The sequence below is a fragment of the Pleurodeles waltl genome, chromosome 4_1 (assembly GCF_031143425.1).
Source record: "Pleurodeles waltl isolate 20211129_DDA chromosome 4_1, aPleWal1.hap1.20221129, whole genome shotgun sequence".
Classification (NCBI taxonomy): Eukaryota; Metazoa; Chordata; class Amphibia; order Caudata; family Salamandridae; genus Pleurodeles; species Pleurodeles waltl.
In genome coordinates this window covers 699,698,761-699,770,849 of record NC_090442.1, presented here as the reverse complement: position 1 = coordinate 699,770,849, position 72,089 = coordinate 699,698,761, and the positions used below count along the sequence as shown (strand labels likewise).

Sequence of the window (72,089 nt, the reverse complement as noted above, 5' to 3'; positions counted from 1 at the left end):
AATAAGAAGAGGTGCTAGAACAGCAAGGCAGCCTCTCTACCTTCATGCCCCAATCTTCTTCTTTGAACAAGGACTGCTCTGATTAAAGCTTATTTTTTGCCACTATGGGATCTGTCCATACACACAACATTGCAATTGACACATTCGTTGGTTAGTGCTGGTGAATAACATGTGTTTAGAAAATACTTTTTCATTCAGTATTTCAGTACAGTACAGCTGCAGATTTCTCTTAGTCTCTTAGGGCCAGATGTAGCAAAGGTTTTTACCCATTCTGTGTCTATAGGAAAAAGTGTTCATACATATGGCCCTTAGTTCTCTTAGTTAGTTCAGAAGCGGAAAAAAAGGCAAGCATGTTTGCAAGTATGCCATATTGTTATTTTCGTTATAGAATAAAGCTATTGTGCACACGTGATGTCAATCATAGGTTGTGGAGTAGAAGAGTGCCCTTTACAACTTTCACAAAACTTTACAGCTGCCTCAAAAGGCAGCAAATTACGTCTTTGAACAATAAATGTAAGAAAATGGAGAAAATGAAAAAAAAAAACTGGCAAAAGGTAGCAAAATGTAAAAATTCAAGACAGAATTAAAGAGCCTACCACCCAACATTCAAATGTATTGCTTCAGGGAGTGGATTATTTTACACAAGCCTCTCCATCTCCGGCTTTGTAGTTCTGGCATATCATTGAGTAGCACAGATATAAAGGATTTAGCATAGAAGGCTCTTGCAGCTGTCTCTGTTTAAACTTCACATGTTGTTGGAGTGTACTTGGATTCACTCTAACAGTAATCTCTTACTTGGCGGAGGCAGTCTGGAGGAGCTTGGCGGCACATTGATAGTCCTCTTTTTCAACATGAAGTTGAGTTTCAAAGTGGCAAGTGGGGAATGGCTGCAGATATGCCACGTTTCCAAGGTTCATGCATGATGAACTGCTCGTTTTTTTTTTCTTTGCATTCTGGGAATTGCAGTCTTGGTTTATAATGGAACAAAGAAGACCACAAGTCCCAGATTTAAAAATGTCCTGGGCTGGAACGGCTTACAACGCATTGACTTGAGAAGCTTGGCTGGACTGTTGCTGAGGAGGCTCAGGGCCACTAGACGACCCAGAGCCTTGGCCTGTCAGCTAGTGAGCGGCATGGTTCTTGTCCGAGGCAAACTGCAGGAGGTAAACAGCCTCCTTCTCCTCTTCTTTTGCCCTCCTCGGCACAAGACACCTTTTAACTATTGGCTAGTAGGTGATTGAACACTTGAAGAATGGGCAAAGCCCTGGAGTCTAAATAAAAGGGCAGTGGGCTTAGGGTAGGGGTGACCATCGTGATGATTGTCTTACTTTGCGACCCACAGATTGGTCTCATGTACAAGGGGCAGGTCAGAAGGTCAAAAGCACGGTCATCATAAATTAGGGTAACCACATTTTGAAACTCAACAAGGATTGGCAAAGCCAATAGGTCTCACCTATGTGAGAGCTATTAGCTTTGTCAATGTCATTTAGCCGTGTTGTACAGTAGTACAGTTGCTCTGCAGCATGGCTTAAAGTAAGAAAAAAACGTATTTATATGAAGCTAGCACTGACCTCATCATAGCGCTTCTTTCTTTGGTGGGGGGAGCAAGCAACACAATGCTACCCATAAGAATACCCAAAAAAGGTCATAGCATTACACAAAGAAACACAATAACAATTATAGTAATTTGCAAAAATGCAGTTTAGAAGTTTTGGATTGCTACTTATTGTCCAATAAATGAATAACCACGCTTGTCAAAATTACAATATATTGTGTACATAGGTTTGTCAAAGACAGCCATAATTGGCAGTGGGATTTTGTACCACACAACTATAGTCAATGATTTGTTTTGTCAAAATGTAAAATAAAAGTTTTTGGGGATTTAATTAAAAAAGTCAAAAAAGGTTAGTGGTTTTAAGAAAAAAACACAATTAATGTTAAAAATCAAACTCCAGAGCCTATTGAAATAAGCCATCAAGGGAGCAGAAAAATGCTAAAAAACCTGACCTGGAGGTACTGGAGCACTTTACATGAGCACGAGTTATGTCTCACAAAGTCACATTCATTTTTAGGCACATGGAGATTATGGGCCCATACGCCGTATTGGGTATTATGGGATCATAATACGGAGGACGGGATATCCGTCACATTTCTGAGGCAGTAACCCCATCCGCCAAACTCTAAATCAGGCCCTAAGTGACTTGCTCAGAATCACAGGATATTGAGCCGTGGTTCCCCAGTTCCAAAGTTGGTACCTCTGGCCGTAATGCCACTCTAGCGCTGCAATGGCAGACTAATGCAGAATGTGTACTACATAGATAAGTATGACCTAAAATCAGGTATTAACCTTACATGCGACACCCCATTGATATCAGTAAGCACCTCCACAGAGGACAGTGTGGGGCATGAGACTACATTCTAGTGTTGTTAAAAAATTATGGGTTTTCTGAGAAGCATAGAATTTGCTTTAAGGATAACAGTGAAAGATTTTCATCACCCTGATGTCTTCTACAAATGTTGTGAATGAATTTTAAACAGAGGTAATGAGTTCTGAACCATGGCTACAATTCTTTTATGCCGACCTTTCTCAGGACTTTACCCTCTAAAGCACATGGTACAAGTCACTGCGCAGGAAATGACCCTGGCATGACACTGGCCATGGCAAAGAGCTCTCTTTTGTCTGTCTTTTCTTCTATGCAAGTGGCACAGTTTGTCAGTTGGCACCTGTCACCAGTCTTCTTTTTCGCCCCATTAATGTGTCCAACATTATGTGCTTTGCGATTGCAGGCATTCTCGTGAAGAAACAGGAGACCAAACATTTGTGCTGATGAGATTATGAGGCAGTAAGCAACAAAGACGGGAGGGTGGAGGGCAAGTAACAACCAGGGGAGGTAGAGCAAATAATTATGGGAGGCGAACAGGTGCAAATAACAACGGTCAAGGAACAACGACAAAGAAGTTACAATGAGAAGGGAAGGAAGAAGAACGTTAAATAGTACCTGGATTCAAGCACGAGCAGTGGAAGAACATGAATAAAGCAATTAATCAGTATTTGGTCCATGCATCATCAAAGGGACAAACACACGAAGAGAAAGTGAAATCTGCAAGCCCTGAGAATAAAAAGCAAGGAAATGAGAGTGACGGGTAAAGCTAATCAATAGGAAATAAGGTGTGGGCTTCAAGCCCCCTTTATGTTTAAGCTAACAAAAGATCTCGCTAGTGACGGTACATGTGCTGTCTCAGGCGACACCTAAAACTGGGACATCAGACATAGAAGTGGGACTAATCTTTTTCATCGAGTAAGGGGCCCAATCAACAAAAAGGAGATTCGGTGGACTAAAGTATTTGCTTAGGATAACTCAACTTAGTCAACTTGGCAAGCTGGGTTTGAGCCCATATTTTCCAGTTTCACACTCTTCAATTCAGTCACTAGACAGGTATCGCTTTCTGACAACAAAGATTAATGTGTTGTCCGTAATTCTTAGAGGATGAGATTGGAGCACAGGTGACAGGCCGAATCCACATTTTATTTTGGGTAGTTTTATGTAGCACAAATCTTGCCCAAGGACATAAAAGCTCTTCACAAGAGAGACTGTGAAACACCTTTCTTATTTGGCACGGTGAGATTTGCAGTGGTTTACAGACTACAGAGCCAAGGTCAGAATTGAAACCCTGTATTCTATGTTACCTGTTTGGCAGCTGTACCCATGAGGTCATCTCCTGTGAAAGTGTGGCTTTATTGTGGGTTGAAAGTTCCAACAAGTATTGGCAAAGCCAACAAGTCCTGCCTTTGGTTTTTCTTTTGCATTCTATCTCACTAACTGGATTATAAATATTAGAAAAATGTTACTGCACCTGCTGCACCATTAAAACCATGGCCCTAATGCCTGCAAGATAACTGTATTTGGTGCTTGGAGGAGTTATGACAACTTTTGCCTCTGGTGTCACCTGTTGCACCATTCAAATCATGACCCTACTGCTTGCAAGGTAACTGCACTAGTGACTGCCTGTTTAGTTGTGAAATATAGCAGTATGTGGTGTTTAGAGGAGTTATGACAACTTTTAGGCCCAGTGCCACGGCACCAGCTGCAACATTCAAATCATGACCTTAGAGCCTGGAAGATAACTACACTTGTGACTACCTGTTTAGTAGTAAAACATTGCAATATTTGGTGCTTAGAGGATTTATGACAACTTTTGGCTCTGGTGCCACTCCACCTGTTGCACAATTCAAATCATGACCCTACTGCCTGCAAGATAACTGCACTTGAGACTGCCTTTTTAGTAGTAAAATAAAGCAATAATTGGTGTTCAGAGGAGTTCTGACAACTTTTGGGCCTGGTGCCATAGCACCTGCTGCACCATTCAAATCATGACCCCAGTGCCTGCAGGATAACTGCACTTATGACCTGTTTAGTAGTAAAATATGGTAACATTTGGTGTTTAGAGGAGTTCTGACAACTTTTGGCCCCCAGTGCCACTGCACCTGCTGCACCATTCAAAATATGACCCTAGTGCCTGCAAGATAACTGCACTTGTGTCTGCCTGTTTAGTTGTAAAATATAGCAATAATAAGTATTTAGTGGGGTGCCTAGAGTTTTTGTTCCCAGTGCCACTGCACCTGCTGCACTATTCAAATCATGACCCTAATGCCTGCAAGATAACTGCACTTGTGACTACCTGTTTAGTAGTAAAATATAGCAATATGTGCTGTTTAGAGGAGTTCTGACAACTTTTGGCCCTGATGCCACTGCACCTGCTAACCATTCAAATCATGTCCCTAGTGCCTGCAAGATAACTGAACATGTGACTGACTGCCTGTTAATAAGTCTCTGAGAAAATAACAATTTGAAATAAAACATTGCCTAATTATGCAAATGACTTTTCTATTAAAATGACTGAGTGGTAATTTAAGAAACAAACACACAGACAATTTTAATATTTACAACTGTTATTCCTCAGAACTTTAATTATTAAGTAATGAAAAACACAACATAATGAGCTCACTCGCTGCTTGCTTTACATCTGCACTCAATACTCCACTGCAAAATGGCCGACATGTTAAAAAACACATTTCAACGCGAATTGACTTACGCTGAATTTATCTTTTTTCTCGCATGGACACTAATAAGTAACCAATCACCAAAAAACGGAAGGTGTACTTCGGCCACACTCCACGCAATGACAAAAGCAGAACAGAAGAGCAAAAGAGCAGGAAGGGACCTGCCAGCCAATAAAAAGCATGTACATTTGAGCGGGTTGAAGCAACGTTTGAATGTGCAAACGGAAGTTCAAGTAACTAAGGGGCAAAGTAGGGGCGGAACCTTAGTCCCTTTAAAGAATTGTTTTTGGTAACATAAGACTTTGCAAGCACAGCACAAGCGCTGTACAGGCTAAACCTAAGAACACCTTGAGCTGAGCCACAGCCAGGCATCGAAGTTGAGCCTAACTTGAGCTTTCAGAGACTCATTGGCCTTTACAGTTTGATTGCATTCTAGGGCTTGTAGTTTTGCATTTATAACAATAAACACAGAACTGAAAGTTCCTAAAAAGCAAATTATAAAAACCAGGACTTAATACGTGTAAATATGTGCCTACAGGACAGAAGGGAAGGTGGTGGAGGGAGGTACAAGAATCCATAAAAAATTGCCTTTTCTACAATATGAAACAAAAAAAAAAATACAAGCCTTTTTCTAAGCTTGATGGAGCATCAAAGATTAGCCAAATTCTGTTAAAATGTAAATGAAAATAGTGCAAATGTTTGTTTACATTAAATAGTCTTACTCCTCCTTTTCGAAGGTTGTTTTGAAGCTAACAGGAAATTTCATGGACTTGGAGGTCAGCAGCATGTCTTTTGAGATGCTGACTTGCCTTTCTTTACATCTTGATGTGCAGCATCACTGAGACACCGCAGCAGAGCAGGAGAGTATACTGCAGGAAAGTCTATAAAACAATTACCTTCAGACCCCTTGGTGATATTAGAAGAGAAGAGCAGAGGAAATGGCCCTGCAACACTGGAAGTGCAAGGGACATTTTTGTATCCCTCTTGTACCCCGTGTCCCTACCACTCCAAAATCTGGGTGGGAGAAGGGGCAATATATCCCTGCAGCCCCCCCACACTTCCTTCGCCTTGGAGTGTCCCTCTCTAAAAGCAGTGGAGTGAAAGACTCTGCCCACCTGTGTCCACCCATACTCCGGCTCTGCTTTCTTCCCAGTGGCCTACAAATTTTCAGAGGATCAAGCTCACCATAAGGGCTGGAAAATGATGTTCATGTTCACTGACTCATAGGCACTCCTTGCCCTCAGGCCTTGAGGCTCTTGGTTACTATCAAATGATCTCCAGCAAGAACGGGATGGCAGTGCTGTGCATCAGGTGTTTTCCCGGAAGGCTGAAATGCTGGGGACCAGTTTTATTCCTGGGGGCAGGTTTTGTCACTGCGGACCGGTTTATTGCTGAAAGTTATGTTTTTATCCAGGCTTTCTGTTATGTTTTCTTTTTACTTATTGCATGCTCTAGGCAATGTTACACTTGTTATGTTTTAAGTTATGGAATCTTTATAGTGTATGTTCTGGAATGCAATGTAGAGGATTGAAGGGAGATAGCCAGGATGGCCAGTACTGAGACGAGCTGAGAAGAGGAGTACTGTGCTGCATGAAATAAAGGTAGCTTCTAATACCTTTCATCACGTTTGGAACTGATTTCAACACTTGCATTATCCTAACGTTGCTAAAAAGGGTTTGTTTAGGTATAAACTAATTATTAGTAATTACAGCCCATGCTAATCACTGTGTTAAGTTTTGAATATTGAGTTTGTGCTTTTCCAGACCAAGCACTCTCAAAAAATGTCTACCATTATGGATCACCTTTTAATCTTTTACCTTGTAGTCAACTTTGTGTTATGTAACATGTGCTACACACTGATTTGCACATGTGTGATTCATTGTCTCTGTGTGTGTGTGATGTAAAGTGCTCCGAACCCCTACACTTGTATGAGAGGTACTATTAAACAAATGAAATACATCTGAGAGAGAGGCTATGGGGAGATAGGGAGCACAAAATGGAGAATGATATTGAGAGAATATGTGGCGGAGGGGACATGGGGGATCTGCCCAAATATACTGTTGCACCAGGCGCCACCAGCACTAAAGCCAGCACTGCCTTGCCACTCACTGGGGTGGGGGATGCTAACACCCCTCAAAATGGTTCTCAGTAAGAATGAGTGGGGGTTTTACTAGGTACCCTGGTGCACTGTAAGGTCATTAACTATGCTTTAAAAGCTAACACAATTTATTTTATGATTAAAAGTGTGTTGTAGAATGCACCATTTGTGCAATTTTATCCCAATTTTTCTTCTGAGAAAGACCCTGCAGACCGTTCCTTCTAGTGGTCAGGTTCACTCGCTCTGCTTGCTCGCAAGCCACTGCATGTGGGCTAGTCTAATAAAGTTTGCCAGGAGCTGCTTTGGGTCCCTAGTCCGGCCTTGATGTCCAAACTAACTACTCACTCCTAAGACCACGTACTCTTCAGGTCAGACTCAGCCAGTGCTTAATTTGTAAATAAAAACGTGCAGGTGCTCAAAGCCCTCTTCAAACACGCTGCTGCTGCAATTAAATGTGTAAACACAGAATACTCACGAAGCGTAATCCTGAAGCCATATCGGGCCTCTTCAATCCATTTAAAGCCATTCCCTGCCCCTTCAGCTCACACCTGCAGCTTTCTGCTTTCTCTCATTGTGGCGCTTTTTAGTTTTTCCCTTCATCCTTCATTCCCTTATGTGTATTTTACTCGCAGCAAATGCTTGAGGCAGAAGAATAAGCTCCGGCCCTCAAAAATAAGTGGCGGTCCTCAGCACCGGAAACAACATGCACAAATTAAGCACTGGACTCAGCCCTTTGTGCGCAAACACACCACTGAAACCTTCAAGCACATTCAAAACTGATACAGCACAGGGCAGACAGGACTGCAAGGTTCCCTCACATAAAAGTGGTTCAAGGGCAGTAGTAAAGTATCCTTGATACAAGAGGCACAAAGCACATGTAGTGTGCACAACATTTTTCAACACAAAACAGGTATACAGTCGGGTTGCAGCAGCGCATTTTTCACACACATGGCGAAGCAACTTCAAAAACCAACTTCAAGAAAATGGATAGATGACAGTGAGTAGTGTGAAAGCTGAATTAATTACTAATAAAGTTGTATTGAATAATGGTTAAGAATTACCATGAATTAGGCTAACATAGAAAATATTGTGCGTCTTGGAAAATGTGCCCACTTCAGTGGCCACAATAATGAGTATGGAAAATATTAAAGAATTCACTTTTATAGTTAAGCAATTTGCATAACTAGAATAAAATGTATTAATGGGTTATACTGATATATTAATGTTATGTATTTACTTAAATAAATGTTGAGTTTTTATTAAGGTTTATGAGGTTTGAGCCTAGTCTACAAAGCCTCATGTCAAGTTCCATGGCCTAATAAATGTTCGTAAATGTCTTGTGAAAGCAGATAATTAATATTGTTTATTGTTCACACTGCCCTGACCAAGCAATTTGTAAATGTCTTAAACTTTTTCATGAGAACTGCTTGTGGAGATGTTCCACACTAGAAGTTGTTACTTCGTAGATTTGATGTGTGAGAAATTGTTCCCAGGAGTTAACAGTGGACGCACTGACTGCAGCTAGGATTGCAACTAGAAAGTTACCTGACGAAGCTGACGATGGGAACGGGAGAAGAGGAGCCAATCATTGACATTTGAAAGACTGTCTAGTTAGCTTGAGAATTCAGAGACTATTGGTCCTACTGTAAACATACAATTTTCTGACCAATGACGGCGTGTGAAAATGCTTTATGAATTTTGATATATCCCGACCACACTTTGCGGAACAGTTCAGAGTTATCCCAGTCCTTTAGTGTAGCTGATGCAGATGTTTTTCCATTCCAGTCCTGTTAGAACCTATTCCGTGTCCTTTGTCTAATAGTTTGTATAACCGTATGGGTGAGGATGAATTACTCTGGACCGCGTTATAGTCTGGAGAAAAAAAAAAATATTTGTAGTATTTGGTGTGGTATTGTTCAGGTATGTATACGTCAGTCTTCGGATGCTGGGGATAGGGTGGTGGGATGTTCTTGAGGTTTGTTCTTCACTCTTCTCTTTTTGTCTCCCTGTTTCACAGGTTTTCCCCGGGAAGCGCATGTGGAGAGAAGAGAATAAGAGCGGTAAGTGGACAGGGTAATTGTATCTATTTTGTTTCCTTAAGGTTTTCTTATTTTCTTTTCCTGTCTCTCTGTTCTTTTCAGGGTTACATTTCTCAGACTGGTTCTCGTTGTACTATACGCTTCCCTCTGTCTGTTTACTCTTGGTCTAACTCTTGTGCTTTCTGCCTCGTTATTCCTCTTCAGTGCTCATACGTTCCTGTGCGCGGTGCCTTAGGTGGACTACTCTGGATACTGTGCTCTATGGTGGCCGGTGGTAAGTATTTATTTCTCTCCCGTTTCCCCCCCCCTCTCAGTGCCCGTGCCCTTTTGTCTTCCCTTTTACCCCCCCCCCCCCTCTTTCTCTCTCTCTTTCACTCTCGTTCAGGGACGTGGTCCCACGCACCTGAACTGTAACGCTTCTCCAGAAGCGTGACGGGATGCAGCGTTCCGTCCTCCCAGTCGCCTGGTACAGGGGCTTCCGTCACACGTCTCCAGCCTTCTCCTCGAGTGAAATAATGGTTCCGCCATCTCCAGGTCCTGTTCGGGCTCCACTCTTCGTCTTCCTCGTCCACCTCTCTCTCTCCGGTTTCCTCCTCCGATGAGTTGTTCACGGCTTCTTTCTCGCCTCCAGCTTCTTCCTCACAACCTCCAAACTCTGTATGTTCTGACAGTGGCGCTTTTGACCTCCCGGCGTCCCGCCACTGCCGATCTTCCCACCAATCACGGGATGGGAGGCCAGGAAGCCTGGGATTACAAGTGGCAGCGTCAGCACAAGTGAGGGCCATGTGCGGGCGAACTGGTTCCAGCCCGTCACAGTTTGGTAGTTCTATCCCATTCTCTACCCCTTAGTAATCCTGTTTGTAGAGCACCGCCATCTAGATGTTTCCCTTATAGTTTTATCCCCATAGAGTAATTGCGGCGATGCTGATTCCTTAGCTTGATGTTTTTTACGTGGTTTAGATAACATAGAGCCCAACCGTGGCTGAGCCAGTCTTTTCACTGTCCCGTTGACGATGCTGACCAGATGGATGTCCAACTGATGAAGAGAAATCGCAGCTTGCTGATCCATTACAGAGAGGTATAACGAAATGCTATTATATCTTTTGTAGGTTTTTGTTTTATCTTTTAGGTACCAACTGCTATTTTGATAGAGCCCTAGTTAGATGTTTTCCAAATTAACTTTTGACTGAATTGTTTTGCATGAAGCCCAAACATGCTATTCTAATTTTAGGGTTAGTTAGTTTGCCCAAATGTGTTGTCAAATGTTATAGACAAAGAGTTGATCTTGTTCACCTGTTGAATCTAGATGGATGCTATCTCTGTTGTTCGGTTATTGATTTTGCTCATTTGTACTGTAACTCTTGAATGTTTAAATATAAATGCTTTAGTTAAATTGAGATTCTTTTGACGCTTTGGACATCCAGTGTTGTTTGTATATGCATATCATTTGGTATTGACACCAATTTACGTGATATTAGCATTGTTAAAATAGAGAACTAAACTTTCTAAATTTTACTAAAAGGCGTGGTCATTCATGACCACCTGGGTCATGTTGCGTAAAGATTAATGACTCAACTTTTTGATACTTGATTTGATTATCATGCTATGTTTTTGTTGGTTAGATTATGAGTAAAGACTGTGTACATGGTGCAATGACTCTAAGCGTAGTCAAAAGGTCCATCGAACCTCTAACGCGTCCCCTCTATAAAAATTATAAAAGGCCAAATAAGGCCAGACACGCTCACAGTAGCAGTGCAAGCTGCTCACAAAACAGGTAGAGCTTGGAAAACAACTGTGCAGGCCTCTCTCACCCAGTATCGCTGGTGTTTAAATAAGCTGATAGGCCGGAACTGGCAGCATGCAATGTGCTGCTTTTTAAATAGACAGGGTTGGTTGAAAGGATAAGATTATAGGTGAACAATAAGTTTCCAAAGTTCCTATTTCCGTTTGTGAGTCGCTCATCCCGTTCAGGTTTTTACATTGCATTCTGGTACTTAGAACCTGAATTTATAAAGGAATAGCATACTTGCGAACACTTGTATACTTTTAAGAGGATGATTTGGAAAAAAAATGGATTTTTATCTCGATGCAATTGCTTAAATAGATTAAAAATGGACTAAGTATGCATGCTAACATCTGTAAACAATCAGGAGGGCAGTTCTCCTAAAACAGGAGTGTTTAATGTACATGTATATGGTAGCACATACATGCCAGCACGTGATCCAGGCCGATAAATGCCACTATTTTAGCTTTCACATGCTTACAAATTGCTTAGCTTCATTGCAATTTCTAAATCGCCTTTTAACAGGTCCCTAATGTTGGCACGTATGCTTGATAGTTGATATTTTGTAACTCTTGGCATGTGACGCATGAACACTGATGCCAAGTGGCCTAGAGCTCTCGAGATTCCAGATTGCACCATGAGTGATTACCCAGTCCAGACTGCTACCTTTTATTTTAGTACTTGGAGTCCTGGTGAGGAGTAACCTCCTAGTCCATGTTTTTTTTTCTTTGCGTCTGGTGTTTCCATTCTATTCCATATGATGCGGGCTGTGTATATGTTAATTTTGGCATTTAGTATTCATTAGGATTAAGTGTATATTCTTTACTCCAATACACCCTTCTAGACAGCTGTGTTGTTAGGACAGCACTTTAAGCACTTAGGCCCTCAATACAACCCTGGCGGTCAGCGGAGAAACGGCGGTCTTACCGCCAACAGGCTGGCGGTAAAATTTTTGGAATTATGACCATGGCGGTTACCGACATGGTCATCCGCCACTTTTCCGATCCGACCGCCAGTATGGCTTATGGCGGCTCTCCGTCTGGAAAAGGACGGAGGGCTGCCAGCAGTCATAATACGCAGAGCAGAAAACCGCCACCACTGGCGGTCTTCAGCACGGGGGTCCCTCGTCGGTCTTATGAAAAGACCGCCAAGGTCGAAATTACCCCATTAGTGTATGGCAGTTGTAAAGGCTACAGCATTGAAAGTTGATCGAAGTCCTGAGTTCTATGTTCTTGATGTAACTTATATCTTAGCCTTGCCGCTGCCTGGCAGTGCATGTTTGAGCTAGGGTAACTTTTCATTATCACTTTACAGGACACTGCACGTAGACATGCACTACATGTGTGGGGCCATCACAATACCTTTATTTGGGATGGGTGGACAAGATTTGCGGAGTACATTTTTGCTGTTTCATTCCTTCGCATCCTTCTCTAAATCAAGGTGGACAATGGGTGCGACAGACAGCCCCATCTCACCATTAGATGTGGTCTAGAGTGTAGATTGTACTCATAGAATTATGCTATTCATCCTGGATATACTACTTTTCTAAAATATGTTGTTGATAAACACTGCATTCGATATCTGGGCAGTACTCCCAGGGCAATGGCATTTGGGAGGACATTCCCTGGGTGTGGCCATCTGAAGCGCCACTTCCGCAACTGTAGTGTAGTGGGTAAATTGGACCATTTGGTAGCAGGAGACAGGGTATTAAATCCTAGCATCCTAGTGTGACTAAACAGTGTGCTCCGCAACACTTAGCTCTTGTTTAATTTACAGTGTCATGGCTGGGAACTCCTGATTGGGCCCTTCAGGCGCTGAGACAGCCTCTTTAGCTTTACTTCTTCCTTACTAGTGAGCTCTCTGAGCAAATTAACCTGCTCTATCACCGGGCACAGCAACAAAATTAGCCTGCATAATCCCCAAGACAAATAAGAAAACAACAAAGCAGAAAATGTGGCGTTCTGCACCACACCCGCTCAGTGACAGCGATTGTAGAGCACCCGTTAATGTATATACTCTTGCAAAAAAAGCCACCCTAGTGTGCACTCTGTTGAAACAAATACTCATTTCATATTTCAATGCTGTAGACTTTACAATTGCCTCACACTCAGTGCTTAAAGTGCTGTCTAAACAACACAGCTGTCTACAGGCCTTGCTGTTAGAAATTCTTCAATATATACATAGCTTGAGCTTTGGCTCCACCCAGAGGAGTTTATTGCTCAAGCCGGGCTATTGACTGGCTTATCGTTCGGCCTCCCAGGAACTGCCTCCATTAGAGCACAGGAGGGACTATTTTATATCTGAAAAATCATCACACTGTTTGTCACGTTCCATTTTTATCTCTTTTCTATCTCTGACATACATTCAGTACAAAAAGTAGTCCGTGTGTTGCTGTTTTTCTAGCCTATGCAAAGGTAATATGGCATTAATAATACAGCTGTTTGCTGCAAAGTAATGCTTTGCACTAATGAAAACTTGTACACTAGCTAACTTTAGGCAAACTAAGCCTCAGATTCCATCTTTACTGTGACACTTCATTATACCACGTGGGTAGATTTTTATTTTCATGTCTCACTAGAATGAAAACTAAACATGTTCGATAAATAAGGACGAAGAATTTCAAAGAGTGTTGTGAATAAACTAAACACATTCAAGGTTAAACTTAACTGTCCTAGAGGGAATAGCATATCATGAACTTTTCTGTTCCATGTGCAGATGTTGCTCATGATAAGCTCTATGTAGTAGAATTATGAGAGTCTTGTCAAACGTATTAAGTTGTAAAGATTTCTCTTTTGCTTTAATATGATTGGCTAAGAGCCTGTCAACCATGTACTGCTGTAATGAATATGAAATCCTTTGTTTAGAACGATTGTAAAACAGAGCCTTTACCCTTAATTTAGAAAGTAAACCTCTGCCAGAATTCTTGCCCATTGTATACACTGTTTTGCTGATCTGAACTTTACTGAGTTCTTGATTGATCCTGTACTCTAACAGGACTTTTCACTCTGATTTATTAATTAATTGATTATTGACTACCTTAAATTTATTTCTGTGTGACTAAAATTCCTAAATGGAACCTTTAAGTTTGAGATTTTCTTGTCTGCCTGTAGGGTAGGACAAAATGTGCTCTTCATTTCTGTCATGAGAAATCGCCATCCTTAACTTCTTAAATTGAGGCACGTCCAGCAGGGAGCATCAAAGCCCACCTAGGGGCTATACAAGGTTGAATGGGATTTGTGCGCCTTCAGATCTGGTAGCAGAGTTGATGGGTCTGACTTGACCTGTCTGGTACCGACTGTACAGGTAAATTGGCTTTCTGAAACCAAGAATTACACTTTCATGGTTCAGATGGTTTTTGCCCCGAGATTCAAACTGACTGTGATCCAATCTGCATCCCCATTCCTGACGTCCATGGAGAGATGTTGCAGCTGCCCTGAGAGTCCTGAAGTGGCGTTGTGAGTGTCAATGGGGAAAAGCATTGTGCATGCCTAAAGGTGTGAGTGAGTGCGAACCAGAGCGGTGCGCGTTGGGATTTTTGATTATTATGTAGCTTTGATTGGTAGACTTACAGGGACTGTAATTATTGTTTTGATGAGGTTTTTCTTTGAGTTTTGAGGGTTTACACTGTGTGATTTTACGTATGCTCGATGCGCTTAATCTAGCGTTATAAAGCTGTGGTTCAAGTTGGTAGGATTCGTCAAACTCTGTGATCTCAAGACCTAGTTATTTTGTTGAATTGTCTGCTAGGATTGAGGTGTGTACTGTGAAGCTATAACAGCCACATCAAACTAGGGACATAGTATCACTGTGTGTGAATGTATTAATTTGAACCAGCATTTGTTTATTTTTTGGTGCATATTGGTTAAACCAGGCCGAGAGTTTACTGTTGTCTGATTGTGAGTGCTGTGAAAAGCACTATCTGTATCTTCCAACTGTAATTTTCTTTTCCTTTTAGCAGACCTTATTGAGTTTTACTCATTGATGTTTTTGCTGTGAGCTGTGCCGATTGCGTCATTAGTGCCATGCAGGGATAGGTCAGTTGGAGTAGAGAGCTGCGCTGTGATTGGTTGACTTTTCCCTGCTCACATTGGGGTTTACACGGGGTAGTAGAGGCCATGCTGTTATTGGTTTCATTGTGAGAGAGGCTTGTGCAAGGGTTTGAGTGACTTGAGTGTTTATTGATGATTGACAAAACATGAGGAATCTTTCTTTGAAAGTCACAAAATCTTTGTCCACGGAAGAGATATTAATGCCGAAGGGAACAACTTCTAGGGTAGGGGTTTCCAAACTGGGGGCAGGGGTGGGGGGTGGGGGGGAACCAGGCTTTGGCCAAAAGAAGCATTATGCTGATAACAGGGCTTTGTTTTCAGCTGAAAAAATAAGCAGCCGTAACCAGCTTTGTAGTGGGCCATCACTAACATGCTTGTCATTTATGTCCAAGCTGGGAGTATGTTTTAAACAAGAAGAGACTCCAAATAGTCCTCAAACCCACACCCTCACTTCTAATAATCACGCTGTTGATACTTTTACACATTAGTAAGGCCTGCTTGATCAGAATAGTATGACTGGCATCATGTATTTGAATGCAGTAACAGAACGTAACTGCAATGTTTAAATAAGTCTAGACATACTTAAATATTGCTGCTTTTATAGAATAATTGTGAAAATTCGGAGGGGGGGCTTGATGATTTATTTTTTTCACTGGGGGGGCGCAGCATTAAATTGTTTGAAAACCACTGTCCTAGGCATATGGTAGGGTATACATATGTACGGTCTAAGCAATGGTACCTGTATAAAGAGAAAGATGTGTAGTTACAGTTTTCTCTATGCTGTACTTTCTACATAGCGAAACCTGATGAACAAAATGTATGAAATGAGGCCACAACCCAAACACACACAGTTTGAGGCACTAAACACCTGGGAAGAACCATGAAAAATATATGATTCAGACCCAAAATAAGATATGTGCATATTTAGATGTTCAGGATGATGAGAGACAAAATATCTGGCATGAAAATATAATCGCTACAGTCCGCACTTATGCTGCAACAGCCGGGGAGGCACTAGAAAAGGAGAAATAACCCACCAAAAAGAAACATGAGAATAACACAGGAGATGAGATGATGATGACTATTGAAACTGGCCCTCTATGCGGGGTCACCCACAAACATTTTGCCTTTTTCCCTCCCGTTTTTGCTTAATTTGTTTTTGTTGGTGTTAGGACTCTATGCCCTTTACCACTGCTACCCAGTGCTTAATTGCTTGTGCTTGCTACCCTAAAACATGGTTAAATTGGCTTATACCCAATTGGGATAATAATTTACTTATAAGTTCTTTGTAGAGAGGTACACCATATAGCCCCCCCCCTGACTGTAAATTAAATGCTACCACTGGGCATGCAGCACTTGTCCTACCCACTTAAGTAGCACCTTAAGCATGTCCTAAGCCTGGCACTGCAGCTTGAATACCGTTTTAATCTGCCATGTCGACTTGGCAATAAAAAAACCTTTCCAAGCCCTAAACTCCCATTTTTTAACATATATGTCATCCTTAAGGTAGGCCATAGGGCAGGATGCATCATAATGGGACATATACTTTTAAGTTTTAAATGTTCTGCTAGTAAATAACTCATAAATTCATTTTTCACTAATGTGCTGCCCACTCCTCCTATAGGATAACATTGGAGAATCCTTATTACAATTAATAAGCTGTAATTTCCAACTGGGAGTAGGTAGCTGAATCATGGTTGGTGTCTTTGGGTTTGTTTCAATGTTAAAGTTGGGTTGTTGATTACGATTTAGAAAATGTCAGTTTTAGAAAGTTAGATTTTTCTGCCCTTGGCCCTTTTGTGCCTGTAGCCTATCTTGGGTCACATGACTGGGTGTGAATTCCTGCCAGACAGTCACACAAAAGAGGGGTTACTTGTGTCTGGGTGGACTATCTGCTGGCCGGATAAGGGAAGGACCTGAGCACAACCCCCACTTGCAGCTGAATAGGGAGTATCTGTAGGAGGCTGGCCTGGTTTGTAGTGGGTACCAATGGTACTTACACCTTATACCAGGTCCAGTTATCCATTATTAGTACAGTGTAGTAGTGTTCTAGCAGCTTAGGCTGATAGAGGTAGCTATAACAGAGTAACCAAGGCTGAACTAGGAGACATGCAAAGCTCATGCAATACCACTTATATCATATAGGTACTATAGCATAAGGAAGACAATACTCATGGTTACTAAAAATAAAGGTACTTTATTTTAGTGACAATGTGCCCAAAATATCTTAGAGGATATACTCCCTTAGGAGGTAAGTAACATACACAAAATATAATCAGGTAAGTAAAACAGTCAGAAAATAGTGTAAACACTGTAAAGCACAATAGGATGCAATAGGCTTAGGGGCAACACAAACCATATACTAAGTAAGTGGAATGCAAACCATGAATGCACCCCTAGGCAAGTGTAGTGTGTAGAGGGTCACTGGGAGTGTGAGAAAACACCAAGGATGTAAAGGAGACCCCACCCCAGGACCCTGGAAAGCAGAAGTAAAGTACTACTATTTCCCCCAAAACACACAAAAGTCGTGAGAAAGGATTTTGCAAGGACCACAACAGACTGCAAAGCACTGAAGACAGATTCCTGGACCTGAAGACCTGAAGGAAGGGGACCAAGTCCAAGAGTCACTAAAGAGTCCAGGGGGGGCAGAAGCGCACAAACCTGGGATGGAGGTGCAAAATGGCTGCCTCTGGTTGGAAGAAGATGCTGGTTTTGCACCAACGAAAGGAGGTAGGAGGTTCTGCTTTGTGCAGAAGATGTCCCATGGTGTGCTGGAGGATGCAGAGTTGTTTCCTTGGAAAAATACCACAAACAAGCCTTGCTACCTGCAAGAGACACAGTTGAAGAAAAAGGGTGCTGCCCGGGCCCAAGAGGACCAGGATGTCGCCACTCAGGAGAGGAGACAGAGGGGGCCCTCAGCAACATAGAGAGCCAACTGAAAGGAGGAAGCACCCGCAGCAGTCCTTGAACACGGGTTCAAGAAGATTGAACACAGCGGTCGTTTCAACACTGCAAAGAGAGGTCCCACGACACCGGAGTTCAACTCAGGGAGCTGAGCATCGCAGGACGGAGTGCTGGGGACCTAGGCTCAGCTGTGCATGCAGGATTTCTTGGAAATGTGCACAGAAGCCCTTGTAGCTGCAGATCACACAGTGCACAGGATTACTGTTGGGGAGGGGAGACAAGGACTTACCTCTTCCAAATTCAAACAGTTGGACCTCTGGACAGCCTGGGTCACGTGGGTCCACCACCTGTGTTCCAGGGGCCATGCTCGTCAGGATGAGAGGGGACCCAGAGTACCTGTGAAGCTGATATTTGGTGCCTGCAGGAGCAGGGGGAAGATTCAGTTGACCCACTGGAGATTTCTTCGTGGATTCCAGTGCAGAATGAAGGCAGGCAGCCCCCAGAGCATGCACCACCATGAAACAGTCGAGAAAGCCAGCAGGATTAGGTGCTACAATGTCACTGGTAGTCTTCTGGCTACTTTGTTGCAGTTTTGCAGGCGTCCTGGAGCAGTCAGCAGTCGATCCTTGGCGGAAGTCGAAGAGAGAAGTGCAGAGGAGTCTTGGTGGATTCGTCGTAATCTGAAGAGAAGCCCACAGGAGAGACCCTAAATAGCCCTCAGAGGAGGATTGGCTACCTACCCAGGTAAGCACCTATCAGGAGGTGTCTCTGACGTCACCTGTTCGCACTGGCCGCTCACAGGTCTCCAGAGTGTCCTCACACTGGAGGAGCTCTGGGCACCACCCCTGGGGTGGTGATTGACAGGGGAGTGGTTACTCCCCTTTCCTTTGTCCAGTTTCGCACCAGAGCAGGGACTGGGCCTCCCTAAACCGGTGTAGGCTAGCTTATGCAAGGAGGGCACCATCTGTGCCCTTCAAAGCATTTCCAGAGGCTGGGGGAGGCTACCCCTCCCCAGCCTGTAACACCTATTTCCAAAGGGAGAGGGTGTAACACCCTGCTCTCAGAGGAAATACTTTGTTCTGTCTTCCTGGAACTGGGCTGCCCAGACCGCAGGAGAGCAGAACCCTGTCTGTGAGGTGGCAGCAGCTGTAGCTGCAGTGCAAGCCTCAGAGAGCTGGTTTGGCAGTACTGGGGGTCTATAGTGGGGCCCCCCAGCATGCATGGAATTGGCTCCCCAATACCAGATTTGGAATGGGGGGACAATTCCATGATCTTAGACATGTTACATGGCCATATTCGGAGTTACCATTGTGAAGCTACATATAGGTATTGACCCATATGTAGTGCACACGTGTAATGGTGTCCCCGCACTCACAAAGTCTGGGGAAATGGCCCTGAACTATGTGGGGGCACCTTTGCTAGTGCAAGGGTGCCCTCACACTTAGTAACTTTGCTCCTAACCTTCAGCAAGTGAAGGTTAGACATATAGGTGACTTATGAGTTACTTAAGTGCAGTGAAACTGGCTGTGAAATAACATGTGCATTATTTCACGCAGGCTGCAATGGCAGTCCTGTGTAAGGGTTTGTCTGAGCTCCTTATGGGTGGTAAAAGAAATGCTGCAGCCCATATGTCTCTCCTGGAACCCCAATGCCCTGGGTACCTTGGTACCATATACTAGGGACTTATAAGGGGGGTCCAGTATGCAATTGAAATTGGTAAATGTAGTCACTAGCCTATAGTGACAAATGTAAAGGTAGAGAGAGCATGAGCACTCAGGTTCTGATTAGCAGAGCCTCAGTGACACAGTTAGGCACTACACAGGCATACACATTTAGGCCACAAACTATGAGCACTGGGGTCCTGGCTAGCGGGATCCCAGTGAGACAGGCAAAAACATACTGACATACAGGTAAAATTGGGGGTAACATGGCAAGAAAGATGGTACTTCCCTACAGTATCCTTCCCTCACACAAAATACCTCTCACCTCCACATTGTCACTGCAGACAGCTTGCAGCCAGGATAGATTCTATGCACTTCAAAGTCACTGTCTAGAAGCTTCTCCCACCTTCCAGAAAGAGGGCAACAGGGTTTAAAACAGGGGGCTCAGACACCAACTCTTCAGTACATTTCTGGCCCTATGTATACCCTGCCAGGAAGGACTGCTGTGCTACTGAAAAGACTGCCACTCTGCTGGACTGCTGACCTGCTGCTGTCTTGCTGAATTGCTGTTTATCTGCCCAGCTTCCCTCTTGCCTGGGTAAGAGGGACTGGACTTGCCACTTGAACCCAGGACCACCAAAGTGACTCCAAAGGCTTAGTTTGCTAGCCTCCTGATCTCAGCCGCAGTACACAAAAGGTTCCCTTCATCTTGAACCAACACAATCACAAAAGATAGCTGTACGTCGTAGATGGAAACGCCAACGTCAACAGAAACATATCCCTAAAATCGGAGCCATTCCAGACCTGGAACAAATAATACTAGAATGACTGCATGCCTTACAGATGGCTGCTGACATTCAGATGAGCCCTCACAATTCTGACCTAGACAACGACTCCACCAAATCTTTCAGCGATGAAAGATCTAAAGCTATGTGGCCCCTCGTGATTGACACAATCACCTCTCCTGATATCACTCCTCAAACGGCAGACAACATTATATGAAATGTGGCCTGCGGCTGTCTCATTATCGCCTCTTTACTATTCTCACATTGTATGTTGTTTAGTACTGTCACAACACAACAGGCACCATGTTTGTTTGTCAATGCTTTGCCTCAATGCAACGTACTTTGATATTTATGATCTACAACCTGTTTTCTAAGCACCTTACTTGATTTGCACTCCAGTGTAAACCTCTTTTCACTAACACTTTGGTGGTCCAAAGCAAAGCACTTTGGTAGCCAGCGCACACACGTTTACACAGCATGGGGTGGACCACGGCCAAAATACCACACCTCCTTCACCCCCTCAATCGGCTTATATTGCCACTATTGATTTGCAGGGGTTAGTTATATTGGTGGACCCATGTTGGCCATATGCTCTTTTTGTATTCTTGTTCTTACTTGTTCTCAACTTTTGTTTTATTCTCTACACTAATATGACACACACTAATATCATCCCTTAGAGTATTTGAGGAATGCACACTCCCTCTCAGTGCTATGCTGTTTATGCTTACCTTAAGCGATGTTCAGCAGCCCACATCACATTGTTGCATGTTTGTAAACTGACAACTACACTGTACCTTCGTTTGGTATGCTCCAATACACTAGACAACAGCTGTCTACATGCTGAGTTCTGTGCATCAACATATGTACCAAAACCTTGTCCAAATGCGATGTGCTAACTGATGTTGTTCCATTTAATTCATATCTGTTACTTTAGTACTATTGACATTGAAAAAATAATAATAAACAGATTTACACGCAGGAGAGGGCATTGTAAAGGGCCTCCTGTTCATTGGAAGGGTCAAAATGAGCAAAATTAAAGAGGATTAGAGAATCTTTATAGATGAACGACTTGAGAGGATAAGAAAGGAAAAGGAGGCCGCAGTACAGGGAGTCAAGGAAGAATCAAAGGAAAGAACAGAGAAATATGGAAAGAAAGGGAAACTATGCACAGTTAAAGAACAAGAATTACATGAGACAACAGAAATTGTGAGCTGTAGTGAATGTGACCAGAAATATTTAGTGAAGGACAATGTATTGGCAGAACATGAAGTAAGTAAAAAGGAGATATATTATGTGTGTGGAAAATCTACATATTTCCAGTTGTTGCATTATTGGGTGGGAAGACGTTATGCAGCCTTGGTCTTTTCAAGAATATACCATACTTACAATCTAGAAGTGAGGAATGACAGATACCTGAAAAGAAGGCTACTTAGTTTTACACAATTTTTTATGATATATTTGGCACATTAATGCCTTAAAAAATGTATAAATTAGAAAGCTGTCAATCTTGGTAGATATAGTATCCACTAATATGGCTGCCTCACTAAATGTGATTAACAAGGAGCTTCATGCAATGAGGCCATGATCATCCAGAACAGACTTACTTTAGATATGTGCTTTGAAAAGTAAGGCATAGTTTGCAAGGTGATAGAGGCAGGAGAATGAAGTGCTTACATCCCTAGAATAGATAGTCAGATTAATAATTTTGTCATGAACATTTCTAATGTCATGCATGAACTAAAAAAGTTTGAAAAAACATGCTTAGGCGTTAGTAGCTTCTTTAGGTAGTTCCACGGGGAGAGGATTTCCAAAGATAGGTGAGTGGCTTGAAGGCATAGATGCAGGAATCCTTAAATTGCTTTTTGGATCCCTAACCTGCTCCTACTAATTGGCGCTGCTTGTCTTTTTCTTTTTAGAGGCTGTTGAATAATTTTGTTAAAAGATGGGATAAAATTTGGGGAAAAGAAGCTGTCAGCAACAAGCGAAAGAAAATGAAAAAGGATTGATGTGAAATTAGAGGAGTTACAAAGTGGCATGTACACTGAAATGAAAAAGCTGAAGGAAACCAGACTTAAGAACTGAAAGCTTATGACAGAGGGCATGTTTGTGATTATTTTAGGTAATAATCGGGGGGGTGATATAGCTATTTTGCTGAAATGTACTGCTTTGAAGTAATGAAACCTCATACTATTGCTAACTTAAGGCAAAGGAGGCCTCAGATTTCATCTTTTGTACCACATGAATAGATTTGTATTTTCATTTGTCACTAGAATAAAAACTTAACGTGTAGCACAAAGAAGGACAAAGGCCTTACTTTAGAAAGGAAATCTCTGCAGGATTACTTCCTCATTTTATACTCTGTGTTTTGATTAGCTGAACTTTGTTGAGTTCTTGACTGATCCTGCACTCTAACTGACCTATGCACTTTTTTGACTAATTGATCTTGACTACCTTGAATTTATTCCTGCATGACTAAAATTCCTAAATAAAACCTTTGAAGTTGACACTTGTCATTCATTTTTGTAGGACCAAATGTATTCTACAATTCAGTCATTTGAAATTGCTGTTAACGTCCTAAATTCAGACAGGTGGAGTGGGGAGCACCTAAGTCCATCTAGGGACTACACCGCTCCCAATCCATTATGAATGTTAAATGGGTGTTGCAGACCGTCACGCTGTAGTGCGGAAAACAGCATTTATGAATGTGTAGGCACTTGAGAGCCAGATTTATTGTTCTTGCAGCAGCTTATTATATGTCCTATAATGCAAACTATAAATTGGGTATGCTACTCATCTTGCAATGTAACAGCTGCAGAACCCTTTGAGTTTATTGTTTTATAAAGTATGGAGTCCTGTTAAGTGCCAAGCATTGCGGGCTCGCCTAACACATTTTAATGCTTGGCCCGGCATTACCACAATGAAATTAAATTTCATGCAAATTAGAGCTCCTCTTGGATTGCTTGAGGCACTGTTTTTTGTCAGAAAGCTCAAACTGGTGCCTGGAGCAGCCCCTGGCCTTGTCATTAAAGAGACGTGCTGCAGGGCTTCAGAAAGCACAGAAAGGGAAAAAGCTATCCTTTATCAGATATGGTCAGGTTTGAAGGGGAGGAAGGCGCCCTTATCCAAGAGCTGGAGGTACTGTAATACGATTGTGAAGGTGGAAAGAGGGAAGGAAGGGCCACTGCTTTCCTTTGCCTGTGGGAACACAACATACTCCTAAATCCTAAAATGGTTTAGAGCAGGCAGAGAACCAGTGAGTAGGCCTATTTTTTGCCATTCGTTTTCCATGTCAATCATTACCATTTAAAAATACCTATATTTTAACATAGTTCAGTTTAACACAAGGGGGATGGACCAGATGTTGCTTTCATGAAAGTGGCAGACGGATTCCTAGTTTTTAGATTGAGCGCGGGACTGCTTTTCCATCTGTTGTATCTATCTGTGGACTTTTAACCACGCCCATCTGACGCCAATCACTTTCACTCATTTGTGGGCTTCCTTTTCAACAATCCCTTTATGTCATTGGTAAATGCTTTACATTTGCCCTACCTGGGGGCGGTTTTGTTACTGTCTTGCAGACTGACCCTGTTACATGAATTATTACATGATTTCCGATATATACTTCAGCGTAGGCGAGCTATTTTTTCTTTTGTCTCTCCCCCTTATGCTCTATGGTGGCCATGGCGCTCACAGCGCACACAGCAGAGCAGCGAGAACTCCATCGGCAGTGTTGAATTGCTGATTACATTGTTCACACTATTACCTAATCAGAGTCATTTATTTTGGTTTTCCCCTTTGCACTCCATAGCTTTCACAGAAACAATTATAATTGATAAGTGATTCACGTACAAAACACAGAAATCCTCAAAGTGGCTCTCCCAACACAGCGGGAGAGCCAATACTACAATATTCACTGACCTCAGGGAAACTCGCCCCATAATGCTTTGCAAGAATTCTTTTTCAAAACATTGTGCCCATAACTCAGCCTGTTGTGGTCCTTGGGCAATGGAACCACCACCAAAACTTTCAGCGCAACTCATTCTTCCTATATAGGCAATCTCTGGGTCCCCACACTAAGTTAGTGAGGACCCCAAAATAATAACCCCTCCCACCATGCAGTGTCTTTCTAAGCTCTTCAATGTTTGGAACATTTGTTTTACAGTAGAGAGTAGTTTGTGTTCTAAGGGCTTTCTCTGTAATATAATTGCAGTAAGTCTGCTAGATCTAAAAAGGTGAAAGGCACTGTGCTCTCTAGGGGCTAAATCTATGTCTACATTGCATTATTTTATGCCATTCTTTTATCATGTGGTTATGCTCTCTATTGGCTAACTATATGGTTATACCACCATAGACCAGATCTACAAGAAAGTGGCGCGTCGGTCCCTACCTAACAACACCATGGTTGCACCGTATTTACAATACAGTGCACCATGGCGCTCATTTCCACAACAGCGTCATAATTTATTATGCTGTTGTGCCGCTTTGCAGGATTGGGCCATAAATTATGGTGCTAGTGCAGCAAAGTACTAGGGAGGCCAATAGGTTACTCTGGGCCCGACACTCTAACGCCTGCCCTGAGCAGGCGCTAAAAATGATGGAAAAAATGTTGCAGTGAAATCTTGTAGATTTCACTGCATAATTTTTTGCGGCCTTCCTGCCTGGCAATGCCCCCTTGCATACATTAAACCTGTCACAGGTATAAGGTGGCGCAAGGGGTTACAAAGTGGTTGCATTGCGCCACTTTGTAAATATGGTGTGGGGAAATGGCCTCCTTAACGCCACATAAGTGTCAAAATAATTACGCTAGTGTGGCGCAAGGGCCTTGTAAATCTGGCCCCATGTTTCTTACAAATGTTATTTTTATTGTGGTGTCCTCTAGAGGCTGTTCTGAGCATAACAGCAAGATACTACAATATTCACTGCACTCGGAAATTCATCCCACAATGCTTTCAGGGCATTCCTTTTTCAAATCATGGTTGCTCCTTACTCAGCCTGTGGTGGTTCCCTGACAATGGGACCACCGCCAAAACGTTCAGCGTTACACACTCTTTCAATTTAGGTCATCTCTGGGTCAGACCCCAAAATAATAACCCGTCCCATCATTCAGTGTCTTTTTATGCTCTCTCAGGGCTAGAACTTTTGTTTAACAGCTGAAAATAGTTTGTATTTATGGGCCTAGTTTATATTAGAACATTGGAATGTTGGGAGCTCCATTAGAGACAATGGAGTGCTCTGGGCTTTTATGACTGGTAATATCCTAGAGTGTCAACATTCCAATGTTCTTTGTTCACAGCAAAAGCTGTGAACAAAGGCTTCACGGAGCCTCAGGGGGATTTAATCCCCTCGGGCTCCGTGAGGACTTTGTTTTACTTATTAAAACATTCTGCCATCTAGTGGCAGAATGTTCTAATAGCCTTGTAGCCCTTCTTAGCTGGGCTATACCTGCAATTAAAGTCCCACTTCCTTGTCAAAGCCCCTCGCCTTTGGCTCAAGTCTTTAACGTTGGAGCGGGCCTTTAGTGGCCAGTATAGTCCACTACGGCGGGCTCTAATGCTATAATAGTATACTAGTAGGCCTACTAACTCTGAAAATGTATAATGCACTATGCCCTCTAGGGGCTAAATATATGGTTGCATTGCATTACTTTCTGCCATTCAATTTTCATGTGGTTATGCTCTCTAGGGGCTGACTATATGGTTACATGACCATGTTTCTTACAAATGCTATTTTTATTGTGGTGTCCTACGGGGTTAGTTCTGAGCATTACAGTCTAATGCCAAAAGTTTATTTCTGAAAAAGGTCTTTTTTGGGTTTATATGATAATTATACATGTTTTATTAATTTCTCCTTATTGCAATTATGACCATGATTCAGGCCAACTTAGCATCCTTATTCCTGTTTGAACACTCTTGATATGTTTGGGTGACCCTTGTAGTTTATTTCTCTTGTTACTCCTCAATGGCTGTCTTGTGTCTTTTTAGGGTGGGGGGGATTATGTTAGCCAGCCAACAACTCTGATGGTGGGGTGGTGAAAGTGGTATTCTATTGGAATTAGCATGGCAGATTTAAATTCGGATGCTAAATGGCAACATTTTCATTTCTGACTGCACATACAGGAAGAAGGTAAATGTAAGTAGTTTAATTATATCAGGGGTGTGGAATTTATTAAAATATCTACTTGTCCAGGGGACAGGTTGCTTCTCAAATCTACTTGTCCTGTAAAAAGATCTACTTGTCCATTTGGTGCCATGTAGTGTGGCAACAAATTATGGCAGCAATCTCATTATGTAAGAGCTCGGATAATAGCCTCTCTGATTATGCCAGGGCTACTACCATAGTAGGGCTTGAATACTTGCAGTTTCAATCCCTACTGTAGCAATTTCCTTATTTTGCCACCTTTCTGCAGATCTGCATACTGGGGCTGGAGGAAGCAGTAAGCAATAGTTCCAGGACTGGAATGCCTTTGAGTCCGCAAACCTACTAACCTGCATGTTTTAAAGATTTTCACCAGCTTCTCTCTAATATTTTCCCATAATAAGAAAGGTTGGACATTTACTCCTGACAATGGCAGAATTAGAACTTCTTCCAGGGTTGGGAAGAAAGTGGCTGGAGGGAAAATGAACTTGCAAATGCTCAATAGATTTTCACATGAGCAAATCTACACATGCGTATTTACCCATGCTAAAATACAGTTCACAAATATTTTATAGGGGTACGGCAGATACCATAGGTGCACTTTTGTGACTTTCTTTAAGAATTTGGGGCCACATGTAGGTAGGTTCAGATTTGCGACCCGCAAATTGCTAGTCTGAGCGACTTGCAATTTGCGAGTCGCAAATCCTAATGTAGGATGGTGTCCCTGACACCATCTGTGATTCGCAAGGGCTTCGTAAATGCCCACCTCATGAATAATCTTGAGGTGGGTCGCAATTTGCGATCCCCTTGCAAATGGCGGCCCTCACGGGGATGGTGGCCTGCTGGAGACAGCAGACCACCATGATGGTGACTGCTTTTCAATAAAGCAGTTTTTTTTTGTAATGCAGCCCGTTTTCCTTAAAGGAAAACAAGATGCATTACAAAAACTAAAAATGAAACTTTTTTGTTTCATTTTTTCAGAGCAAGCAGTGGTCCGCAGGACCACTGCTTGCTCTGAAAAATTTTTTACAGTGACATTCACAATGGGGAAGGGGTCCCGTGGGGACCCCTTCCCTTTTGCAAAAGTGTTAGCACCCATTTGAAATGGGTGCAAACTGCGATTGGTTTGCGCCCGCGGTCACAAAACAATCCTACATTGCACTGCGAGTCGCAATTAGGAAGGGGTCGCAAACCCGTTTTGCGATTCAGTAACCAGGTTACCGAATCGCAAAACTGGGTTTGTGCATCGCAGTGTGCTTTTTGCACGTCGCAAACAGAGAAAGTCGCTGTTTGCGACATGCAAAAAAGCTACCTACATGTGGGTCTTGGTCCCTAATTAGGTCTGGTGTTAACAAAGACATTTTGTTTTTATTAAACTTCTATTTCTCTCTTTTTCGGCTGGCTTTACTGTGAGTGATCGCCCTCTGCTCTTCCACAAGGAGCATATTGGCACACAAAGTCGTTTTGTTCAGTGTCGGGAACTACAGTGGCAATCAGTGATGTAACGAAACTGGAGGGTGCCCCTTTGCAAAGAACATGGAGGAGCCCCCCTCTCCAGACCCACTCAGGGCAGGTGCTGTGCTGAAGGGGCCCCCTGGAGGGAGGCTGCAGAGCCTTTGTTATGCCACTGGTGGCAACGTGTGCTTTTAGAGTTCAAAAACTTTTTGTTTGTTTTTTGCCATTGTTTGTTACAATGTTGAGGGCCTGGTAGCTCCCACAACAATAAAGTGTTACAAAAGCCATGTCAAAACAAGACACGCATTGATGAAACTAAAAGACTTAGAAAAATGTCAGATCAGTTGGCTTTGTCAGTGTTTGTTTATTTTCATGCTTCCCATAATCGTGTTGAAAATGGTTACACTGATTTTCAATTAGAAATATTTTGGGGAAATACTAGCATGCATCAACACATTTTACTAAATGACACTTCATTTGCATCTAATCAGAGAGCATTCTGGGAGCATTATACTTAGCCTCATAGCCTAAACTTTTCAAACATTTTTGTTGTTGTACTGGAACCAACTTCAATAGTGAAGTGTGACCTTAAAACATTTATTTACAGCACTCACCCTAATAATGAAGGCTTTCAAATAATGAACCATAAATACAAGTTCAACAGCTCTATCTTTTGGAAACATTACCTCAACTGCAGAGAGTTCCATTCTCTGTAAACAGGCAGCCAAAGGGTTTGTGCTGCAGAGGGTTGGGCCTACTTGTCCCAAGGACAAAGTAAACATAAAAACTTGTTGCCTTTGACCCCAAACAATCGGGCGATAGAGGATTTATGTGGTAAAAAAAAGTCCATTTATGAATTTACACCGAGCAAATGCGAGTCCGAGTTTACCACACAGTCATTAATTAACTGTTATGATTTAACAGACTATTTCATTTAATTAAAATGTGTACTAAGCATAACATTCAAGTTTATTAAACTATAGTCATGCTCCTAAAATATGTAGTTTATTGGTTATTACGATGTTAAGTATATCTGCAAGGTGACACTGAAGTCAAACGAAAGTACTTTAGGCGCATTTGTAGGACCTTTAGGAGCACTGAGCAGTTTTGATGCAGTGTTTATACCCTAACATGGGCTACTTTGTGAAATCTATTTCACTACTTGGGCTTAACTGTTGCTCTTTATTGAAATGTAGGCTCTCTGTTCGGAATCACTAGAAACGTGCCACACAAAAGGCATTCATATGGCACACATAAAAAGACTGGATTGATAGATGTCGCAAATAAGCAGTCTCAAACCTAGGCAGATACCAGAATGTTTGCGTTAAATCACTAACACCATACTCCTGTATTTTATTTCTATTTTGTTCTCGCTTGTCTCATATGTTAGCATAACATTTCTTAATTACTAATTACCACGAGGTTTCTTTTTGATGGAGTACATGCATTACTCCTATATCGTCTGTAGACACACATTACACATTTTCCGCTCCCATATAGTTATTTTTCTGGCTTCTCTTTGCTCATACTCTTTACCGCTGTCTTCTTTCTATCTCTAGTTCTAGTCTTTTTTCTTCCTCTGCTTCCGGTACCCGGCTTCCGATCTCTCTCGGCGCATGCGCTGTTCGCGAAGCCTGACCTTGATCGGAGTCACCATGTTCTCCCGCACCAGTGTCTTGGTTTTCCAGCCACAATGGTAATGGATTTACTCACAACTTATGTGCCCGGGCACCGGAGTCGGGTGGGATGGGAGGCAAGGTAGCCGAGGGCTTGACGCAGAGTAAAGGGTTGTTGGAAGGCCCGCATTACCGTGCCGGTGCAGAAGCGCAAACCGCGGGACACACAGTTAAATACTTCTACTGGCTGTGTATGAATGGTGATTTTAAAAAAGCAGTGATTCCACATTGAAGTGTGATTTAGAGTGCACGTTTGTTTGTTAGTGCCACTGTCTTCGTTGATCGGTCACCTTCATTGAACGCCCGGGACATTACCGGAAGGTGACCATGTCAGCAGCAAAGCCTTTGCATCAAGTCACTCTCATTAGAGGATATCACGCGAACAAGATATGTGCCTTCCCGTAGCCTGCAATCAGAATCGTCCTTTAAACCATTACAACCCTTTCGAAAACTGCGATTCCTTTGAATAAGTAAACCTCCCGAAATCAGCGCACAGTTCCCTCCTCTAAAGAGCAACGGACAGGGAAGTGTGCATGTCCTCAGCGAGAATTGATTATGGCAAATTACCCCAGTGAGCAAGAACGCAATTCCCATGCTAACAAAAGCAGCTGTAACGTGTTGTGCAAACGAACGCAGTGAGAGAACTGTCTTTGGGGTTGGGGAAACACATCTGTTCAGTTTAGAGCTTACCCTTTGATCGTAATAATGAAAATGTTAATATCCCCAGTGAAAAACACCCCCTCTTTATGCTCTAGAGAAGATAAGCTCATGGGAAGAATGACAACTGCATACTAAGAGTCTGTACATTTTTTTCCATCCCATTTACAACCACAAAGTAATTATCGAATGTTTTGTACTATTGCTTCCGTTTAATTATATATGTTCTTGAATTCTGCTTCAACTACTGCGGGTTTCTTACTACTCTGTGAAGTAACCATATTTTACTAGCACTTAAGTCCAGTCTCAGTGTTAATGTCTAATATTTTGTTAATATTAACATTGACCAGTCAGTATTAAAATACTGTCGATCCTTATATAGCATCCTTTCATGCAGCTAAAACACGATACTTATACGGCCACATGTTGTTTTGTGCTCTTACATGTTCGCTCTCACATGCCAGACATACAGCGCACGGGGACATACAACGAACGGGGACACACAGGATGCGGCACACGATCCTTTCTTGACAAACATTCACAATCACTCCGTCTTCAACATAGCTTGCTTACAAATCACCCAATAAACCTGTTAGACCATCCACCACCCGCACAGACATACAAAGTTGGCAAATAGCAGTCACAGAAATGCTGCTACGGGTCAAGGTATGAGGCTTCCCATAGCTCGTGTCAAAGAAACAAGACAACAGCTAGGTTGGGACTACCATTGCGCAGCAGTCTAAGACGTGACGTTTGCCATTCACCTTGACCACTGCGCTAACAGGCGCGGCTGCATCTCTGATCTATCTCTCTGCTATGTGCTCCATTAAATATGTGGAATATCTTTACTGGATCCTCATAATGACCATCCACTGTCCTGAAACTCAGTTAGACCTCATGCGCTCCCCAGGGTTCTTTCTTGTCACGCGTGTGCACGACTCTAGTGGTGTAGGGCGAGCTTGTGCCTTTTCACAGAGCAGTACCTGAGCTTGTGAGTTGAGTACAAGCCCTGCACATGACAGTTGAATTTAAATGGAGGGACGTGCAAACATTGCAGTACACTAACAGGGCACACAGGACTTTCAAAGGCATGGACTAGCCTGTGCCAAATTCACTTTAAATGAGAAATTATAGTGCCCACGCATGAACGCTTTTCCTTATGTCACTATCACAGTGACAGAAGCTCCACGAGTCATTACAGGGCTGTGTTTAATGTAAAGGAGTTTCTGCCTTTTTCCTGCTGTCTCCTGAACAATGTCACCGTAGTATTGTCCTTCATGTTAGGATTATACTCTGGAACAGATGGTCTCAATGTATTATTCCCTTCAGCCGGCTCCTTGCGAGACCTTGGCCACCCTCCTCAAAGGTCTCCTCCTGTCCCGCAGCCGGAGATAACACCAGTTGCCAGTGGCTCTGAGGCTGGCCAGACCCAGTCCTCGATGGTCAAAGGGCCATCTTCCTTCCAATGAAAGGTCTCCTTCTCTTCCAGAAGCGTCTCTCAACTGCCACCAGTCTCTTGCTGCATTTCCACAGGGGTCCTTAACACCTCGTCTCCAAAATGTTGTAGTTGGAGCGCAGCGTGTTGCCGTGAGCCTAGAGCTATTCAAGTAGGTTTTAAGTTCTTTATTTCATATATGGCCTTTAGGTTACCTAAATAGCGGGTAAGTCCTGTCGGGGCTTCATCCTCCGCCCAATTGTCTCCATCTCCTAGCTACCCCTCCACACCACACACCAACATTCTGTTACATCATTACCTGTTAGCATGCCAGACACCAGCTCAGTTATACAGAGAATACAAGATTCCCCTGATTATGTCCAACTAAAATCCTCCCCATCTGCCTTGTGTGGGAAACATTTCCCATGTTGCTATTGGAAAAAAAAAACACTAACTAATTGAGTTGCCACACCATTGCATTGTTCCAGAGAGAAAACCTACCCGCTGTTCTAGTGGGTTAAAACTTAATCCTGTGACCCCGAAGGACTTTCATTATATTAGTTTTGAAAACTCTCGTACATAATGTAGACGCTCTCAGTCCGTGTCTCGTTGAGGAAACGTTGCTTTTTTTCCCCTTGTTTCCGAGTAATACACTATCCCCCATGCTATGGTCCCCTCTCTTGCCTCTTATGCTGATGTAAGTCTTTCTGACTCCTTGTCCTGCATGAGGAGGAAAAAAAAACCTCTCTATGTATCCAGTGAGGAAACATTACCTCCTAGACCGCCTCCACGGTCCTCATCTCACTTAGAAATCAGGGAACCCACATCTCAATACCTGCACCCGGAAATCATTCTCCGCTCCCTGTCCTAAATTTATAAATATTATTTTGTAGCATGTGGTCAAGGGACCTGATAGTTGATCTAGCATTACTGAGGGCTTCTTGTTCAGACCGTAAGCACCTTAAGATCGTTGCTCCACGCTATCAACAGAAACAGTCTGCTGTTGTTTATACAGTCTTAAACTTAACAAATTGTCTGTTCTTAATAGTTCTGGGTCAGCAGTTGTTTCCTTTTCTGACCTACTTTCCGTTCTATAAGCGTAACACAGGTTTTTGCAAGTAAGAGTGCTAAGTGTGTAGTGAGTCCACTGCATACGAGAGAGAAATCTGTATATTGGCCGGATTGGCTTAATCTTTTATTCTTTTAGTGGGCAATAAAGAAATCTCAGTTGAGTTGGATAATGGTGCATTTCTTACCCTCAAAAACAATTCAGCGGTACATAAATGGGGTCTTTCAAGCAGATTGCCATATATGCCTTTAATTCAGGCTGACATACATTCACATAGGGTACTTGCATATTGCTCATTTTAACACAAGGGTGGTTGTACAATGGCACTGAAAAGCAGGTGAATTGGAATTTGCTTTGAGTTTAAGCATAGAGCTAATTTGAACCCAGCATCCTCGTGTTTGTTTGCCATCCTACTGATTAGCATTAGTATTTTAAAAGTGACTGTTACACGTTTTCCAATATTTTCTTCCATGCCAAAAAAGTTGCTATTATTGCTAAAATGTCTCTCTTTTTTCAGGGGCCAAGTAAGAAATATGGCAACCTTGAAGGAAAGTAAGTATTCTTATTTTAAAAGATAAGTGCTGTGAACAATTGTCAAGGAACAGCCGTGTACTAAATCTGGAGTTAGGATTGTCAGCTCCGCGATGTTTAGAATGTTCATGTTGCTAGTGTTATGAGATTTCACCCACCAAATCTTTCATTTTGTATTTTTAAGAGCACTGTCTATTTTCCCGATGCTGTGTATTTTCTCATTTAGCACCCTAAACATTGGTATTTTTTCTTTTTTTGCTATAGTTACAAGACGCTTGAAGTCCGTCAAGAGCACTCAGAAAATTACCAAGTCCATGAAGATGGTTGCTGCTGCAAAGTACACTAAAGCGGAGAGAGTTCTGAAATCTGCCAGGGTGTATGGGAGTGGTGCGCTGGGTAAGGGACGCCGAGAACCTGTTGCCACTGTTGTCATACCCAATGAACATGTTGGTTTTTCTGCTTAATTTGAACCTCTTTGTGAGTTGTCGGTTTAGTTCCTTGACTTAAGGTATAAATACATGTCTTTTACGTGATAAAGAAAATTGGCAACACTATTAGGTAGAATACACATTTTACCCTGAAATACACATAAGGTATTGCTACTACCTACCCCTTCCTCAGTATACTACACATGAAGTCACTTCCTTGAACATTACACTTTAGGAGAATGGAAAAAATAGAGTTTAAGACTCTGCAAAATGCCATGTGATTTTTTTATTTTTTTATTTTTTTTTAAACATTTTTTCGCTGTCCCTTACTAAGACATTCCAGAAAGTCTGGCCCAGAGCTTAGTGAGTGCTTTCTTGGCTTGCTCTTGACAGTCAAAGAGCCACCAGGAATGATAGCGAAGCTGACTAAAATATTATGGGGGACTCATAAATAGTAATACAATTTCTTTATTTTTTTTCTGGAGACACCTAGGCCTTATACCACTCCCAGTCAAACTGATCTTCTTAAACAGGACAGAAAGCTGACAAATAGAGCAATATGCCTCCTAGACCTGATCTTTAACGTGTAGTTGTTTAATGCAATGTAGCACAAAGTGTTAATTCGTGTCATTTTCTCATTATGCCTCTGTGTCTAAAATAAATCAAATCAAACTTGTATTGTCAGTCTGTAATTGAACTATAAGGGGGTAACATTAAGAGTTTAATCGCTAATTCGCACTGTCATAGTATTATCAGAATGTTACTATCATTTGGTACTACCAGGTGAACGAAAGTGCTGTGTTGGAAGGACTCACTTAAATTGATGATCTCATTCATCACATTGATCACAACAATTTCCAACTGCATCGCTCCTTCCCCAGTTTTTATCACTATTTCAAACCAATCAACTTAGAGTTTTAGTCTGTTTCCAACTAGACCGGGAAAATCACCACCATATGTTCGTCCTGTGTGCAAATATTTTGCTGCATTTATGTTTAAATGTATTTAAGATTTAATAGATCCTACAAATGTTCTCATACAAGGCTTGGTTATCCTTTAATCCTCTTAAAAAGAACAGGGCCCTAAATACAGTCCAGGAGGGACAGGCCTCTGCCCTTCTGGGCTTTCAACAGATACCACTTTACAACAGTAGCTCTCCTTATGTTTTCTGCTGGCTTATCCTTGTCTCGTTGTAGTACACCAACATTGTATGTGTTATCACTTTAAACCCACACCTATTGGCTTTGCCAACGCTAGTTTTAACATTTTGAATTTTTTTCTTCAAAGATATTTTGTTAATGTTACAACTTTCAAAATTACCACACGTTCTCCCAACAGGTTGACCGTAGACTCCCAACTTGCGTTTGTCTTGTAAAATCACTTCCTCTGTTAAAGGTCATGTTTATCAAGTAGTCTCAATGATCTCAAGCACCCCGTATTTGTCTTCCGAGTAAACATTTATTCTATTAGAAGCTGCCACGTCTGTTCCTGCTGTGGCTTCAGTCATGCAAACCCCTTGTTAATTTTCCAAGCCAAAAAGGATCATAGCTTGCTAGCCCAGTCATGAATTGTCAGCATTGTGGTTAATTTTCATTGCTGCATGATAGTTTGTTTTGCTGCAAATATGGGTCTTAAATGCAGAAGAATAACAGTAGAGTTAGGTCGCAAAATCAATGCCCCTTTCAGATGCCTCAGTAAATCTTTCCAGAATATTTTCAACAATGGGCAGGACCACCATGTATGCATAGCATTTCTCTCTTGGCCACAATACCTGCAGCACAGAGCAGATGAATATGGGTACAACTTTTTTAGCCAGGGAGCTGAAGTTATGTGGCAGGAGAGGGGCAAATTATGCGTCAGAGTTGAGCAAATTATGCGACAAGAAAAGGCACATTATGCAGCACATTTTGCAATAGTATTACTATGTTATTTCGTCATTTTTAGGGCTGAGGGAGCAAAGCGATCTATACCCGGTATAATCTCTCTATGGGCTTTTAACCACGCCCATGTCACACCCATCCTTTTGGTTGGTTCGTGGGCTTGCCTTGTAAAATTTGCTTGATTTGATTAGTGAAAGGCATGCGTACGTCATGCCTTTTCCGCTGTTTAGCCCTCCTCGAGTGCACCGGCCAGTTACTGAAAACATACGAGGCTCAATGTTTTCCATATGGTTTCTGGCCTACTTTTTCTCTTTATTTCGTAGGCAGCGCAATCTCGCTGGGTGGTAGTCATGCGCTTTGCATGACATCGACCCTGTTACATCGATAGTTGCACTTTTGCCGGTTACATGGATAATTGCACTTTTGCTGATACGTTTCACAGCGAGTGAACTTCTGTTTCCTTATGTGTGTCTACTTCATGCTCATGGCGGCCATCCACTAGCTTATGTGAAACTGTTTTACTTTTCATTTTCAGTATATGTTGCAAGAAGTCTGGTTAGGAGTTTACAACGCTAATAGCTGTAACTCGAGCAAACGCGAGACCCCATTGCATTGCAAATGCTTGTTAAACTTGGTACCAGTCTCTGGGCATTGGTTGCACTTCATTAGTACCAGTTTAACACTCAAATATAGGAATAAGCAATAGAAAGGTGGCCAGTTCAGCTTTGCAAAGGCCCGTCCACTACGCAGCATTAGCGTTGTTGCATTTTTAGTAACTTTTGAACCATTTAAACTAGACACATTTTTTAAATGTGCGGATTATGCAGCAGATGATGGATTTTGTCACAATTGCAGCAAATCCATAATTATGCAAAAATCTCAGCTGCCACACAATTGCATGATTTCAGTGGTCTTGTTTAGTTTCATAGGTGTTCTATGCTGCAATGTTATGTACTTGTAGAGAGAGTGTCCATTATGTCCACTTTTACACATGGAAGCAAGTTCTCTATGTGTTTTGTAGCTAGGGAACAGCTATTCTCAGTCACTAATGGGTTTAATGGCCAACAGTCGTTTAGCTGGGTGGAAAACTAAGGTTCTCATATGGCAACGGTGCATATGGTCAGTTTCTTCCACCTTGAAGTCCTTCTCAAATGTTTTAATTTAATCATTGTCAAAGAGATCTCTAAGCATCCGGCAAAAACCTCTGACCAGTTTCCCATGTCCTCCTTCAAGCTTCTTTGTGCAAAACATGTATTTCTCCATAGCAGAGTGTATGGGGAGGGAAATTATGTCAGGACCTGCTTGTTCGTGATCATTTCCCATAATTCCACATTAGGCATCGGAATCTTGTACACATGTCTATTGGGGTTGGGGGGGGGGAGAGGGTGGGTTCAGATTTGGCCATCCACAGTATTGCCCACTGTGTCAGACCTGGCACTGCTGCATCCACGTGGATCCAGTGTCTGTCTTTTCTTGAAGAGACCATTCGAAAAAGAGTGTGGCCTAATATTGCCTTCTGTCGGTGAGCCCCAGCCCTACCTGGCATCTGTGGGATTGCAGGGCTGTTTTTGCAACTCATGCTCTCTTGTGCATCCCTCCCATCCTACCACTCCCATATAAAGGAGCCTATATCTCGTTGTAGAGCTTGCTTTTAGTTCTGTTTCAGGGATTCTCACCAGCAGGGCCTGGAGGACACATTAGTCTGGGCACGACATTAATTTTAAAGGCAGTTTCCTGGCCTAGCCATAAAATATAAAGTTTAGCCCGTCTACGCAGATCAATCGGAACTGCGTTTAACAGCCTCAAATAAGTAGCAGTGTAGAGGTTCTGTAATCTGGAGGTGACGTAAATCTCAAAATATTTTATCTTATCTTTAGCCCATTGAAACCGGGTTTGCTTAGCTAGTACCTCTCTCTCGGCTACGTGCAGTCCAACTCATATAAATTCTGACTTTGTTAGATTGACACTAAAGCAAGATAACGCACCATACATATTGTTTTATCAGATCTAGGGCATGTTTGTTATAGATGTCTAAAGATCTGTAACCGCCAATGATATTATAGGTCTTCCATAACAAGTGGAACGTATGTTGGTTACCCCTTAAGGTCATAGCCTTGATATCCAGCTGTTTTTGGATGTGGGTGACCAGTGGCCCAATGGCTAGGATGAATAAAAAGGGTGATAAGGGGCACTCCCTGCTTGGTCCCTCTATGTAGGAGAAATGTATCCGATTGATTCCTATTGACTAGGATTTTGGCGGACGGTGTCCTATATTTGGAAGCTATTCCTGTCTGCATATGTGGTCCCAGACCTTTCCCTTAAAGGACTTAGTGTCAAATGCTTTCTCTACATCTAATAATAGTTCTGTGAGTGAGCTCTTTCTATAGGATGCTTTGTCAAGTTCTGTGAGCGAGTTCTATAGCGTGCTTTGGCAATGAGATGTAGCACTCCAAGGATGTTGTCTGTAGCTTGTTTGGGGACAAACGCAGACTGGTCAGGGTGAATAAGATATGACGTTTTGTGGCATCAAGCGATTTGCCAAGACAGTGAATATCTTGGCACCTGTTTTGAGAACGGCTGTTGTCCAGTACACTTCAGGGTTCTTGGGGTTTACCAGCTTTATGCTTTAGCGTGGCACAAGTCTTGATATATAATATTTGTGGAATGCATTTGCCAGCCTGCTAGGTCATGTGGACATTCAGGACCTTCTTCGAGGTTATTTGTATCTCTGTGGCTGAGCTGTGTCTATAAAGGATACAGGGTCTAAGTGATAGAGTAAAATCCAAGCATGTATAATCAACCACACATCAGCAGCAATGTGGCCACGAACCTATCAACTTACCACAAAACCCTAACACAAGAACTCTCCCCAACCCCCCACCTCTGCTTCTCTTGCCTTCCAAAAGTAACAGGAGTCAGAAGTATATTGACCTTTTGGAGAAGTGTGCCTTAGCCCACGTCTGAGGCCAGCATTGTGTCCCATGCAAGGCAAATGCGCGGAGTAGCTATGCAGGCTAAATGGAGCACAATCTACTGCTTCCTTCCTGGAAGATCCTTGGGGAATCTCAAATCATACAGTGCATACTTCCAGAGTGACTCGCCGTCATACTGTTGGTAGGCTCTTCCGAAGTCTATGCGCTCTGTGCTGGGATGGTTTCAAAATCAAGTTCGGCCTCATTCTGCCTGCAGACGTGCCAGGTGGCCCGAAGAGAGCTACTGCCACACACACCGCTCCAAATATCAGTGGCCCACATCTCGCTAGTCTGTTCTCTCTCCTATTGACAGGCTCAACCAGCACCCCCACCACATATACTGGTACCTGTTGCCTCTTTTCAGGTGTCATGCAGGCACCTGAGCAGGTTGCCGAGCTCACCCAAGAAATGCCATGCGTGTCTCCCCGCAGGCTATGCCTCTCCTTTCATTTTTTTTAACCACTGTTAGTTGCACACTTTCTCAGTTAGTGGTGCACTAAAACAAGTGTTAGTTCATTAACTTCAGACCTATTGCTTTGCTATTGCTTGTTTTGAATTATAATTATTATTTATTTTATTTTCAACCATTACCAGTCTGTAAGCTTCAGTCCTGTTCTTTTGAACGATTCTATGAACTCCTAGTGTCCTTCCCCCAACAAAGATAGAAGCTTTAATCTCTGTTCCTTTTGCTGCACCTATTTTGTGCCTGGAAGTAATCCACTGCTGTGCAGTTACTGTGAACTGTGTCTGAAAATCTAGCCCTGCTGCTGTGAAGTAACTATTTATTATGCCAAGGAATATTGAGAACACATGTTTACTATACAAAAGCCAAAACTATTGTCTAGTTCTTTGTTTGCTTTAAAATGTCCATTTTGAGTAGTCTGCTTGAATTTTGGGTGCCTTCAGATATTAGTATTAGCCTCATGTAATCTAAACCTAGTAATTTGCCTTGTGACTGATTCAAAGAAAAGAACCAAAACAATTATAGCGCTAAACTGTCATCAGTAAAATTGTCTAAATGGCATTTCTGTTAGTTAAAATATCAGTACCGTTGGTTTGTAGGTTCATCATTGGAAGCGTCCAAAATTAATGTTAATTAAGTCTGTTAGTAATGATTTCAACAGTACTCGTCTAAGCATTGGCATCTTCTCATCCTGCTATTTTAAGCTCTGTATGAGAAAGCGGAGATAAAGGCCCCCGAAGAAAAGAAAAAGCATCTTCTCATTGGTGTTTCCTCCGATCGTGGCCTCTGTGGTGCTATTCACTCGTCTGTCGCAAAAAGTATCAAAAATGAGATTTCAGCCCTGTCCAGTTCTGGGAAGGAAGCCGTGATTGTGGGAGTCGGAGACAAGCTGAGGGCTATTCTTCAGAGGTATTTTTTTTTTTTTTTTTTTGTGTGTAGATATATGAAGCAGATGTTAAAAGACTTCACCTTTAAAATTGTTGTGATTTTAAATATTGCATAGATTTTCTCCTGTAGTACAAATTCGATTTTTTTATTTCTTACTACAATGCACTTGTTGGGTGCAGTGTAAGCGTACAAGATGTGAGGATTAGGATGGCTGGTTTTGGGTAGTTCTCAGAACATAAGGGCATCTGCTGACTCCATGTGAGCTGAGAGCGCTTGTAGGCATATAGCTGTGCTTGAGATAATGTGGTTGCTAGCCGTACATGCATTCTTCGTAGGAATGACTGTGGACGTTAAAGAGGAAATTGACCTGTGGCACTTGTGCTGGAGATGCATCACCAGTACTTATAAGACACTCTTTTCACACCTTGTTCTGCTTGAGAATATTTTGAAAGCAATTTATTCTATTCATGACTCATGCTTGCACTGTACTATACTGCATTTGCAAGTCTGATCTTGGTTGCAAGACTTTAGTGTGTGTACTGTTATGTTTCACGTTGTACATATCCAGAGTTTAGTTGCTTGTAGTTTCTATTTAGGAGAATATGTGCATGGTAGGAAGCTGGCTCTTTATATAGTATACTAAAAAGAGGAATGCTGTGTAAAGAGTCCAAGTATCCCCTTAGAAGTGAACAGGGCTTTCTTTAAGAAACCCAAGTACTGTATTAGTGGGAGTGTGGTCAAGCAGCTTAGGCAAATCAAATGGACTGTTAAACATTTGCTGTACACACAGTCAAAACATGACACACACATCTCAATAACGAGATCCACACCAATTTAGAAAAATAGGTAATTTTTACATATTTTAGCGCCAAAAACTTTATCCGATAAATAATTTTTAAATTAGCAGTTTTGAATTATACAGCAAATACACTTGCATTGACTTTAATGCGGCAATTTTATCCTGTGGGAAAAGAAGCATTAACTGCATAGGGTACTTGACAACAGCTCACAGGACTGTTTTTTGGAGTTAAGTTATATATAGGGCAAGGTCCAAGGCAGCATCAACAGGTCACCTCAGTCTGCTTTGGGACATCCGGGTGCAGAGGTGGATTCAGCGTCAGGTGCCCTAACTTTATCCTATGGAAAGAAAAATTTGCTGTGCATGGGTCCTTGGCTATGATTAACAGGACTGTTCTTCTGGAGTTAAGGTAAGTTTGGGGCAAGGCAGCACCAATAGGTCACTTTATGAGGCAATGGGGTGTCTGGGTGCATAGGTGCTTTACAGTGTTGATTTTCCCATGCACTTTAATGGGAAACGGTCATGGTGGCAAAGAGTTTGCAAGTGGGCGACCAGTATGGCTGAACTTAAAAGGGGCTTCTCAAGTCTTGAGGGTCTTGGGCTTGGAGACACAGTCAGCCCACAGCAACTCTGGCTAGGAGGCTGCATTTGCACTGGGTCTTTGTCCAGATGGGTCACATTGCTGTAGACGCTCGCTGGTCTCAGTTGCCTGCGAAAACAGGCTGCAGGTGGGAACTGGAGCACCAGTCTAGCTAAACCCAAAGGGGGTGCTGGGCCGTCAAGGGTCTTAGAACCTTGTTGGTACCTTTGTCGAGTATGACTCGGAATTAGAGGGGGGGCTCGAGTGCCTTGGTGCTTTCAGCTATCAGGTTTTTTGCGGACCAAGGCTCTTGCGATTTTAATGCCCAGGCTGCAGGCAGGGACTGGGGATCCAGTCTGGCTAAACCTAAAGAGGCTCAGCTGCACCATCAGTTTACTCCTCCTCGGGCTGTGGGGCTCATATGCAGTGTTACTTTGCCCGGCGGGGTCATGCTAGCAGAGACTCTAGTGTCTGTCTTTGGTCTCTGCAAACGTGCAGATAATCAGCTCTTGTGGTCCAAGGAAGAGGCTGGTTGCTTTTTGAAGTGTTGACAGCTTTCCCAGACTTTTGGAGGCTGATCAGCTGCAGGATGAGTCCTCTTTGGTGCTATTTTCAGGCAAGTCGGCAGGGTTGGCGGCAAGTCAATTGCTGCTCCTCAGTTCTTGCTTCTGGCGGCTCTTTGGTGCCCTTCTTTTTTCGACCAATGAATCTGAGTTACTAGTGTCGGAGGGCACCTAAATTCCGACTTTATGGGCATTAAGGGGAGTGAAGGGTAGTAGCCAATGGGCTACTTACCCTTGGGGTCACTACACCCCCTTTTTGACCGCTTCCTTTTGGAAGTGGGCATAACCCTGTCCCAGAGTGCCTCGTTCCACCACACACAAGATGCTGGAATTCGTATTTTCGTGTTTACTTCAGGTAGCCCACCCTAGGGGTGTGACTAGCCTGGGAGTGCAGCATGCCTCCTGACTGTCTACTTTCCCCATCTGTCCTGGTGCCAAATGGGCCTCATGGCAGGGGGTGGCATCTCCCAGGTTTGGGGGACGCTGAGGTCGCATATCAAAGGCGGCAGGGACTTTGCCGTCCCTGGCTTTGTTGTGCTAAATCACTAGCATAACATAACTGGAGGAGGTGTGAACACTTTCCTCTGGAGCAGGCATAGTTTCTGATCTCTGAGAGCATGCAAACTCACCTGCAGGGGAATCTTGTCTGTGGTGGCAAGCTGGACTTGTTTGGGGGAGGGGGTAGCAGGGGGCTGAGGTACCCTCTTGAAGATATGTCTGCACATGTAGGATAATGCACCTTGCCTTAGGGCTATAAGACCTGCTGTAGGGGTGACTTACATATATTGCAGGCATGGCACACATCCTGTGAGCCATGTTGCGTTTTCACTTTTGTGTGCCCCATATCACAAAGCCTGCAGTGGTAGTCTGCATGAGTGTGGTGAGAGGTTCATTGGGGTGGCACGATACTTGCTGCATCCCTTAGGGACCCTCTTGAGTACTCATGCCCTAGGTACCAGGGGTACCATTTACTAGTGTCAGTTGGGGAACAATTGCAGAGTTTTAGGGCAACAGATCTGGCACTGGGGACCTGGTTAGCAGGAACCCAGTGCACTTAAGTTAAAATTGCATAAAATACCAGGCAAATAGTGGGAGTGACCATTTTAAAAGGGGGCACTTTTCTACATGTGTCTTATACCAATCTATTTAGAAAAAGTTTTCTTTGGGGTTTTACTGGCTATGCTTTTCTATTTTGAGAAAATGTTCACTTTTAACTAACTTGTTACATTCCAGTGACCATGCATGATGTAAAAAATAAATAAATAAAAGTCTGCTGAGACTTGAGAACCTGCAAAACAAAACAAATGTTCCTTAGAAAATACTTAGTCATGAGAATCTTCATTTTGGATCACTTCTCTGTGTTAATAGTCGTTCTGACTAGACTATTAAATTATTGAGGCTGTTTCATAGGTTACGCATTCTCATTACCCGTTCCTTATGTTAAATTTAGGTCTGTATCAGGCATGTATTTAGTTGATTATCTCTATTTTTTGCAGGACTCACAAGGATTATATATTGCTGACGTTTAAAGAAATTGGAAGAAAGCCACCCACCTTCAGTGATGCATCTATTATCGCCACAGAACTCCTGAATTCCGGATACGAGTTTGATCAAGGATCTGTCATCTATAACCGCTTCAAGTAAATCTATATTGTATCTTACATATGTGTAATCTGTTTTGCAAATCACATCAGTTTGAAAGTTAGTGCCACATTCTGGTTGTACTTTTTCCGATTATAAAGTATACTAGAATTTCCTTTGAACAGGAAGGCTCACGAACATGCCTGCCACACAAAAATGCTAATGCTGGAATATATTAGGGGCTTAGAATTCTAAATCTACACAAAGTACTCAAAGAACAATAGTTATAAAAGGAAATATTGACCTTTTAAGTAGGAGAAAATAATTAGCTTGACGTAAGTGCATCTGTGTTCTCTCAAACTTAAGTTTGAAACTTAATTAAAAAAATACTTCCGAAAATGGCCGAATAGATCATTTGTTGGAGGGCCTGCATGTGCATTCACCTTGAGAAATTCAGATCATCGTTTGCAATTGGTGGGGCATTAAGATATTGTCCTTGAAACGTACAATCTGAACTAACTTACTTTAGCAACTTGATTATCCTTTGCAATTTAAGAATGAACCACTGCTTAGAGGCCAGTGCTTCATACAACACAAGATGGACACCAGCCAAGAAAGACTTAAATCACAAAACGAGGAAAATGCATTAAAAATGTCTACAATGGTGTATCAAAATGTTTGCCCCCTGCTAGTTCCTCTTTCGAGTTTTTTGAGAGCATGACTATGCTTTGCTTGCCACCTGCTTTGAAGATTCACCGTCTGCAAAGAGCTGCTCTAGTAATTATCAGTTTTTATTTATTTTTCTTCTATTTACTGTTCTGTTTTTTTATATAACATATACCACTACCAGCGCATATTTCTGGTATTTATTGTTTCATAAACAGGTTGTATCATTTAACAATGCTTCTGTGAGGAAGTGAAGGGGAAAGACACAATCCCTATCTGTGTTGTTGCCTTTAGTGTTTACTTACTCTGGTAGCGTTTTACACATGTGAATCGAGCACTGCAGAATTCACTTATATTCTCTCGTATCACCTTGAGCTGTCTGTTTACTTTGCCTGCAAAGACACCTGTCCTTGTAATTTAGGTCTGTCATCTCCTACAAGACGGAGGGAAAACCAATCTTCTCCCTTGACACAGTTGCAGGTTCTGGTGAGTATTTTCTGCACTGTTAAATAAGTCAGGAACAGCAGGAATCGTTCCCGTATTCTGTAACGCCCACAGCCATGCATGCAGCGAGAGTTTGCGTAGTGTTTCTATTACAGGCCGTGGCATCTGTTCTTCTAGAGAAAGTACGTTGCTAATACTTTTCAGAGAAACCCATTTGGTTAGCAGATCCCTAGCAGTCGATTAAAGAGCATACTTTGTGATTTCATTCTAATTTGGCTGTCATGTGACCCTGGTCCAGAAAGATTCAAAGTGTAGAAACGTGGGAAGTAAATATCTTTTTGGGAAATATTTTATTGAAATTAGCCCGTTATAAAACCTGCATCCTCCCCTGTACGGTGGTTCTTAGCCCGAGGTTTCCGATGCCTACTCAAGGAGTCTGCAACCGTTAAGAAAATTAAATACTAGCAGAATAGTTAAGTATATATACACAAAAAAGCAACATTTTCAACATTTGAAACACTCTGTAAATGTGAAGGCATTTGACTTTGTATAATAAAAAATTAAATTGATCTCCTTAAATGTATCTGAGGGAGCAGCGCAAGTACAGCAGTTTGAGTATATTATAGGTAGTGAGGCCTCCTGTGAAGCACTGATGTGCGCTTACGAAAGAAAGCATGCAGCAGGTGCGAAAAAAGAGTAAGTGGTATTCTAGAGTCTAGCATATCAGTTCATCTTTTAGAAATAAAGCTAAATCAATACATTTTACGAAGAATAAGCCTCCCTATTAAAATTACATTTTGATGTGCATTTTTTGTTTGTGAATTAAATAATTCACACTTCATTGTTCATTAAAATCCACAGAGTCAAACGGTTAAGAAATGGTGCCCTAGTGAATACAGAAAAGAATCCTAGTGCTACTGTTACATACACATTTAAAAATGGAGTCAACATCCTGGTGCGCCAAATCAGCTTTTATCGCCTTTTATTAATGAAATGGCTGTAATTGAATTGCATACAAATAATCGTCACCTGCCTACAAGGCTATAAATATGTAAAAAGCAATTTTGTGTTAAGCCATATTTTCCTGAGGATCTGTGGTCTAGTGTAGTTGTCCAAAAAGGAAAATCAGTTTTGAGCTGTATTATGCCTGAGTTTTTATTTAGTACAGTAAAGCCGATGGCGTGCTGTAAGGAAATGCCTACTTGGCATGGTTACCCCCTGACTTTTTGCCTTTGCTGATGCTAAGTTTTGATTTGAAAGTGTGCTGAGGCCTGCTAACCAGGCCCCAGCACCAAGGTTCTTTCCCTAACCTGTACTTTTGTTTCCACATTTGGCACAGCCTGGCATCTAGGTAAGTCCCTTGTAACTGGTACCCCTGGTACCAAGGGCCCTGGTGCCAGGGAAGGTCTCAGAGGGATGCAGCATGTCTTATGCCACCCTGGGGACCCCTCACTCAGCACAGACACACTGCTTACCAGCTTGTGTGTGCTAGTGAGGACAAAACAAGTAAGTCGACATGGCACTCCCCTCAGGGTGCCATGCCAACCTCACACTGCCTATGCAGTATAGATAAGTCACCCCTCTAGCAGGTCTTACAGCCCTAAGGCAGGATGCACTATACCATAGGTGAGGGCACAAGTGCATGAGCACTGTGCCCCTACAGTGTCTAAGCAAAACCTTAGACATTGTAAGTGCAGGGTAGCCATAAGAGTATATGGTCAGGGAGTCTGTCAAACACGAACTCCACAGCACCATAATGGCTACACTTAAAACTGTGAAGTTTGGTATCAAACTTCTCAGTACAATAAATGCACACTGATGCCAGTGTACATTTTATTGTAACATACACCCCAGAGGGCACCTTAGAGGTGCCCCCTGAAACCTAAACCGACTATCTGTGTAGGCTGACTAGTTCTAGCAGCCTGCCACACACCAGACATGTTGCTGGCCACATGGGGAGAGTGCCTTTGTCACTCTGTGGCTAGTAACAAAGCCTGTACTGGGTGGAGGTGCTTCACACCTCCCCCTGCAGGAACTGTAACACCTGGCGGTGAGCCTCAAAGGCTCACCCCCTTTGTTACAGCACCACAGGGCACTCCAGCTAGTGGAGTTGCCCGCCCCCCTCCGGCCACGGCCCCACTTTTGGCGGCAAGGCCGGGGGAGATAATGAGAAAAACAAAGAGTCGTCACTGGCCAGTCAGGACAGCCCCTAAGGTGTCCTGAGCTGAGGTGACTCTGACTTTTAGAAATCCTCCATCTTGCAGATGGAGGATTCCCCCAATAGGGATACGAATGTGGCCCCCTCCCCTTGGGAGGAGGCACAAAGAGGGTGTACCCACCCTCAGGGCTAGTAGCCATTGGCTACTAACCCCCCAGACCTAAACACGCCCTTAAATTTAGTATTTAAGGGCTACCCAGAACCTAGGAACTCAGATTCCTGCAACCTAAGAAGAAGAGGACTGCTAAGCTGAAAAGCCCTGCAGAGAAGACGGAGACACCAACTGCTTTGGCCCCAGCTCTCCCCACTTCTAAAGACACTTCTCCAGACGCTCTCCCCAGGGACCAGCGACCTCTGAATCCCCAGAGGACTGCCCTGCATCTAGAAGGACCAAGAACTCCCGAGGACAGCGGCTCTGTTCACCCAAGACTGCAACTTTGTAACAAAGGAGCCACTTTAAAACAACTTGCGTTTCCCGCCGGAAGCGTGAGACTTGACACTCTGCACCCGATGCCCCCGGCTCGACTTGTGGAAAACAAACACTTCAAGAAGGACTCCCCGGCGACTGCGAGACCGTGAGTAGCCAGAGTTGACCCCCCTGAGCCCCCACAGCGACACCTGCAGAGGGAATCCCGAGGCTCCCCTTGACCGCGACTGCCTGCTCTCAGATCCCGACGCCTGGTAAAGACTCTGCACCCGCAGCCCCCAGGACCTGAAGGATCCGAACTCCAGTGCAGGAGTGACCCCCCCAGTGCCCTACAAAACCCCCCTGGTCTGCCCCCGAAGACGTGGGTACTTACCTGCTGGCAGACTGGAACCGGGGCACCCACTTCTCCATTGAAGCCTATGCGTTTTGGGCACCACTTTGACCTCTGCACCTGACCGGCCCTGAGCTGCTGGTGTGGTAACTTTGCGGTTGCTCTGAACCCCCAACGGTGGGCTACCTTGGACCCAAACTTGAACCCCGTAGGTGCTTTACTTACCTGCAAAAACTAACAAACTCTTACTCCTCCCAGGAACTGTTGAAAATTGCACTGTCTAGTTTTAAAATAGCTATATGTAATTTATGTGAAAACTGTATATGCTATTTTGCTAATTCAAAGTTCCTAAAGTACCTACCTGCAATACCTTTCATTTGAAGTATTACATGTAAATCTTGAACCTGTGGTTCTTAAAATAAACTAAGAAAATATATTTTTCTATACAAAAACCTATTGGCCTGGAATTGTCTTTGAGTGTGTGTTCCTCATTTATTGCTTGTGTATGTACAACAAATGCTTAACACTACTCCTTTGATAAGCCTACTGCTCAACCACACTACCACAAAATAGAGCATTAGTATTCTCTTTTTGCCACTATCTTACCTCTAAGGTGAACCCTTGGACTCTGTGCATACTATTCCTTACTTTGAAATAGTGCATACAGAGCCAACTTCCTACACATGCTTTTCTGCATGCCCAGATGTGGAAGGTAAACGTTATGAGTGCCGTAGTGACCGGTGCATACAGTGAAATAAAAATCAAAATTTCAGACTTATGTTCCTCTTAAGTTACAATCACAGTTGACAGGTACACTGTTTAATTAGGTCTTTAGATTTCAGGATGTGGTGATAGTTTTGAAGTCCATCCGGAGGAGGGATTGATTCAAATTGAAATTTGATGAGGCATCTTTATCACAACAGGATCATATATCTGTCCTCACAATGCATGCAGAGAGTTACTAATTCTGCTTGTCTGTTTTGTAGACAGCATTAGTATCTACGACGACATTGATGCCGATGTACTCCGAAACTACCAAGAGTTCACTTTGGCCAACATCCTCTTCTACACACTGAAGGAGTCCACTACCAGCGAGCAGAGTGCAAGAATGACTGCTATGGACAATGCCACCAAGAATGCCTGTGAGTATAACTACAGGGAACGAAGACCCACCCATTCAGGGGGGTATTCAGGCCTTGCTGAAAGAGGAACTGTGGGCGTGACAAAGATACCCCCAATAGATGGTCAGAAGGATATCATCCTTTTGCCCTGAGAACAAAATGTCTATTTAGCTGGTTTATTCATATCGCATCTGTACAGTTTGTTTTTGTCTTACTAAAACTTTAGGATAGCATTAAACGTGGTCCATTAAGGGGGGGGGGCGGAGGGTGTGTGTGTGCGCGTGCGTATATATATATATATATAGATATAGATATTAATGTAAACCACGGCCAGAAAGCAAACATCTGTCAGTTTGTCATGCTACACCAATAGGTTGACATGTATAAGAAACAGTCTTGTACTATTATGCCCAAAGTGTGTATCACTAAGACCTGGGTGTAATAAATAATTTTCACTGGATCATTTTCTTTTTCTATTTCTCACAATTTAGGTCTTGTAAATTGAATCTGTAAATCTCAGATTATGTTGTTTTGTAAATCTAGCATCCTCATGTCATCTTAGCCTTTTCATGTTGGGCACTTTCGTATTCATAGTTCAAGGTAACCAATTTTGCCTGACCACGTAAGAGTTAAAGATCATTTTAGAGCAGGATCTTGTAATTACGGCATTTAGAAAACATTAAAGAGCTTCGGAAACCATTTCTACAGTAGACCACTAAATAAAACATGCGCTCTGCTTCTAATTATGCTGACAGAATGACTTGCTTTAATTTTCTGCCCAGTATACATTTGTTAGTTACTCGTGGCCTGTAACCACAATAAGAAATAACAACAACAAACATATTTAAAAAACTAATTGTTAGTGCACTTTTATTATAATCTAGCGTTCCTTTTGTATGTCTGGGTCTTCACAACACTCCTGTCCAACAGACCTATTATCTCTAATTTATCTGCAGTTGGTTTGGATCAGTCTCTTATAACCACTGGCTTCTTTTCAATGAATCTATTTTAGCCATTCGCTTGAGACTTTGTTAATCATGTCTCGGCTCAGCCCATTGTGTTATTTCCATTTCACCTAATACTACTGGCTTTTAGGGTGTGTCTTTCTGCCTTCACCCAGGGACTTCATTTGAACTACATGAGGGACTATTTAACCACTAGAGGGCTCCTTGCCTGCTCCTCGTTCCTCCTCCCGACCACCTCCTGGCTGCCCGGTTTGCTCTCACCCACCGCTGTATGTTATTACATGACCCCCCTACTCCGTGTCAACGGCCCTCCGTTATAACCCTGCATTTCTTTCTACATTATTATAGAAATGATAGAAGTATTTCGCTGATGGCTCCCTTGCCGCTTGAATTTTATTTCCGATAGAAGCACAACGTGGACAGCAAGTGAAGGCAAGGGAGCCCACAATACAGATCACTGTATAGTTCTTCGAAGCGACTGGCTTTAATGTGCTAATGCTGTGTTTCCATGTGTTGGCACATCACACCCATACTGGATTACTTTGCCATTGCTTAGTTTCTGTTTGTTAACATTTACTTTCACAAAGTCCATGGAAAAGCTGTATCTTAAATAAAGAACACTGCAGATTCTGTTGATTTAACATTATTTTATTCATTGCCCATTTTCTAGCTGAAATGATTGACAAGCTGACTTTAAGTTTCAACCGCACCCGTCAAGCCGTCATCACCAGGGAGCTGATTGAGATCATTTCTGGCGCCGCAGCACTGTAAGCATGACGTACATACAATGCCTTAATGTCACCTTGACGCTCTTAAAAAATCATATTACTGAGTAGAATGTTCGGCATCGTGAAACTAGTGCTTAAAATATGCATTTTTAAAGTTTATGAACAAAACATTTCTCCCCAAGGCACTGTACTCAGTGACTCATTCAGTAATTAGCGGAACAGTGTGGAGGTAACTGATAATACGATGGAAGAGGACGACAACGATGAATTGCATATAATAATGCACTGCAGAACCGAGGCTCTGGGTTAATATCTTGAACCCCACAAAGTTACGGCAAACATGGTTCAATAAGAAGTCCTTGGCTTAACCCCTGATAGTGGCAGAAAGCAGCTGGCTTTTTTTCTTTGAGAAATTAGTTATTTATTTGAGGAGCAGCAAATAATATTGAACTTAATAGATGATAAAATGAAGGTAAAGGTAATGACTTAACAAAACTAAAATGTCAAATTTGATAAAGAGAGGATTTTTGTATAAAACTGTCAAAAACAATAATAGGGACAATAGGGTTTTAATAGTTTGTGTCCATTACCAAAAGCGACCATCGGAGTCAACTCCTGAACCAAAAACGAAACCTAAGTAAAAAGATACTGGCAAGCCCTACCAAATGCAGGGATGGTTCGTTTAGAGTCAGTTACGTTTCATGCTGATCCCTTAAATACTTCCAATATTCCTGGCAGTCTTCTGAGCGAATCCAACCACAACACCAAAGGGGAACCTCTCTGCCCATTCTTCCAGCCATCACCAAGAGCAACGCTGTCTCCATATGCTGGATAAGGCCCTCCTGGTCATTCCTAGAGCTCCCAGACAGCTGGGGAAGGATTCTTGGTGGCAGGCCACAGTTTACCAGTGGGAAGCAGGCTCAACCACTTTCTCCAGCCAGGGCTCAAGCACAGTTCCCATTGGCACCCCTCTGTTGTTTGGAAATATGTCCTTCTGCTACCTTATATATCGCTCCTAGGCTACACAAATAATGTGACCCTTGAGAGCTCCAGAGTTGAGGTAGAAGGGAGAGCAGGACCATACCTCAAGCTTCTTGCAGGAAGACATTGCAAGTTCTTCTGTTTTTTCTTTTCCAGTCCGATTGTGTCCTGAGGAAGTGTTCGTAGGCATTTATTTTTATAGGGAACACTGGTGACAAATCTGTATCCAGACCTAAGAAAATCCCCATGCCCAAAACATTCTACATTTTGAATAGTGTTTTTTGCTTTCTGGTGGAAAAAAAACAAGAAACTGTGCTACACTGGTCTGGTGTGCGCTTAAACCTCCAACTCATGGGATGTCACTGAAGGAGTAACCACCATTCTCTGGCCTCGAGGCTAGTGTAGGCAGGTATTAGCTGAGAACAGACTACTTTGAAAGACCACCCTCACGCTAAGATTTTGTCCATCCTTATCTTTCTTTTGCCGGTTCCCATCAATCCCCTTTTTCCACATCCCAAGATGAGTGGCAGTGGATGACCTGTGATAAACTCTTGCCTGCTTCCCGGGCGGGAAGGTGTGAACGCATATTGGGTCTATTTTTCAAGGAAGAATTTTTCACACACCATCAAAGCTAAACGCGGTTCTTGGAGAAAATAGAGCAGTAAGAATTAGTTTAGCTACTCCCTTAGTTCTCAGGCAGAGGAATGTTTTAACCGGAATCACCCCATAATGGAGTGCAGAAAATGTTTTAGCTATTCCTTAAGCGAACTTATGATGCATACTCCCATAGAATAAAGCTGTTTTAGTCTATGCAGTGAAAGAGTTTTGCAACCCTTCACGTCAGAGGCGTACTAATGCAATTATTTGGTTTGTCTCACATTTACATTTCATGTACACTTACTTTGCTGTGAAGGCTGCTGCGCCTGAAGTCCTATTGTTAAGCTAATTCATGGGTGGTGTGAATGCACACTGCAGCCCACGTGTGACATTTAACTCTCATGCACCAGTGTTTTTAAAATCTAAATACTTGAACAAGGTTTAACCAATCGATTACCATATTTAGAGGGGTCTGAGCACATGCTCTGATAACATACTAGCAGTGCCAGAGGGGACAAAACAGCAGGCACAGTCTCCTAAAAGTAATAAATAGAGGGGGACCACATCATATGAAGAGGAGAAGGTTACCATTTATGGCACAAGGAGATAAAATGACTTGCCGTAACCCAAACAATGCCAAGACTGAGCTTGGAATTAAGACAAGTCTCCGCTCGCCAAGTGCCTCAGCTTAGCCATTAGGTCAGCCATTCCCCCAATCTACAGAGCAGTGCTTCTAAAACGCAGACTTTGCACCTCCTGGACAAGATATGAAATCTGCACTTTTGTAAGTAGAGATTTTATACCCTAGTGGCACAGAACTCTGTGCTTTGCCCCCATTCCCATGTTCCGCAGCTACTGATCTTTTCATAAAAGTAGAAGATATTTCTCTTAATTAGAATGTCTAAATGATTTGAGTGCTGTTAATTGTTTTTAAGAGCACGAGTAACATAAATATTTGAACCCATTGCATTATGTGATGACCCGTGGGAAGTGTGTGTGTGTGTGTGTTTTTTTTTTTTTTCTTCTTTTTTTTTTCTTTTTTAAATAACCACCACATTTTGCTGGGATTGCTGTGCACCTATTTAACCAGCTTGTGTTATCCCTTCTTGCGCCGTTAATGATTTTCAGTCGTTGCCAATGGTTTCTGACAGTGTATTTTGCTGAGTGTGTTCAGTTGTTTAAAACTGTGCATTTCCTTAATAAGTGTTATTGCTCCGAATGCCTGTTTTGATTGGGCAGCAATTTCTTTCAAGTGCCACCGCTGTGCTTTTTTAATTGCATGCGTTGCCTGCTTCTTGACTTTTTGTCTTTTATTTCTAACACACTTACTAGACACTGAGCCGAAATAGAGATCCTGTCAAAAGGTAAAGTGAAAGGATACACTGATGTGAATACTTACAAGTTACTGACTTATTGTATTTAATGTCCAGTGTGTTACTCTCTGCTCATCGTTTTCACTTGTATAATTTTTTGAAGTGATTCAGTTCAAGGCACATGCCTCTGATTTATTATGTCCTACATCTCGACTTACTAAGACAACACTACCAGAAGCATAGTTGCTCCTCTTTAAAACACGTCTTACCATTTCTATTAATTTTATCACATGCTGTTCATTCTGGAGGGTCAAAGGCATTTTGAAGGATTTTAATCCCATATCTCATTCAGTGCCTGGTGACTACAGGAAGAAGGAGGCCTGTAATGTGTACTTGGAAAATTAGATCAACTTTCAGTTAAGAGTTGTGACTACATGATAAAGTCACTAGCCCTCTTCAGCAACCTTCACGCTCAAGTCAAGGAAGCTGCCTCCAAATTGGAACTCTGCCTTTAATCAACTGGGGCCCAATTTAGTTTGTCCAAGTAACATTGTCAGCAGTCATTATCACCCGAAAACCTAGGAGAAGGAATAAAGATACAGGGCCTTAGTGTTTTAATGTGCCTGGCTGTCTTGTAACAGTTCTTAAATGTTCTGCTCATTTACATAGAAATCCTGAGCCAGTTTGAAAGTGTCACCAAATAAATGTCTCCCTGGGTCTTCTTTATCCAGATGGCCCTGGTGTCTGATAGCCAGGGCAATATTTTCATACCTTATTTCTATATGTTTTGAATGGGTGTGGCCTCTGCTCCCCTGGGAGCACAAAGAGACCCCACATTGGAAATGCAGAATTTGTTTAGCCAGTCTATAGAAATATGCAAAACACTTCTTAAACCTAAATGTATATTTGCAGCAGACAGTCACAGTAGTAGTTTATCATTTTAATTAGATCATGGTTTTGTTTAAGGTCATAGAATTCCTAACGCCTGACGACCAGGATTAGGGTTTGGTGTTACAGACACCAGATTTTCATGTTCTTGTTCATTCGCACAACATGCTCAATCCCATGCAGCAAACTCATTTTGGCTGCCAGTTTGCAGTACCACAGTATGGATCTGAGAAGAATTGTCTGCCACTAAGCCCAAGATCTGAATCCACATGTACAATTTGTTCAGGCTTATGTATATGATTCTTTAAAACTAAAGCCGTTCCTGTTAGCATAGGCACTCTAGGGGCATGCTGTAAACTCAAACTGTGTTACTGATAGTGTTTCCAATATAAAGTGTACGTCTGTTAGCAAAATGAAACAAATTGAGGATATTTATAGAGCTACAAGAATGCTCCCTGATTATATACAGACACATACATGCATAAGCGTGACTGTAAGAATAGTGGTTGTGTGCTTCAAAAATGAAAACAAATTGGAAAACATTTTTGCTAAACTATTGTGCAACGTTAACTGCAATTTCTGTGTGGCATCATTTGGTAAAACCTGTTTGATGCATGACAGTAAAAAGAAAATACATGAATAATGGAGAATCTATATCAAACCATTATAAACAACATTATAGGCAACATGAAAATAAATTACAGGCCCATATTTTTTGTTAAAGTCACTAAAGTGCCTCTGCTGGTACATGTTTTCCCATTAGTACAGAATCACGGCTTTCAGGCATTCATAAGATTTTCCAAAATCAGGTCTGAAAACCAAATTACTAATAAACTTTTGTGAATTTCACTTTCACATGAAAATCATATAGACTATTATCAGAACACTGATATACTAAAGGTGCTGCCACAATTTGGAACTGCACGGCACCAAAAGGGACGAGTAGACTGCGGAAGAATCCTGTCCTTGGGACATGTAGCTATTTTTAATATTCCATACTTATGGTTTTATTACCGTTAATTCATAAAATACATTGAAGTACCAATGTTTACAATAAATGTTATTTTAACCATTAACGTTTACAAACATAGCTCAGTTTTCTGTCCAAGACTGAGGTACAGCCGTGCATCCTGATAGGATCTATGCAGCAGGTTTCGGCCAAAATATTTTTACACACCAGCCTCCACACTGATGGGCTCGAACCCATAGGTGATGGCATTGTACCACAGGCACCCAGTACGAAAGCTGAGAACTACAAACAAAAAATGAAGTAATCCACAAAAAGTAGGCAGACGTATGCTAACACGTCCAAAATGTATAAATGATAAAACACTTGATTAAAAACATCTGGATTGTATATTTTTCATTATGGGAATTCGCCTCGTTTAATATGCTTTCTTGAAAAGAGTATCAGTATTGTGAGAGATGCTTATATTTCTCTTTTTAAATAGCTTGCTAACACACCAAATTTACCCTGCTTTTTAGCTACAGACAGTCAGCTCATCACTGCATTGATTTATTATACATATTAGCTGTGTCAAAATCTCCTTGTACTTCTCAAATCATTCTCAGCCTTACCCTCTCTGAAAGTAACCCGATTTCTGTCACTTTAAATGGAATCAAACTACCCAGCTGTAGTACAGATAATCAAAGACATAATCTTAACATAGTTTGATATAGCACTAGATGTTACCTGTGCATTAGCCAAATATGGCTGCCATGTCCCAATTTAATTTGAGTAAATCAGTCCAGTAAGTCAACGTGGTCCAAAAACATCTCACATTAGCTAACCATTAATTACCTTTTATAGTTCGCTAGTTTGTGCGCACCTGTCACTTTCAAGGATGAGATGTGTATTAGTGCAAGCTATTGTAGCTGACAAGTGTTTTTTGTACACAGTTATCGATCATGTATTATCGGTCAGAAAGTGGTGTGCTTTAAGTAGTCCGAACATTCCTTTAGTTCTGTTGCCTTACTTTAGAAGGGAACTTTTCTGTTCCTTGTCTGACTGCCTATCTTAATGATAGTTAACTACTTTTCAAGCTCGTGTTAATCACAGCTAGAAGCAAATTCATACCTGTTTGTACTTTTTTCTTTGTGGGATGCGAAGTACATTAATAGAGGCATGCTTGTGCACACCTCTGTCTTCCCAATAGCAGGTTCATGTATGTATGTGTGTGTGTATATATATATATATGTTCGATGGCATGTGTAGCTGCAGATACACATGCTGTGCACAGTCCGCCATCTGGTGTTGGGCTCGGAGTGTTACAAGTTGTTTTTCTTCGAAGAAGTCTTTTCGAGTCACGAGACCGAGGGACTCCTCCCATTTCGACTCCATTGCGCATGGGCGTCGACTCCATCTTAGATTGGTTTTTTTCCGCCATCGGGTTCGGACGTGTTCCTTTTCGCTCCGTGTTTCGTGTCGGAAAGTTAGTTAGAATCTCGGGAAAAAACGTCGGTATTGTTTGCGTTCAGTATCGGGTTAGTTAGAACAAATCGACACCGAATTCTGAAAAGCTCCAGTGGCCCTTCGGGTTTTTTTTTGATCCCCCGTCGGGGCCTGGTCAGCCCGGCCACACGTGACTTCAAGGCTGATGGAACGGACCCCATTCCGCTTCTGCCCAAAATGCCATAACAAGTATCCGTATACGGATCAGCATCTGGTCTGTAACTTGTGCTTGTCTCCCGAGCACAAGGAAGATACTTGTGAAGCCTGTCGAGCGTTTCGGTCGAGAAAGACATTAAGAGACCGAAGAGCCAGAAGACTGCAAATGGCGTCGACGTCGACAGGACAAGAGTGTTTCGAGGAGGAAGAAGAAGCTTTCTCCATCCACGAGTCGGACTCGAAAGAGCTGGAGGCCGAAGAAACGTCAAAAACCGTGAGTAAGACGTCGAAACATAAGACTCTCGAAGTCAACAAAAGCCATGGGGACGCCACCGCCAACAGGCCATGGCTTAACCCGAAAAATAGGTGAACGATCATCGGCACCGAAAAAGGGCACGCTTGTGGCGAAGTCATCCGACTCAGGTCGAGATACCGCCACACAGCAACTTCGGACCCAAGACAGCGGCTCCGAAAAAATTCGGCACCGAGACAGCGGCACCGAAGAAGTTCGGCACCGAGACACCACGCCGAAAATAAAAAAGGTTTCTTCAGAGCCTAAAAAGACATCCGAAAAAGTTTCGGTTCCGAAACATCCAGCCTCGGAGCCGAAAACAGGTTCCTACACAGAGGAACAAGGATTAACCTCCCAAATGCAAAAGCATAGATTCGGAGAGGAACTTGAAGCTGTAGAGCCAGACTACACACAAAGAAGGCTACACATTCATGAGGACACAGGGAAGATAACCACTCTTCCCCCAATTAAAATAAAAAGAAAACTTGCCTTTCAACAAAAGGACAAGCAGCCACAGGCAAAAGTGGCAAGAAAAACAACTCCACCACCGTCTCCACCACCATCAATACACGCATCACCGGTAACAACTCCACCACTGATGCACTCCCCAGTTCATACTACAATGAGTCAGGATGATCCCGATGCATGGGACCTTTACGACGCCCCAGTATCAGACAACAGCCCAGACTCGTAACCTGCAAGACCGTCACCACCTGAGGACAGTACATCTTACACACAGGTGGTCGCAAGGGCAGCTGCTTTTCACAACGTCACCTTGCATTCCGAACCAATTGAGGATGACTTTTTATTTAACACCCTATCATCCACCCATAGCCAGTACCAAAGCCTACCTATGCTCCCAGGAATGCTAAAACATTAAAAACAAATCTTTCAAGATCCTGTTAAAGGCAGAGCCATAACTCCAAGGGTGGAGAAAAAATACAAGCCACTGCCAACAGATCCCGTTTATATTACAACGCAATTGACACCGGACTCAGTAGTTGTCGGGGCAGCTCGTAAGAGAGCGAACTCTCATACCTCAGGGGACGCACCACCTCCAGACAAGGAGAGTCGCAAAATTGATGCAGCGGGCAAAAGGGTGGCAGCACAAGCAGCAAACCAATGGCGCATTGCTAATTCACAAGCACTTTTGGCAAGATATGATAGAGCTCATTGGGATGAGATGCAGCATTTCATAGAACACTTACCCAAAGAGTTCCAGAAAAGGGCGCAACAGGTGGTGGAAGAAGGACAAAGTATCTCAAATAATCAGATACGGTCTTCAATGGATGCAGCAGATACGGCTGCAAGGACAGTAAACACTGCAATAACAATAAGAAGGCACGCATGGCTGCGTACTTCGGGGTTCAAGCCGGAAATTCAACAAGCCGTGCTAAATATGCCCTTTAATGAACAGCAGTTGTTTGGGCCGGAAGTAGACACTGCTATTGAGAAACTCAAGAAAGACACTGATACAGCCAAAGCCATGGGCGCACTCTACTCCCCGCAGAGCAGAGGCACTTTTCGCAAAACACCTTTTAGGGGAGGGTTTCAAGGACAACCAACAGAAACCACAACATCACAAGCAAGGCCCACTTACCAGAGCCAATATCAGCGGGGAGGTTTTCGTGGGCAATATAGAGGGGGCCAATTCCAGAAGAATAGGGGAAAGTTCCAAAGTCCCAAAACTCCTCAAAATAAACAGTGACTTACAAGTCACACAACCCCATCACATAACACCTGTGGGGGGGAGACTAAGCCAATTTTACAAACATTGGGAGGAAATAACAACAGACACTTGGGTCTTAGCAATTATCCAGCATGGTTATTGCATAAAATTTCTCAAATTCCCTCCAAACATCCCACCGAAAACACACAGTATGTCAAAACAACATATAGACCTTCTAGGACTAGAAGTTCAAGCATTGCTACAAAAAGAAGCAATAGAATTAGTACCAAAACTACAGATAAACACAGGAGTTTACTCACTGTACTTTCTAATACCCAAAAAGGACGGCAGTCTGAGACCAATACTAGATCTCAGAACACTAAATACCTACATCAAATCAGACCACTTTCACATGGTTACATTACAAGACGTAATCCCACTGCTCAAACAACAAGACTACATGACAACACTAGACCTAAAGGATGCATATTTCCATATACCAATACATCCTTCACACAGAAAATACCTAAGGTTCGTATTCCAAGGAATACATTACCAATTCAAAGTGTTGCCATTCGGAATAACAACTGCGCCAAGAGTTTTTACAAAATGCCTGGCGGTAGTAGCTGCACATATCAGAAGGCAGCAAATACATGTGTTCCCGTACTTAGACGACTGGTTAATCATAACCAACACGCTAAGACAGTGTTCACAGCACACAAAATATGTCATACAAATCCTCCACAAACTAGGTTTCTCGATCAACTACACAAAGTCACACCTTATGCTGTGTCAAACACAGCAATACTTGGGAGCGACAATCAACACACCAAAAGGGATTGCCACTCCAAGTCCACAAAGGGTTCAAACATTTCACAATGTAATACAGGCCATGTATCCAAAACAAAGGATACAAGTCAAAATGGTAATGAAACTGCTAGGCATGATGTCTTCATGCATAGCCATTGTCCCAAATGCAAGGTTGCACATGCGTCCCTTACAACAGTGCCTAGCATCACAATGGTCACAAGCACACGGTCAGCTTCTAGATCTGGTGTTGATAGACCGCCAAACATACATCTCGCTTCTATGGTGGAACAGTATAAATTTAAACCAAGGGCGGCCTTTCCAAGACCCAGTGCCACAATACGTCATAACGACAGATGCTTCCATGACAGGGTGGGGAGCACACCTCAATCAACACAGCATCCAAGGACAATGGGACATACATCAAAGACAGTTTCACATAAATCACTTAGAACTGTTAGCGGTATTTCTAGCGCTGAAAGCATTTCAGCCCATAATAACCCAAAAATACATTCTAGTCAAAACAGACAACAATGTATTACTTAACCTCTTAGGTGCGGGTGTCTGCCACTGTGCCACTGGCCGACGCCCACACACCCTCCCTGGTGCGGGTCACGACCAGTGGCCGACACCAGGAAGGGCATTAATAAATGCTCGGGTGCGTTGCACCCGAGGATTTTTTTTTTTTTTTTTTTTTTACTCCCCCCGGGAGACACGGAAGCTACCGTGTCTCCCCCCGCCCCCCACCCGCCCCTTTGTGACGTCAGCGCGCCGCGAGGCGCGCTGACGTTGCAAAGGTGTTTTCCCCATGAAAGCAGGAAGCAGCCTTGCGGCCGCTTCCTGCTTTCATGGGGAAAACGGCCTTTTACACGTTCGGGAAGGCCTCGTAAGAAAGGGGAAGAGTCTCCCCTTTCTTACGAGGCCTTCTGAAACGGTTTCCTGGCCCCCGATCGCAGCACAGCTGCGATCGGGGGCCAGGAAACCCCACTAGACACCAGGGATTTCACTTTTGGGGGGCGCCCCCCCCCCCCACCCCCCCCCCCCTGGAAAAGGGCCGCCCCCCTCCCCGGCATAATTTTTTTTTATAAAAAAAAAAAGGGAGGTGCCCCCTCCCAGGGGAATTTTTTTTTTTCCCCAAAAAAAAAAAAATGAAATGACGGGGTCGCCCGTGGGCAGGGTGACCCCCTGTGGGGGCATTATTTTTTTTTAGATGTTGTAGGGTTTCCCTGGGGGCCATTTTGGCCCCCAAGGAAACCATACAACAACTAAAAAAAAAAATATATGTATATATCTATGTAGATATATATATATATATATATAGGTAGATCTGTATCAAAGAGATTTATAAAGCGCGCTACTCACCTGTGAGGGTCTCAAGGCGCTGGGGGGGGACGGGGGGAGGGAAAGGGGCTAGGATGTTCACTGTTCAAAAAGCCAGGTTTTGAGGCCCTTCCTGAAAAGAAGTAGGTTTTGGGTCTTGCGAATGTGGGTTGTGAGTGCGTTCCAGGTTTTGGGTGCAATGTAGGAGAAGGATCTGCCCCCGGTGGTGGTGTGTTTGATGCGGGGGACAGAGGCGAGAGAGAGGTCAGCTGAGCGGACGTTTCGTGTGGGGGTGTGGAAGGTGACTCTCATTGAGGTAGGCAGGGCCTGTGTTGTGGAGTGATTTGTGTGCGAGGATGAGGATCTTGAAGGTGATCCTTATGTCAATGGGGAGCCAGTGGAGGGATTTGAGGTGTGGAGAGATGTGTTTGTGTCGGCGGAGGTCGAGGATGAGTCGTGCTACTGAGTTCTGGATGCGTGTAGTTTGCACTTGAGTTTTAGAGTGGTGCCGGCGTAGAGGGCGTTTCTGTAATCAAGCCTGCTGCTGATGAGTGCGTGAGTGACAGTTTTTCTGGTCTCTGTGGGGATCCATTTGAATGTTTTTCAGTATACGGAGTTTGTTGAAGCATGAGGAGGTAAGAGCGTTGATTTGTTTGGTCATAGAGAGGGAGGAGTCTAGGATGATGCTGAGGTTGCGTGCGTAGTTGGCGGGGGTGGGTGCAGGGCCTAGCGTGGTGGGCCACCATGGGGGGTCCCAGGTGTTTTTGTGTGGGCCAAAGAGGATTATTTCGGTTTTGCTTGAGTTGAGTTTCAGGTGGTTGGCTGTCATATATACACATCACTTTTGTCAATATGTGTGTGGTTTCCCTGGGGGGAAAAGGGTCCGACTTGTCTAGTGGCAGTTTTAGTGCCATAAAGAAGCGCAGAAGGTTTATATGCCTACTGCAAAGAGCACATCTGTATTTTATGTAAATAGCTGAGTACATTAGTAAAGTCTATGGAGAGATGAAGGGCACTTTTGCTGGGTGGTAATGAGGGAATCTGAGGAGGAGGGAGTGGGAGCACCAATAATGATTGTTGGACTGGGCGCAGGAGGTGCTAAAGACTGTGACGAATGGTATGTGACAAGGTGTTTTTTGAGTGTCTTGAAAGTACGTGCTGATTGAGGGAAGAAGCGCAGGTAAGGTGGCCTCTACTGTTGCACGTATCTCACACACACCATCGATTTTGTGACTGTCTACGTAGGCTAGTGTTTTAGAGCAACAGTTTAGCCAATAGCAGAGATGGCATCTTGATGGATGACTGCTGCCTGCACTCGGGTTATAGAGGACAGCTCTGACATAGGATCAGAGACTGAGACATCAGATACTGAGACAGCATCTGAGGGATAGGACAATGGCGCAGACTCTGGGAGTGATTTTTCAGTCAGAGGAGTCCCATTCGAAAACTCCTCTTCCAGTACATTATGAGGGAGGTGATGAGGACAGTCCTGCTTTCCCTTCGCAAGCTGTTCGTGCAACTGGGTAATAGTGGGTTAGGCCAACCCAGAGAGCAGGTGAATGCGGCGGCAAGCAGAGAGAGAGTGCTCTCTTGGGAGCTCACCAATTTAGTTCAGCCCCAAATTCCACCACCCAAATCATATTGTGGAGACATCAAAATTGTCTATGGCAAAACAAACTGGTTTTGTAAGACAGGCACCTGTGTTTTTGGTCCTGGATTCGGCGGCCATATAGAGAAACACACTAAACCCAAACATTTCTGGAAACTAGACATTCGGGGGAGTCCACAGAGGTGTGACTTGTGTGGATTCCCCAAAGTTTTCTTACCCAGAATACCCTGCAAAGCTGAAATGTTGAAAAAAAACTCTATTTTTCTCGCATTTCTGTCACACAAACTACAGGAATATGCTGGGATCCAGAACATTCCTACCACCCAGTGACTCCTCACCTGTCCTGATAAAAACACTACCCCACTTGAGTGCCTACACCTAGTGCCTGTGTCAGGAATGGATCACCCCAGAGTCAACAGCTGCCTCACGTAAGGACCAACATTGACCGTTGTGTGATCTATTCCTGTCGCAGGCACCAGGCCTAACCACACAAGTGAGGTATCATATTTATCGGGAGACTTGGGGGAACGCTGGGTGGAAGGAAATGTGTGGCTCCTCTCAGATTCCAGAACTTTCTGTCACCGAAATGTGAGGAAAACTTGGTATTTTAGCCACATTTTGAGGTTTGCAAAGGATTCTGGGTAACAGAACCTGGTCCGAGCCCCACAAGTCACCTCATCTTGGATTCCCCTGGGTTTCTAGTTTTTAAAAATGTGCTGGTTTGCTAGGTTTCCCCAGGTGCCGGCTGAGCTAGAGGCCAAAATCCACAGGTAGGCACTGTTTCCTATGAAAAAATGTGATGTGTCCACGTTCTGTTTTGGGGCATTTTCTGTCGCGGGCGCTAGGCCTACCCACACAAGTGAGGTATCATTTTTATCGGGAGACTTGGGGGAACGCCGGGTGGAAGGAAATTTGTGGCTCCTCTCAGATTCCAGAACTTTCTGTCACCGAAATGTGAGGAAAACTTGTTTTTTTAGCCACTTTTTGAGGTTTGCAAAGGATTCTGGGTAACAGAACCTGGTCCGAGCCCCGCAAGTCACCCCTCCTTGGATTCCCCTAGGTCTCTAGTTTTCAGAAATGCACAGGTTTGGTAGGTTTCCCTAGGTGCCGGCTGAGCTAGAGGCCAAAATCTACAGGTAGGCACTTCTCAAAAAACACCTCTGTTTTCTTCCAAAAATTTGGATGTGTCCACGTTGCGCTTTGGGGCGTTTCCTGTCGCGGGCGCTAGGCCTACCCACACAAGTGAGGTATCATTTTTATCGGGAGACTTGGGGGAACGCCGGGTGGAAGGAAATTTGTGGCTCCTCTCAGATTCCAGAACTTTCTGTCACCGAAATGTGAGGAAAACTTGTTTTTTTAGCCACTTTTTGAGGTTTGCAAAGGATTCTGGGTAACAGAACCTGGTCCGAGCCCCGCAAGTCACCCCTCCTTGGATTCCCCTAGGTCTCTAGTTTTCAGAAATGCACAGGTTTGGTAGGTTTCCCTATGTGCCGGCTGAGCTAGAGGCCAAAATCTACAGGTAGGCACTTCTCAAAAAACACCTCTGTTTTCTTCCAAAAATTTGGATGTGTCCACGTTGCGCTTTGGGGCGTTTCCTGTCGCGGGCGCTAGGCCTACCCACACAAGTGAGGTATCATTTTTATCGGGAGACTTGGGGGAACGCCGGGTGGAAGAAAATTTGTGGCTCCTCTCAGATTCCAGAACTTTCTGTCACCGAAATGTGAGGAAAACTTGTTTTTTTAGCCACTTTTTGAGGTTTGCAAAGGATTCTGGGTAACAGAACCTGGTCCGAGCCCCGCGAGTCACCCCTCCTTGGATTCCCCTAGGTCTCTAGTTTTCAGAAATGCACAGGTTTGGTAGGTTTCGCTAGGTGCCGGCTGAGCTAGAGGCCAAAATCTACAGGTAGGCACTTTGGAAAAAACAGCTGTGTTTTCTATAAAAAAAATAGGATGTGTCCATGTTGTGTTTTGGGGCATTTCCTGTCGCGGGCACTAGGCCTACCCACACAAGTGAGGTATCATTTTTATCGGGAGACTTGGGGGAACACAGAATAGCAAAACAAGTGTTATTGCCCCTTATCTTTCTCTACAATTTTTCCTTCCAAATATAAGAGAGTGTGTAAAAAAGACGTCTATTTGAGAAATGCCCTGCAATTCACATGCTAGAATGGGCACCTCGGAATTCAGCGATGTGCAAATAACCACTGCTCCTCAAAACCTTATCTTGATCCCATTTTGGAAATGCAAAGGTTTTCTTGATACCTCTTTTTCACTCTTCATATTTCAGCAAATGAATTGCTGTATACCCAGTATAGAATGAAAACCAACTGCAGGGTGCAGCTCATTTATTGGCTCTGGGTACCTAGGGTTCTTGATGAACCTACAAGCCCTTTATATCCCCGCAACCAGAAGAGTCCAGCAGACAAAACGGTATATTGCTTTCAGAAATCTGACATCGCAGGAAAAAGTTAGAGTAAAACATAAAGAAAAATGGCTGTTGTTTTCAGCTCAATTTCAATATTTTTTTATTTCAGCTGTTATTTTCTGTAGGAAAACCTTGTAGGATCTACACAAATGACCCCTTGCTGAATTCAGAATTTTGTCTAGTTTTCAGAAATGTTTAGCATTCCGGGATCCAGCATTGGTTTCACACCCATTCCTGTCACTTACTGGAAGGAGGCTGAAAGCACCAAATATGGTAGAAATGGCGTATGTCCCAGTAAAATGCCAAATTTGTGTTGAAAAATTTGGTTTTCTGATTCAAGTCTGCCCGTTCCTGAAAGGTGGGAAGATAGTGATTTCAGCACCAGAAACCCTTTGTTGATGGCATTTTCAGGGAAAAAACCACAAGCCTTCTTCGGCAGCCCTTTTTTCCCATTTTTTTGGAAAAAACTAAATTTTCACTGTATTTTGGCTATTTTCTTGGTCTCCTCCAGGGGAAACCACTAACTCTGGGTACCATTAGAATCCCTAGGATGTTGGAAAAAAAGGACGCAAATTTGGCGTGGTTAGCTTATGTGGACAAAAAGTTATGAAGCCCTAAGCGCGAACTACCCCAAATAGCCAAAAAAGGGCTCAGCACTGGGGGGGAAAAGGCCCAGCAGCTAAGGGGTTAAACAAACGGGGAGGGACGCACTCAACACAGCTGTGTCTCTTTACACAAAAAATATGGCATTGGGCGATTCACAACCACATTCGCCTAATAGCACAATTTATTCCAGGGATTCAGAACCAGTTAGCAGACAATCTCTCTCGGGATCACCAACAAATCCACGAATGGGAGATTCACCCCCAAATAATAAAAACTTACTTTCAAATTTGGGCAACACCTCAAATAGATCTATTTGCAACAAAGAAAAACTCAAAATGCCAAAACTTTGCATCCAGGTACCCACAGGATCAATCCCAAGGCAATGCGCTCTGGATGAACTGGTCAGGGATATTTGCGTACGCTTTTCCCCCTCTCCCGCTCCTTCCATATCTAGTAAACAGGTTGAGTCAAAACAAACTCAAACTCATACTAATAGCACCAACATGGGCGAGGCAACCTTGGTACACAACACTACTAGACCTTTCAGTAGTACCTCATGTCAAACTACCCAACAGACCAGATCTGTTAACACAACACAAACAACAGATCAGACATCCAAATCCAGCATCTCTGAATCTAGCAATTTGGCTCCTGAAATCCTAGAATTCGGACACTTAGACCTCACACAAGAATGTATGGAGGTCATAAGACAAGCTAGGAAACCTACCACTAGACACTGCTATGCAAATAAGTGGAAAAGATTTGTTTATTACTGCCAAAATAATCAAATCCAGCCATTACACGCATCTCCAAAAGGTATAGTAGGATATTTACTACATTTACAAAAATCAAATCTAGCTTTCTCTTCCAAAAAGATACATCTTACCGCAATATCAGCTTACCTGCAAATTACTCATTCAACTTCATTATTTAGAATATCAGTCATAAAAGCGTTTATGGAAGGCCTAAAGAGAATTATACCACCAAGAACACCACCTGTTCCTTCATGGAACCTCAACATTGTCTTAACACGACTCATGGGTCCACCATTTGAACCCATGCATTCTTGTGAAATGCAATACTTAACGTGGAAAGTTGCGTTTTTAATTGCCATCACATCTCTAAGGAGAGTGAGTGAAATTCAAGCTTTTACCATACAAGAACCATTTATTCAAATACACAAAAATAAAATAGTCCTACGAACAAATCCAAAATTTTTACCAAAGGTAATCTCACCATTCCACTTGAATCAAACGGTAGAATTACCAGTGTTCTTCCCACAGCCAGATTCTATAGCTGAAAGAGCACTACATACATTAGACATCAAAAGAGCGCTAATGTATTACATTGACAGAACAAAACTAATTCGAAAAACTAAACAACTATTTATTGCTTTTCAAAAACCTCATACAGGAAATCCAATTTCCAAACAAGGCATTGCTAGATGGATAGTTAAGTGCATTCAAACCTGCTATATTAAAGCAAAGAGAGAGCTGCCTATTACACCAAAGGCACACTCAACCAGAAAGAAAGGTGCTACCATGGCCTTTCTAGGAAATATTCCAATGAACGAAATATGTAAGGGAGCAACATGGTCTACGCCTCATACATTTACCAAGCACTACTGTGTGGATGTGTTAACTGCACAACAGGCCACAGTAGGTCAAGCTGTACTAAGAACATTATTTCAAACAACTTCAACTCCTACAGGCTGAAACACCGCTTTTGGGGAGATAACTGCTTACTAGTCTATGCACAGCATGTGTATCTGCAGCTACACATGCCATCGAACGGAAAATGTCACTTACCCAGTGTACATCTGTTTGTGGCATTAGTCGCTGCAGATTCACATGCGCCCACCCGCCTCCCCGGCAGCCTGTAGCCGTTTAGAAGTAGATCTTGAACATTTGTAAATATATTACTTTAAGCTTCATTATGTACATACGTATTCACTCCATTGCATGGGCACTATTACTAGTATACACAACTCCTACCTCACCCTCTGCGGGGAAAACAATCTAAGATTGAGTCGACGCCCATGCGCAATGGAGTCGAAATGGGAGGAGTCCCTCGGTCTCGTGACTCGAAAAGACTTCTTCGAAGAAAAACAACTTGTAACACTCCGAGCCCAACACCAGATGGCGGACTCTGCACAGCATGTGAATCTGCAGCGACCACTGCCACGAACAGATGTACACTGGGTAAGTGACATTTTCCATATATATATATATATATATATGTGTGCTTTTTCGACATTTTGTAATAATATCTGTGTAATTAAAGCATCTGGTAGGGACGCGTTGTATTCACTGCAACTGCAAACGTTTGTCAGGCACTTCTCTCAAGCACTGAAAAACACACACCAGAAAAATGACAAGTTGATTAAAAAGCAGTATGAAAATGTTCATCCCATTATTCACACCTTGTGTAATGACATTTATGCAACTTTATTAATGTTCTTTTAGCAAACTATTCTATGTAAACTGACGTTTTCTTTGATTAGTTACGGGATGCATACTACATCTGCCTCAACCGCAGACTGTTTCGTTTTTGGTCTGATCACAAACCTGTATGCTTTTCAGATAAGCAGTAAGATTTAATCATTGTTTTTAACACAGTTGAGATGTATTTGTGTTTATTAGTTTATGCCAACCATGTCTTTGTCATAGGTATTTTTACGTTTTGAAGCAAGCCCTTGCTGCATAGGAGTGTTGGTGATAAGTTGCACATTCTGTATTTTATAATGCATTTTTCTATGTATTGCAGATAAAGAAGTTGACTGCAGATGTTCCAGTCCCACCTGCATCTCTACATCAGATTGATCCTTTACCATATGAGGGATTTTTTGGGAAAGGATCAAGCATATTTTGTAAATTATATTACAATAAACATCTTAAGCCAAAGTGTGTTTATTTGTTTAATGTGTGTGTTTAAACCTTGGGTGTGAGCTGTTCTCAAACCCTCTTGCTTTGCATATGACTACCTACCTAATGTATGTTTATGATTGGGGAAAAAAAGAAGCTCTGTACAAGAGTAATTGTTTATGGAAGGCCATGGACACCACAATGAGTGGGTGCAAGAGAGATGTGCTCGGGAAGGTGTAGAGTGACTTTGTTAATAAAATTGACTTTGGGACTCCACCAGGGCAGGACAAGGGGCTATATTGCTGAGTGGGGGGTGAGGACTAAGAGTTGGTTACTCTTCAGAGTCACTGATGCTGAGCTATCACAATACAACAGTGTATTGCCCGAAAAATGTGGTCTTCTTAAATAGTGACAGTTTAGAACAGGAGTAGTGCAGCAGTGTGCTTTCAGTGGCAAATATGCAGTATACAGTTATCATAGAAAGATAGCTGCTTTCTCCAGGTGCCATGTCTGAACTTGAACTTCGTTCTGTTTAATTGTGTGTTAGATGAGTATACCCTTCCATGTCATTTCTGGCTGCCACATAAACGAAGTCCAAATCTGAAAACACTGGTTTAGATTTTAATTTCTGGAGCTTCATTCCTCAGTCCCTGGGAGTGCTGGGAACAAAGTGTCAACACCCATGACCTCTGATACAGAAAAATGCACAAATCAAACTTGTTTCAGAAAGCGTGTGGTGTTTTTAGTGGTTGTAGAATTGTGGGGTGCTATGGGTACCATGAGATAAGCTCTTAGAAAGGAATGTATTTTGTTAATGGAGATTTGAATCTATCAGCTACACTTGGTGATCGTCTGCATAGACCTCTGTTGAAGGCTGCACTAATAAGAAGGTTACAGTTTGGAGGAGTGATCTTTTTGACGTTATAAAGCCTTTTTCTTAGTCCATCCCAATAGCAATAATCAAGAATGTCCTACCCAACTAAGCATTAAGGCTGTGTGTAACATTCCCTTCTGATGGATACAACTACCTGTGGATTCCTCACCTCATGAATACTCCCATGGCGCCAGCATTCGACGGAAATCTTCTTACTAGTCTCTGCACGTCGACGAGGACGTCACTCTAGCCCACGCGACGCCGTCTGACGTCATACAGGCAATAAGAGGTCCTCGACGACGTGCGGACGTCAGTTCCCTTTTTTCCGTGCATTCGAAACGGTTATCTTCGAGGGAGCAACTGTTACTCTTGCGGTTACAGTGTATATCTTGCTGCGTAGTCTTTCGCTGTGGAAATAATGTCGCAGAGAAAGTCTGGATTTAAGCCTTGTCGTGAGTGTGGAGGCAAGATGTCGGTGACGGATCCTCATTCCGATTGCCTTTGGTGTTTGAGCTCCGACCACGACGTCTCGACTTGTGATTCATGTCAGCACATGAATCCAAAGGCCCTCAAGGAACGTGAGGCGAAGCTGTTTATGGCCAAGTCAAAGGAGAAACATCACAAGAAGTCTTCTTCCCCAAGACATCGGCGTCATCGAGACTCCCGGCGCCGTAGAGAATCTCGGCGTCATTCAAAGGAGACTCGTCCCAGGTCTCCGGATCGGCGCCGAAGGACATGGGAGGTCAGTCCCACGGTTACGCCGCATCCTTCGACGCCGTTGCCCTCTCCGGCGTCTCCAACTTCACCTGGACAGGCGTCGGTGATTGAGGTATTGGAGCCTCAAGTGTTTTCTCCGGCGCAGACGCCGGCGTCTGGGTCGCCTCCGAGACAGGCACCCCAGTATCCAGCTTTTCCCACCCCTGGAGCCGATAGTTCCGCATTCTTGAATGCGATGTATGCCATCTTCCAACAGATGGCTCCAGGGGGTGCTCCGGCTGGGCCTTTGGCCTTTTCTTTGGGTGATCCTGCGCCTCTTCGGCCGGCACCCTTTATGCCCTTTCTCCCGTTTGGGAACGTGGGCTCGGCGCCAGTGTCGGCGCCGGTGGCCGCTCCGGTGGCTTCAGAAGGATTGGCCCCGGGGATTTCCATCCCGTCGACGTCGGGATTTCGGCCTGTGACTCCGGTGGGTCCATCTGCTTCAGCTGCTCTTCCGTCGGCGCCGAAGTTACCTGTGGCGCCGGATGCGGCGTCGGTGGCTTCTGAAGGTCGGCGCCGATCTTCGACTTCGGCGGAGGCATTGTCGACTCCGCGTATTGAGCAACGACTTCATTCAAGGAGACGTGCTCTCCGGGTATTAGAAGAGCAGGAGTACCAACGAGCCCTAGAGGAAGGAGAGCTAGAGGACTCGGGTGATGGGCTGCGTGGACTGGAGTCGGCCAGTGGGCTGGACACTTCCCCTGAGTGGGACCTTTCGTCCCCGGGGGAATATACTGAGGAGGCTGCTTCCTTTCATGCAGTGGTACGGAAGGCAGCTAGTTTTTTGGACCTGCCTTTGCCGGTGGTGGAGGCAAAACAAAACCTTTTGACAGAGGTGTTGCATCCGGCCTCAGCCGCGGCGGAGCCTCTGTTACCATTTAATGACGCTCTGCTGGATCCGGTGTTAGAGGTGTGGAAGAGGACGGCATCTTCCCCAGCAGTTCACAGAGCCGTGGCCAGGAGGTATCGGATGGCTCCAACTGACCCTGGTTTCCTATCTAGGCACCCTACGCCGGAGAGCTTGGTGGTGCAGGCCTCCTGTTCGTCCAAGTCAGCGCCTGGTTCTTTTCCGACGGTGCCTGGGGACAGAGATACAAAGAAGCTAGAGGCGCAGTCGAAGAAGATTTTTTCGTCCTGCAGTCTGGCGTTAAAAGCCACCAATGCAACCTGTATCCTGGGGAGGTATATTCATGCTCTGATGGATGACATTTCCTCTTCGTTTACAGAGCTTCCCCAGGGTCTTTTGGATCTTGTCTCAAATGCCCAGGCTGCTGCGACCCAAATTATCCAGACGGGACTGGATACCACCGACTCGGTAGCCAGGGCAATGGGCACAACTGTGGTGGCAAGGAGACAGGCCTGGCTCCGTAACTCGGGCTTTTCGGCAGATGTACAGTCCACATTGTTGGATCTCCCGTTTGATGGGGACAAACTGTTTCGAGCTAAGGCTGATTCGGCCTTGGAACGTTTTAAGGAAAGCAGGGCCACGGCTAAGTCGTTAGGGCTCCAAGCTCCTTCTTCCACGGCCTCTTCCAGATTCTTCAGGAGGTTTCGTGGTTTTGGGCGTGGCTCTTCCTCCTCTTCCTTTCGGGGGAGATATCAGCAACCTGCTTCTTCCCATCCCTATAGATCTTTCAGGGGGAGAGGTAGGGTCCGCACCAGAGGAGCCTCTCAGCAGCACTCTGCCTCTTCCTCATCCTCTGGCGGGGTGCAGCAGGGGAAGCAGCCTTAGGCTTCCACCATTTCCCACTCACTCCTCTCCTGTAGGGGGAAGATTACAGCATTTTCTCACCAAATGGAAGACTGTTACATCGGACACTTGGGTTCTCAGTGTTGTGGGAAAAGGCTACACCCTTCCCTTTCGGGAGTTCCCGACCCTCATCCCGCCCGCCCTTCGTATTGTTCAGAAGAACACCTCCTGTTGCTAGAACAGGAGGTGCAAGTCCTCCTTTCAAAGGGCGCGGTGGAGTTGGTCCCGGAGCAGGAAAGGGGTCGAGGAGTTTACTCAAGGTATTTCCTGATTCCCAAGAAGGATGGTCGTTTGAGACCAATTCTGGACCTGAGGATCTTGAATTGGTTCCTCAAGCA

General features: G+C 43.3%; 1 protein-coding gene across 3 annotated transcripts; it reads left to right on the top strand.

Annotated features, from left to right (window-relative positions):
* The first annotated feature begins 29,544 nt into the window (after positions 1-29,544).
* Positions 29,545-68,410, top strand: ATP5F1C (ATP synthase F1 subunit gamma). Of its 3 annotated transcripts, XM_069229260.1 has the most exons (10): positions 29,545-29,667; positions 33,326-33,360; positions 33,604-33,735; positions 39,787-39,991; positions 43,409-43,552; positions 44,581-44,645; positions 48,566-48,721; positions 50,336-50,432; positions 53,304-53,335; positions 68,274-68,410. In XM_069229260.1, exons 1-9 carry the CDS (start codon positions 29,588-29,590, stop codon positions 53,308-53,310), a joined length of 921 nt encoding a protein of 306 aa, XP_069085361.1. In that variant the 5' UTR covers positions 29,545-29,587; the 3' UTR covers positions 53,311-53,335; positions 68,274-68,410. The 3 variants fall into 3 exon arrangements, with proteins under 3 accessions (XP_069085361.1, XP_069085362.1, XP_069085363.1); XM_069229261.1 differs by lacking the exon at positions 53,304-53,335; XM_069229262.1 differs by lacking the exons at positions 53,304-53,335; positions 68,274-68,410 and having other exon boundaries at positions 50,336-50,436.
* The last annotated feature ends 3,679 nt before the right edge of the window (positions 68,411-72,089 follow it).

Coding starts and splice junctions, on each gene's coding strand:
- ATP5F1C (XM_069229260.1), top strand. CDS start 29,588: ATGCGCTGTTCGCGAAGCCTGACCTTGATCGGAGTCACCATGTTCTCC. Junction 39,992..43,408: donor CTGAGGGCTATTCTTCAGAG/GTATTTTTTTTT, acceptor TATTTTTTGCAG/GACTCACAAGGATTATATAT. Junction 48,722..50,335: donor CAATGCCACCAAGAATGCCT/GTGAGTATAACT, acceptor CCCATTTTCTAG/CTGAAATGATTGACAAGCTG.